General features: G+C 42.5%; 4 protein-coding genes and 1 long non-coding RNA gene across 9 annotated transcripts in view; 4 read left to right on the top strand and 1 right to left on the bottom strand.

The window, feature by feature from the left end:
• LOC129833235 (glutamate receptor ionotropic, NMDA 2B-like) overlaps positions 1–10,210 on the top strand; it is a 102,866-nt gene extending 92,656 nt beyond the window's left edge. Inside the window, exon 17 of the mRNA XM_055897657.1 lies at positions 2,322–10,210. Coding sequence (XP_055753632.1) covers positions 2,322–4,652 — 2,331 coding nt within the window. The 3' untranslated portion in view covers positions 4,653–10,210. The remainder of the gene's footprint in view (positions 1–2,321) is intronic.
• Positions 10,211–15,067: 4,857 nt separating this feature from the next.
• LOC129832746 (uncharacterized) lies at positions 15,068–19,178 on the top strand. The gene is made up of 3 exons (XR_008756003.1): positions 15,068–15,467; positions 17,244–17,326; positions 17,904–19,178. It is a non-coding gene; the product is annotated as an uncharacterized LOC129832746 (long non-coding RNA).
• Positions 19,179–19,460: 282 nt separating this feature from the next.
• Positions 19,461–44,817, top strand: LOC129833236 (transcription factor 20-like). Of its 4 annotated transcripts, none has more exons than XM_055897659.1 (6): positions 19,461–20,028; positions 33,315–41,790; positions 41,972–42,065; positions 42,243–42,306; positions 42,856–42,956; positions 43,342–44,817. In XM_055897659.1, the coding sequence occupies exons 2-6, from the start codon at positions 34,423–34,425 to the stop codon at positions 43,356–43,358; spliced, it is 7,644 nt and encodes a 2,547-aa protein (XP_055753634.1). In that variant the 5' UTR covers positions 19,461–20,028; positions 33,315–34,422; the 3' UTR covers positions 43,359–44,817. The 4 variants fall into 4 exon arrangements, with proteins under 4 accessions (XP_055753634.1, XP_055753633.1, XP_055753636.1 ...); XM_055897658.1 differs by having other exon boundaries at positions 42,856–42,952; XM_055897661.1 differs by having other exon boundaries at positions 42,243–42,292; positions 42,856–42,952.
• An 848-nt stretch (positions 44,818–45,665) lies between these two features.
• On the top strand, positions 45,666–54,323 carry LOC129833237 (germ cell-specific gene 1-like protein). Its single transcript, XM_055897662.1, has 5 exons — positions 45,666–51,303; positions 52,565–52,612; positions 52,705–52,866; positions 53,273–53,384; positions 53,709–54,323. The coding sequence occupies exons 1-5, from the start codon at positions 51,006–51,008 to the stop codon at positions 54,211–54,213; spliced, it is 1,125 nt and encodes a 374-aa protein (XP_055753637.1). The 5' UTR covers positions 45,666–51,005; the 3' UTR covers positions 54,214–54,323.
• Positions 54,324–54,490: 167 nt separating this feature from the next.
• On the bottom strand, positions 54,491–59,843 carry LOC129833238 (epithelial membrane protein 2-like). Of its 2 annotated transcripts, none has more exons than XM_055897664.1 (5): positions 59,723–59,843; positions 57,336–57,418; positions 56,702–56,804; positions 55,755–55,895; positions 54,491–55,666 (listed from the first exon to the last, which is right to left on the bottom strand). In XM_055897664.1, exons 2-5 carry the CDS (start codon positions 57,411–57,413, stop codon positions 55,503–55,505), a joined length of 486 nt encoding a protein of 161 aa, XP_055753639.1. In that variant the 5' UTR covers positions 57,414–57,418; positions 59,723–59,843; the 3' UTR covers positions 54,491–55,502. The 2 variants fall into 2 exon arrangements, with proteins under 2 accessions (XP_055753639.1, XP_055753638.1); XM_055897663.1 differs by lacking the exon at positions 59,723–59,843 and adding an exon at positions 59,388–59,666.
• Between the last annotated feature and the right edge of the window lie 1,105 nt (positions 59,844–60,948).

The following is a 60,948-nucleotide window of genomic DNA, read 5'->3' on the forward strand; positions in this document are numbered from 1 at the left end:
GGGTCAGATTGATTTGATCCCACTCATCCATCTGTCACACCTTGTTTACCCCACTCTCCATCCATTTGTATTTGAATATTGTATTGTACATCACAGGATGCAAATAGCACGGTTTGTCTTTCTGTCATCATTATGTCAGTGTTTCATGGCCTCATCCTCTCTCTGGAGTTTTATGTTATTGCATGGCGGTCTACAGTCGATGCCGGGGGTATTTATTAACTGCCACGGGGTATTGTTCAGCTGAATTCTAATCACATTGATTGAATGTATTGACCGCTGAGACCCACAGGGCTTTACTGCATCTCTGTCATTATCAATCATCTCCCCATCCTCTCCTCTCTCCTACTTTCTCCTGCTCTCCTGTCTCATATACCCACATACAGTAGAAATACATTAGATTTATTACATTCAGTCCATGTGAATCTGTATTTTATCATTAAAATACAGATTCTTGGAGAAACAATAAACAAGGAGTCAAATCCAGACTAGAAGTGGACACTTTACTTATCTCTGTTTACACTACCGGTCCAAAGTTTTAGAAAACCTACTCATTCAAGGGTTTTTCTTTATTTTTACTATTTTCTACATTGTAGAATAATAGTAAAGACCTCAAAACTTTGAAATAACACACATGGAATCATGTAGTAACCAAAAAAGTGTCAAAATATAAAACAAATCAAAATATATTTTATATTTGAGATTCTTCAAATAGCCACCCTTTGCCTTGATGACAGCTTTGCACACGCTTGGCATTCTCTCACCCAGCTTCATGAGGTAGTCACCTGGATGGCATTTCAATTATCAGGTGTGCCTTCTTAAAAGTTAATTTGTGGAATTTCTTTCCTACTTAAATGTGTTTGAGCCAATCAGTTGTGTTGTGACAAGGTAGGGGTGGTATACAGAAGATAGCACTATTTGGTAAAAGACCAAGTCCATATTATGGCAAGAACAGCTCAAATAAGTAAAGAGAAATGACAGTACATCATTACTTTAAGACATGAAGGTCAGTCAATACGGAACATTTCAAGAACTTTGAAAGTTTCTTCAAGTGTGGTCGCAAAAATTATCAAGCACTATGATGAAACAAGCGGCTCTCATGAGGACCGCCACAGGAATGGAATACCCAGAGTTACCTCTGCTGCAGAGGATATGTTCATTAGAGTTACCAGCCTCAGAGATTCCAGACCAAATAAATGCTTCACAGAGTTCAAGTAGCAGACACATCTCAACATCAACTGTTCAGAGGAGACTGTGTGAATCAGGCCTTCATGGTTTAATTGCTGCAAAGAAACCACTACCAAAGGACACCAATAAGAAGAAGAGACTTGCTTGGGCCAAGAAACACGAGCAATGGACATTAGACCGGTGGAAATCTGTCCTTTGGTCTGGAGTGCAAATTTTAGATTTTTGGTTCCAACCTCTGTGTCTTTGTGAGACGCAGTGTGGGTGAACGGATGATCTTCGCATGTGTGGTTCCCACAGTGAAGCATGGAGGAGGAGGTGTTATGGTGTTGGGGTGCTTTGCTGATGACACTTTCTGTGATTTATTTAGAATTCAAGGCACATTTAACCATCATGGCTACCACAGCATTCTGCAGCGATATGCCATCCCATCTGGTTTGGGCTTAGTGGGACTATCATTAGTTTTTAAACAGGACAATGATCCAACACACCTCCAGGATGTGTAAGGGATATTTTACCAAGAAGGAGAGTGATGGAGTGCTGCATCAGATGACCTGGCCTCCACAATCACCCAACCTCAAGCAAATTGAGATGGTTTGGGATGAGTTGGACCACAGAGTGAAGAAAAAGCAGCCAACAAGTGCTCAGCATAGTGGGAACTCCTTCAAGACTGTTGGAAAAGCATTCCAGGTGAAGCTGGTTGAGAGAATGGCAAGAGTGTGCCAAGCTGTCATCAAGGCAAAGGGTGGCTATTTGAACCTCAAATATAAAATATATTTTGATTTGTTTAACACTTTTTTGGTTACTACATGATTCCATATGTGCTATTTCATAGTTTTGATGTCTTCGCTATTATTCTACAATGTGGAAAATAGTAAATATTAAGAAAAACCCTTGAATGAGTAGGTGTTCTAAAACTTTTGACCAGTAGTGTAGATATTATGTGTAGTGCATGTTCCATGGTCTAATGTTCAACAGTTGCGTAGGCTATGTACATGCCTGTGTTATTTATCAGTCTCTGTTTCCCTCTCATTCTCCTCAGTCTACTCTTAGAAGCCCTATTTTTAGTTCTCCTTTATTCTGCTTGTGACTCTCCCTTACCCCCTCTAATGCTGCTTAATGACCCTCTTCACTCACAGGGCATCTACAGCTGCATCCACGGGGTTCAGATCGAGGAGAAGAGCAGCTCAGCTCTCGACTCTCCATCGGTCACCATGAACAACACCCAATCCAACATCCTGCGTCTGCTCCGAACCGCTAAGAATATGGCCTCCCTGTCCGGGGTTAACGGCTCGCCTCACAGCGCCCTGGACTTCATCCGCCGTGAGTCATCCGTCTACGACATCTCCGAGCACCGCCGCAGCCTGGCAGGTCACTCGGACTGCAAGCCTCCGTACTTGCCGGAGGATAACATGTTCAGCGACTACATCAACGAGGTGGAGAGGACGTTCGGGAACCTCCACCTGAAGGACAGCAACCTGTACCAGGACCACTACCTGCACCACCACGGAGGCTCTGCACTGGGGCTCAGCGGCCCACCACTTAACAGACCCCACAGCCTGGGCAGCAACAGCTCTCTGGAAGGGGGCATGTTTGACTGTGACAGTTTAGGTGGAGGAGTGGCACCCATCTTTACCACCCAGCCACGCTCTGCCCTGACCCACAGGAACATGAGTAAGTTTGACCTGATTGCCAATCAGAACCCACCCTCTGGGCCGGGCTTCAAATCGGGACTTTCAGACCTGTACGGAAAGTTCTCCTTCAAGGGAGGGGCCTCCAGCTCAGGTTACATCCCTGGGCACGACAGGTACTGTGGGGGAGGGGGCAGAGAGGATGACGGAAACATCCGTTCAGACGTTTCAGACATCTCCACTCACACTGTCACCTACGGGAACCTGGAGGGCAATGCTAAAAAGCGTAAGCAGTATCGCGACAGCCTGAAAAAGAGGCCCGCCTCGGCCAAGTCGAGACGAGAGCTGGATGAGATTGAGCTGGGCTACCGGAGAAAGCCCTACCACACAGGCTACCACCACTACCACGGCCACCGCTCCTCCTCCCCGCCCCTACTGGCCTCTGAACGCAAGAGAGGAGGAGGCGGCAATGCAGGGAGCACATCCTACCTGTTCCGTGACAAAGAGAGTGTGAGGGATTTCTATTTGGATCAGTTCCGCCCCAAAGATGGTGTCCCCCAATGGGAACATGTGGATCTGACAGACGGTCCTGGAGGGGGGGGTGGAGGGGGCGGGGGGAACTGTACCAGTTTGGTGTCAGTGGACGACTTCCTGAAACAAAATAAACCCAAGAAATCAGAGTCTAAGAGTGGGGGAGGCACATCAGGGGCGGGGTTGGCAGGAGGAGACTGGGAGTGTCGAAACTGCCGTGCCAGCGGAGGAGGGGGCAAGCAGATGTTGATGCATGGCAGTGGGGTGGGGGAGAGGGGAGGCGGGTACGGTGGAGGGGTTAGTTGTGGATCCTCGGGGGGTGGAGGGAACAGCCGTCCCAGCTCTGCCACCTGCATGCGCTGCGAGGGCTGCAAAAAGACAGGCAACCTGTACGACATCAGTGAGGACAACAACCACCTCTTGGAACAGATGGGGGGTGGGAAAGGCGGAGGAATGGGGGCTGTGGGGTTAAGTGGAGGCGCCCAGCCTCAATCTCAAGCCCAGCGTAGGAAGTCTGCCGGCTTTGGAAAGCCCCTCCGACGGCAACACTCGTGCGACACCTTCGTAGACCTTCAGAAAGAGGAGGCAGTCGGAGTCAGGGGGGTCATGGGGGATCTAGGAGGGGGCGGTGGGGGCATGGGGGGTGTAGGAATGGGCGGGATGTTGCCTCCCCCCAGAAGCGTTAGTTTAAAAGAGAAGGAGCGCTACATGGAGGGTGTTAGCCCCTTCGCCCACATATTTGAGAGACATGGAGGCTCAGAGAGGGAGAAGGAGCGAGACAGAGACCCTCTGTTCTACGGTGGTGAGATGGCCAAAGAAGCAGGTTCGCCGTTCGGCTTGTTCCGTGGTGGTGAGGGCCTTCACCGCCGCTCAGTGGGGGAGAGGGACATGAGGGACAGAGAAAGAGCCATGATGGAGGGCGGTGGAGGAGGAACCTACTCCTTATCCAAATCTCTCTACCCGGACAGGGTCAACCAAAACCCCTTTATTCCAACCTTTGGTGACGACCAGTGTCTCTTGCATGGCGCCAAACAATACTACATGAAAAAGCAACAGCAGCAGCAGCAGCAGATGCCCCCAAAAAACAGCCGAAGTGACTTCCGGGGCTCCGTGGGTGTGACATCTTTCTTGCCAGCGACTGCCACTGCTGGCGTTATGTCCACCGTGGCCCCCAGGTTCCCTATGGAGCTGTGTCTGGGAGGGAATCTCCACGGCTCCACGCTGGGTGTGGGGCCAATACAGCGCCCGTTCAATGGCAGCAACGGGCACGTGTATGAGAAACTCTCCAGCATAGAGTCAGACGTGTGAGAGAGGAGACTGGGTGGGGATGCATGGAGGGAGAGAGGGATGGCATTAGTCCCGGGAAGTCAGGGATGATGAGGCACCACTGTCCACATTGCAACCGCAACACTTTTAACAAGGAAGGAGAACAGTCAGGGAAGACAGAATGGTGAAAAGATTAGACAGAAGAGAGCAGGGTGAGTTAGAAGGAAAGATGGGGACATTCATGCCCTGTTATTTTGTTATAAAACAATGAATTCAAGAGGTGACACGTGGGTAGGGTTATGTTAACTCTATTATTTATTTGGCCGTTGCCATCAACACACTCAAAAAGAACACAAATGTGACACCTCAATGTGATATTGCAAGTTTGAGCCAAATGGCTTAGAGTCACACCTACAGAGTGATTATGAAAAGGGAATGTGAGTTAGTAGTGAAGTGTCCATCTGGTCAAGTGTTATTAGAGAAAGGAGATGTTCTCATGACTCATGTTTATGATAGCTCTAAGACCGAAAATGAGTTTGTTGGAAGACGATGGCCGTGTTTACCCCCTGCACTAACTCTTCTTCTTTTTGCCTCTACACTCTTAGAGAAAAGGGTTCCAAAAGGGTTATGTGGCTGTCCCCATAGGAGAACCCTTTTTGTTTCCAGGTAGAATCCTTTATGGTTCCATTTAGAACCCTCTGTAAAACAGGTTCTACATGGGACCCAAAAGGGTTCTACCTGGAACCTAAAGGGTTGTACCTGTAACCAAAAACGATTCTTCAAAGAGTTATTTTATGGGGACAGCCGAAGAATCCTTTAAGGTTCTAGATAGCACCTTTTTTTCTAAGTGAGTTGTTCTGCTCCCTTACACCCAAACAACTGTCTTTGACTCTTGTTTACTATGATAATTCAATTATAAATGAAAAAAAGATATTCTTACTGAAATAACAGGGTAAAACAACAATAATGTTATTAACATTGTGATTAACAAAAGTGATATTATGAAGTGCTTATGACATTAAGTTTGTTTTATGTTCCTTTAATATTTCAATACTGTTTAATATTTGTTGTTATTTCTTTGTCTGCCCGATGGTGGCAGGAAGCTTGTTATCTAATTCAACTAACAAGCCTGAAGGACTGAGTGAAAAGTCATTAGGTCTCTTGTTTTAATGATATACAGTCCATGCTCATTCATTCATTTGCTACTTCTTAAAATTGTTACGGAAAGATCTGGAAGACATCATTTGCACAGTACTGAACGGTTCTTCTTTGTTTGAAGTTTCAAGAGATTTCACACCCTGTTTCTGAACTTTTGTTGGTCAACAACTGTGAAAGACGTGTCTTGTCATAAAGCAGATGACTGAAAATACTGACGGAAGGACGAGCCTTAAAGGACTCCAGATGATGTGTACCCCAGAGAGCTCAGCAGGGCGTGATGTAACGGCAGGATACGTAATGAACAAGGTGTTAAGATGTGTGCAATATCCACTTGTCTTGAAGGAAAAACGTGCTACTCTGAAACCAAGTCATTATTTACAGATGCGAGACTGAGAGACTGTGGTGTGTTTCAAGACAATAACATGTTTGATAACTAACACTTAACTTGATGTGGACATTATTACACAGACATTACAATACCATTGGAAGTGCTTCATAAACCTGTCACACATCCATACTAAAGAACACCACATATACTGTCAGACTGCTGTGCCTCATCTAACAAGCATTTGATCAACCCTTTTGGATTCAGGTTCTTAGAAAACAGCCAGCAGCCTCCTAGGCTCACTTTTTAACACACCACTTATCTCGTAAAACCCGTTGTGTTCACTCTCTGAAGTTAGGAAGGTCCATACAGGCTTATGAGACACACTGAAGAAGCATTGTGAATGCAGTTTTACTTCACGTCAGTCAAAGTGTTTAATGTGTATTATAGGCGTATGCTCTGTAATTCTAAATTTAACTCAAATCCTCTTAAAAGATGTTGTTGCCCAAAGAAGATGGTAATGGTGGTAATGGTAATGGTATTGATCAAAGGCTGAATGTAAGTCGTGAGGATGTCTCTAAAAGGGACATTCCTCCTCAGACTGAGGCAGTTAGACGGAGGACATCTTGAGAATGCTCACGCTGTATGCTTTGACAGATGTTGACACTACTTTTAACCAGAGACCTCTATATTGCACTGAACCTCCACCCCCCCTGGGTTCAGACTTTCAGAAATACATGCCTTATCATATGAAACTGACTGATGACACAAGATATTGTACAGCGTACGAGCCTATCACTTATTGAAAGGTTTGTCTTCAATTAGTATGAGGTGTCATGAGTTCAAGGGCTGCAGGAAATTGTGTTTCAGTGCTGAATGGAGATTGAAGGTGCTGAGGGAGTAGATTGCGCTGAGTCATTCCTACTTCCAATACGATCAGACTGCACCTCTGTAATATGGAGGTGGAAGATGGAGGGGAAATGATTGAGTGACAACAGCTGTTTTCCTAGACCTGCTGATAATCTATTCATTTATTCAGTACCGACTTCTCTCTCCATACTATTAAGATGAAACCCATCAAGTTAGCCTTAAATCAAACTGAGTCAACACCCCCCATGAATTATTCACAAATGGATGGGTATCTTTGGACTTTGTATATGCACATGTTTTGGATGGTTGTCCAGTATCAGAAAGTTTGAAGAAGCAACGGAAAAGAAGAGGAAGAACTAAGAGAGAGTGAGAAAGAAAATAGAGTTATTATCAATCAATGTCAGCATTAGTATGTTCTCTTTTTCCCTGTAAATATATTTTAAAACTATTTTCCCTTTGTACAGTAGGCAGACAAGTCAGGATGTAAAGTTCAATATGTTTTACAACAATTTAAGAAATAAACAAAACGGTCATAAAAACATAAAAATACAAAAACAAAAATATGCAAAATATAGTTAAGACAAATATGATTAATAATGATAAGTGATATGATTGAACCTTTTATTTGCTTTTAATCTCATATTTACTTAATTATAAAAGTTCACCAATAAATATTATTATTATTTTAAGAATATGCTTTTTCTTATTTTCAGTAAAGTGTTGGAAATTGAGGATCATTTAGTGTAGACGTTTGGTGATAAGGGGGAAAGTTTAGTATACGAGTCTTTGCTAAGTTTCCCTTGAATTGTGTTAGATTCTCTTTTAAGATAGGCTACTCTTCATGCTTTACGGGATACACACAATTATCAATACATTTATGTAATACAGTATTACATGTATACATACCAGTAGATGGCTTTTGCATATAGAGACTGTATATTGTGATCCTTCATTTAAGCAATCCTCATTAATTAAGTAATTGACTGCAAGATCATTTGTGTTATGTTGCCCTTTATTCAACTGGGATCTGATGCCGACTGCACTGGTGTTGATAGACCTACACTACGCAGGACTGGCTCTTCCTCCTCATTCTGTGTATCTTTAATAAGGATAATACTGATATCTTCAGTGATACGTGTCAGTAGCACTGGGCACAACACATTGGACATTTCCCAGTGTTGCTCTCATAATAACAGAGGATGGTGGTGCAGATGGGGTCAAGAGGAAGTGGTTCGCTTCATCACATTGAAGGATCCATCTGAAATGGAAATGCAGTTCTGCAACCCTTTATAGAATGATGAAATGTTTGTCATCCATGTCACCTAAACATAATGTGCAGATGGTTAGAAATGAAGGTGAATCAAGTCATTCAAGGCAAGGAGTTGACGTCATTATGTTCATTTGGGTTCTTGTCAGAGAAAACATGATATCTTTTGTGATGTATTTATCCTTGATCAAATCTCCACTGTGTGTCAAACTGTTTGGTATGCATGTGTGAGGAGATGTTGTCTAAGCCATTTTTTATTTATCTGCTAGTTTTTGTCTGAGCATTATTGCTATCAGTAACTTTCAATGAGTTTATTTTCCAACTTTTTGGGAGAAATCATTTTAGCTTGGCATTTCTCATTCAAATGCATTCATGTCTAGAGGGTTTTTTCTGAAAATTGAAATTGAAAGATGTGTTTTCACTGCACTCTGTTTGGGTTTGCATATTTTTTATGCAACTCCTCATGTTGATTTTACTCATCGCAATAAACTGCATGATCCCTTGGAGTGTTTGTGTTGGAATCTACTGGTGTGTTGATTAGTCTTGAATGGAAGAATCCCTTTAAATGTACGGGCCTACATTGTGATAAGGATGGTCAGGAACTCTTCTTCAAAATGGCACCCTGGTCTTCACCGTTTTTTTCACTGATTGGACAGGGTGGAATAAATGTATACTGCTTTATACAGGCTGTCATACCCTTTACCACAACTACTCTACGGCCAGCAAGTGAGAAACAGCAAGCAGTGTTTATTTCCCCAAGGCCTTGTGGTCCCAGTCACACTCTGTGCACAACCAAGTCAGTACACATACACATTTGTTTAAATGAAGCAAAATGCAATGTCACATCAGCCAAAGCAAGGAAATGCTCTGCCATGGTAGTGGACTGTAGAACAGGCCGATGCTATTGGGTGGATACTCCAGCTGGAACACTATCTAATATGATAACAAACATCACTACATGTACAACACTGGTTTATTCCTGTATTTCAAAGTTGAATAAACAACACTGGTTTCATTGTGTTTTTATTATAATATTTTTCCTATTGATGAAAAGGACTTACAGTTTTTGAACTATTTAATTTGTATAACAATATAAACGTTGATAGTAATAGTATTACAATGATTACATTGAGAACACAGTGATTGGTTACAGGCCTATTCTCACTTGAGTGCTTTGGACAAATTAAAGAAAAAGTTCATCTTATGAATATTGATGGGTTTTGGAAGGATTAACATTGCAACTTTATGCATTTTTTGTTGCGCTCTCATTTTGAATGAAAGTGGTGCACTGTGTGTGTTTTTGTGTGTATGCTTGAATGGTTGATCAGTTGTGGGAGCGTGTTTATTTGAGCATATAACATGTACAACGGTTTGGTTTTCTTTTGTCTTCATGATTAAGATACATAACATGACAAATGTTATAGTAATGTGGGTAACATTGGTTAAGGGGTTGTTGCAAAATGTATTTTATAAAAAATATTCATTGCTGAGAGTGTGTACAGACAGCCTGCGTTTTAGGGCAAGGTTTGTGATCTTTCTTTACCGAAGCTGAATATCCTGATTGAATTTACCATGAGTAGGTGAAATGTAACATGAACAGTATCAACTGTATACATATTATTGTAGGCCATTATTTTCTCCTTTTGTGGCCCTTTCTTTGAAATGTTACACCATTTTTACACCATTATACAAACAGAAAATTATATACAAATAAAGAATTGTACAGATTGTGTAAATATGAATATTGGAGAAAACATTTAAACTCATTCCTTCATTTTTTTTGTATGGAAATGATTCAATTAACCACAATAACAAATGAATAAAGTCATTGGATATTTGCACAAAAAAATCATCATGGTACCTCTAATAAGGATAATACTGATATCTTCAATGATAAGTGCTAAAATATGACTTATTTCTCTTTGTACATGATGAACAAAAATTACGTGTTGAGTATTAATTAAAAAAATGCCAATCTCACGAATTTGGGGATGAGTCTTCCTTTCTCTGCCCTTGTGTGCTCTGTACCCCTCCCTCCCTCTCTTTCTTTCTCTCCCTCCTGTCATTTTGAAGATTTGTCATCTCCCCTGTACCCCCTCAATCTTTCGTTTTCCATTTCCCTGATATATTTATGTTCCAGTAAAGTTCCGCCTTGCTCCCTGCTTGTGTATGTCTCTCACGTTCAATCGCTTTTACTGGCAAGACATACTGAGTCTGTCTGCTCAGTCTACTGGACAGGGCTGCAGTCTCCCTGTCTCCCTTACACCCAATCTCTCACTCTGTCTCCCCCTCCTCCTCCCTCTCTCTCTCTGTCTGGGAGCTCAGCTCAGCAGAGGTGGAAGGAGCTAGGACCGTGTGTGAGAGGTGGCAGCCCAGGAAGCAGGGCCACATGGTACCTTGAGTTGCAGGGCGGCTGGGTTTCCACTGCGACCCACACTGCTGGCGCTCCACAGCACCTTACAGACCACAGCACCACAGTCCAGGCCCAGGGCTCTCGTTGCTCCTGTGCTCAACCAGATCTAGTAGTCTGTGACCGGCTCTGGAACCCTGCGCTCCTCCATTTTAATACGTTTAAATACCACATGGTGCCCTTACTTTCTGTGAGAGACACGCAGCCCTCCATGGTGTGAGCCCAGAGAATCTGTAGCTAGGTTACTGTGCTCTATTCATATAGAGATTGTCTCCCATGTACTAACCTCAAGATGTAATTTGCCCGGGCCCAGTAGGACCAATGGAGTCAACCTAAACAGTCTGTCAGGGACATTATTCTATTATACTATGGTTAGGAAATAGTTGTGTGAATGTACATGGGAGACATACACTCTTAGAAAAAAAGGTGCTATCTAGAACCTAGAAGGGTTATTCAACTGTCTCCATATGAGAACCCTTTGAAGAACCCTTTTTGGTTCCGGGTAGAACCCTTTTGGTTACAGGTAGAACCTTTTTGAGTTCCATGTAGAACCCTTTCATAGAGGGTTCTACATAGAACCCCAAAGAGTTCTACCTGGAACCAAAAAAGGTTATCCTATGAGGATAGCCAAATAATTATTTTGGAGCAAAAGCACATGCCTGTGAATGTACACCTTACTCATGATTCTCAGTATCTCTGTCCCTCTGTCTGTCAGTTTACACATCCCTCCATTCTTGTTCAGACCTACAACCACCATGACACTCATCTCCCCATGTATCAGCTTCCTCTAGCATGTCTCTCTCTCCCCCTCTTATAAATCTTTCAGTCAAGTTGGAAAGCAAGACTTATTAAATGATTGATAGCGGGGGCGAGGCATGAGAAAAAAGGCGCAAGAGAAAAGCAGGACTTTTTTGAAGCCCTCAGACGTCTGGGAGGCAGAGGTGACGGGAGAAAGGTAGAGGGGTGGAGAGTGAGGGGGAGAGATTAGAGAGGTTAATATAGGAGAGGGAACACAGGTAGACAGGCTGGGAGGCCAGGGCAGAGGCCAATGATCCAGTCAGAGCAAATCCCCATCCAGGGCTTGTTTGAAGGCCAAGCTTTCAGGGACTCTAATTTAACCCCATCTAACTGGCAAAGCTCTCTCTTGCCCTCTCTCTTGCCCTCTTTCACCCTCTCTCGCTCTTTCTCTCACTCCTTATTGCTCTTTCCCTCTCTCTCCAAGGCCCCCATATATTGTGTGTCACCTTGAGTTATTAGGATGGGGGGGCATGGATGGAATAAAATGGAGGTAGACCTGTGAGTTATGGATGAGAGTCCACTGGATTATGGAGAATGAGAGGAGCGTGAGAAAGGGTAAGAGAAAATATAAATGGGACGAGAGGTAAGGAGGACAGATGACAGCGGTGATAATACTATCTCTCTAAGTCCATAATGCAGGCTGCTTTTTCAATGTCAACTCTTAGCTTATCCTGTAAACACATGTCGGTCTCAGACTCTCTTTATTAATATAGAATATGCCTTTTTTTCTTCCTCCCCCAATACGTGTTGCCTTATTTTCTCTTTCTCACAATGCCTGTCTGCACTTCCACTACATCTCACCCCCACAATCCCAGAATGCACTAGAATACAAGTACCTACTTTTAACAATTAACTGTTACCTAGCAACAGTGTGAGTGAAAGAGGTATAGAGAGAAAGGTTTTAGGCAGTAAAGAAAAGTAATTCTTTATAGTACTGTTAAAATAATTTTCTCATACAATAAAATATCAAACATACATGTATTACATGAATTAAGAGAACGTGAATTTGCTCAATTTAGTACATGAGCATTGGGCAAAATGGCAGATGTTTTGAGGTTGCTTAATCACACATACTGTATACTATATACACCCACACAAGCACTTAACACTGGATAGGAATTGGGAGAGAATTTGGCTGGATGATGCTCCAGGACAGGTGATGCAGTGTCTATACATAGTGTGTACCTCCTAATATAGTGAAGACTGCAGAGTAGGAATTGAGGAGCTGTCCCCAGATCTGTGAGGGCCAAAAGGCATCTAGACACAACTGTAGAGACAGCAGCACACAGCTGATTCACAGCAGCCCAACATACATGAGCTCCATTGACACCGACAACCACAACATTCCTGCAGGGAGAGAGAGGATCAAATCACACACATGCACACACACTAAATGCAGAAACACATACATAGAGAAAGGATTCAGACAAAGATAACAGCTGGGTGTGTAATATGCTGGGGGTGGCAGGTAGCCTAGTGATTAGAGTGTTGGGCCAGTAACCGAAAGGTTGTTAGATCAGGTCAAAATCTGTCGTTATGAACAAGGCAGTTAACCCACTGTTCCTAGGCCGTCATTGTAAATAAAAATGTGTTCTTAACTGACTTGCCTAGTTAAATAAAGGTTAATTAAACAAATAAAATACTGTTGCAGATGTCTGTTTTACTGGTAATAAAGAGAGAAGAATAAAACAAATTCACACCTAAGAACTTATGACTGTTGCTATGACGGTTAATCCTTTACAAAATATTTGTTGATATTTGCAAAACAGTTTTTTGCTCAGAGCTGAGGGTGAGTCAAGGTGGGATATACAGTAGATAGCAGTAGATGCATGTAGACATAATAGGTTTGATGATAGATGAGGTATAGGCGTGGATGTCATACCAGTTTATGGTTATAATAACATGAGAAAATAGGGTTGAAGATTTAGTATCGCGTGAGAAAGAGGGAGAGAGCGGGATGGGATGTGGAGAGCGAGTAACAGATGGAGTGAAAGGACATTTACAAGTGATAGAACACTGGGAGGGTGAAGGACAGAAGGTGAAAGGAAGCGCTAGGGAGAAAGGGTTAAGGAGGAGAGGGGAATGAAATGGTTGCCGCGGCAACAAGAGCCAGCATTTCCATTGCTGAGTGAAAAGTTTTGATGGTGGAGATGACAGAGTGCCATCGTGTGCCATAAGGGGTTAAACGGTACATGCTCTATGTCAGGTTCGGGAAGCACACTATAATGACTAATGTATCTTAACTGATCAAATAAATCACGAGTGTTTCAATTAAAGACATGCTCTGGAACATTGGCGACTGGTAAGTATCTTTTAAATCTCCCGCTTTGGGCCGGATGTGTCAATGTGTAGTTCATACATGCATAATCTAAGAGCAGAAATACTGTCTTACCACAATTAGCCACGAAATCCCTAGCTTGAAAGCAACTGTTTATTGAAAAACAACTGTTTACTGTTTCCTGTTTACTGGCACACTTTTCCCTACATTTTCTCCCACGTGGTCCAACCCCCAAGAAATTTGCGCTAGCGAGAGAGCAATGACGTGGTGCACATATCTGCACATACAGTATGTGACGTAGTACGCAATTTTCGAGGACCACTTTTGGCTCGTGTGCTACTTTCAGAATTACTGGTATACAAAAGTATACAAAGTATACGAAAGTACCGGAGAATCTCTTTACCTTGATGATTAAATTGAATAGAATTGATACGGATTGACCTCCTAGCCCTGGTAGATGTGTAATCATTACAGAGCATGTCCTTTCTAAGTACCGTTGACAACATTTCAATCTACATGATTAACATGACTTAACCTTCATGAAGAGAAACCTGCATTACATCATTATGAGATTCTTTCATAAAACACTAATTAGTTGTAGTTGAAATAGCAGCAAGAGGGGGTACATAATCCTTTGTTTGGTTTTATACAATACTCCAGCAAGGGCCAGGAATTGAAAATAATTAACATTTGCATATAGTCTCACCTTCCTCTCGTTGTACATAGCCTCTGCACCCACCAAGGTAATACAAGCCGGATGGTATGGAACCAAACGCTGTCAACCTTGTGGCTTAGCGACACTTCCCTGACAACCACAGGAGGGATGTAAGGTCACGGTGACGTCACAGCAGGGGATCGAAGGTAGAAACCATACATCATGAGAAAGGACACCTCAGACTCCCTGGAAGAGATAAGTAATAAAGCACAGAGGCCCACCATGAGTCACAGGGACAGCACGTAATGGCCGCTGGGTGGGGGATCTAGAGAGGGTAACCAAAGAGTAGCCATAAGACAAACCAGCATAATTTGGGTAATCACTCTCCTCACTTCTCATTCTGTAATATCACTGATTTTGAAATATGATCTCAGTATGTCCATCAGACTTCTCTGGTCCCCTTAGCCCCTGTTCCCTGGCCTGTGTAAACCCTCACCCAAACACATTAACCAGCACCCAGCCTTTCACTGCTGCTGGAGAAGGCCATTCCTTCCTCTAAGCATGGAGGCCTTGCTGGGATGCCGATGCCTGCCTGCCTGCCCCCCCCCCCCCCCCCCCCCACCACCACCACCACCACCATCCACTCCTCCCAGGAACCGTAGTGATTGAGGCAGTGTTCTACGGTTGCTAGGAAATGTGGAGAGTGTGGCAGTCGGCCTCAGCGAGAGAGGGAACCTGCCATGAGGATGTTGTGTGGGCCTTTAGGAGAGGATGCACCCTGCTGGATACACAGAGTCACTCTCTCTATTAGTCATAATGCAGTTATCTCTGTTATTCTGCTCTGATAAAGGACATCTCCTTAGCGTAAAGCATTTAAGATGCTAAGAATTCTCTATTAAATGATAGATATTTGCAGTGAAATTAGACTGTCTAGGATGTATTTTTAGACTGCCAACGGACTCGCTCTTGTTTGCTGTCTTCATTACTGTAAAGTGCCTCCTCTCTTTTGTCAAGGACAGGAGGAGAGGAAAGATGGAGGGATGAATGCAGCCAAATCTACTCAAGATGCTGTGCTAGACTTGTTTTCCATAGAAAGGTATCAGATCAACCCGTTCTATTGATTCAATGTCTATTATAATTGCACCAATTGTAATATTGTAGGACACAGACATTACACCAGTAAAGAGCAAACACCAGTAAACTGTAGATATATGTAGAACTGTAGATGCATGGCATACAAGCACACACTTCAAAGGCCTTGTTGGATTAATATTAAAAAGGGTTAATACTTGCAAATTCCTCATATTTTGCATGCCGCTGTGACGCTCTAATGTTTGTTGATTAGCATGTTGTATTTTTATGGTATAACTCTGACTCCATGTGGTCATCATAGAAATTGCACATTGCATGCCATGCATGCGGTGCACTGGTAGTTGGTTGCCATATCAATTGGATGTCATCAGACAAGATGTAAGGTGGTGTCTTACATGTCTCTTCTGATGCCTTCCTTTAAACTACTTCATTTGTGAAGATAAACATCTGGAGACTTAATTGGGGAGGATGGGCACGTGGTAATGGCCCGGAGCGGAATAAGTGGAAAGGTATCAACAACATCAAACACATGGTTTCCATGGTTTCCATGTGTTTGGTACCATTCCATTTGCTCCGTTCCATTATTATGAGCCGTCCTCCCCTCAGCAGCCTCCACTGCTGTGAACTACACCCACCTGCCTACAGCATTTCTATAAAGAGAGATCATTCTACTGGACAGTGACAAGACTTTGACCAGACTACAATATCCTTACAGATAAAGTATAAAAAGCAGAAGTCATTGGTGAAAAGTTTCGGGAGCCCTGCAGGTATAAATAAATCCCTGTGCGGTACCTTCATGAAGACTCTATGCTGAAACACATAGCTGTTTTTATATGCTATATGCCCAGTATATTAAGGCCTTTTGTAACTTTAACATTTGCCTGAGTGCCTGGACCTTTCACTCTTTGGTTGGATTTGAGTTTTCTGGTTTTCTGATCAAAAGTAAGTAGCGCTTTATAGTTGATGATGTGATTCTAGAAATAGTATACACTTGAATACATTGGGAAATGTGATGGTTAAAAGAGGTCTATTGAAATGTGTAGGCTACAGTATAAAGAAAGACATCCAGTACAGGTACTTAGCCAGTGTTCCTCCCTGCGTGACTTCAGGGTTTAGAACTGTGCTCCAACTGGGTTGTTAATTGCTCATTCAGTGATTTGATTGACATCCTGAACACTTGCTTTTCATATATTAGACCTTTTCGACAAACCCACCTCAGGTCGGTTGAGTGCATGCCTTGAGTCTTTGCTGTTACTGGAGCAATTCAAGTGTTCCTACACAGGTACAGCTGCAACTTAATGTATTAAAGGGCTATCGTCATTTTTCTTGAGATTATGCATATTGTTGACCCTCCTCACTTTGATAATCTGACGATTAGCTAAATCTACAGACTATGTTTAGATCACTGTTCTGTTGAGAGGGACAATCTGCAGTTGCTACATACATTGTTTTTACTTATAAATCAATGATATGTACCCATTGATTCTTGACAAACATAATTTAGAAATGCCTCACGACCTTAATTCAACTGTCGTGCCCCATCAAAACCCGCAATATAAACGTGTTTTAATCCAATGTTTGTAAACAATGTAATTATAAATAAACACTGTATAGCCTCAAAACATGGTTAAAACTAAAATGTTGATATCATGGATGGTCAGTCCTTGCATCCATAGCTCTGTCTATGAATTTGAGAGTGGTTCAATTTCTCCAGCCCCATCCCTCAGCTTTTTACAGATAAAATGTTGGGGATTTAATTTTGTTATTGTTTCATTTGCAGATTGCCCCTTTAAGGTGGATTTTGAGTTCCTTCTCCAAGCAACATTGTCAGCTTTGTGCTCCCTAAGGTATATGACATATCAGGTAAGGGTTAATTCACTGAAGAGGTAGATCATTAAAACATGCATTCAAACTGTAGATTCTAAATTTAAATTCTAATTATTTTATGACCTCGCCTGGTATAACGTCCCTATAAAAATAATATATTTCTTTATAGATAATGGAATACTTTATTGACAACAATATATTAACATTTTTGCCATGGCCTAGGCAGAGAACTCCTGTATATTTGTAAATATTTTATTGATTTTATGTGTTTTTATCAACTTTTTATTTTGTTAACTTATCGATTCAACATTGTCATAAGACCGGCAATTCAGTTAGTTTTGTCAAGATAACCCAAAGGCTAGATAGCTAGCTTGCTAGCCTCTGGGTTATCTTGACAAAACTAACTGACTTGCCGGTCTTATGACAATGTTTAGCCTTTCTTTTGTATTACTGGAGATGGCACAAGCTTGGACATCACACAGAGGCATGTAGTTTTGAGTGGATCTCTCACTCCAAGGTGCACTATCCCAATAATTGATGTGTAGTGAGCCTCTGCCCCCCCATCCCCCACCCCACCTTGCTGGATGTGACCATTGATTTCCCCCTACTCAAGCCTGCTTCAGGGTATCAGAGGAGCTGAGAACAGCATCGTGGAGGAGAGTTCTAAGGGAGACTGACTTGGAGACGGGTGTACTGTAGACTTGACCTATGTGCAGCCCACCGAAGTTGGATGTTACCTGGACGTGCCAGCCTCTGACTGTTGAAGACATGTACTTTTTTGTTTTTAAGCGTCTTTGAGATTATCTTTATAAGGAAAAGTGCTATATAAAATAAATAGATATACTGTATATATATATATATATCAGCAATGGATTGATAATCATTTGTTTTAGAGTCAGCAATGTTACAGAGAATGGACAAAGACAGCACAGTCGAACAGGGACACAACAGTAACATTGCCTGTGATACATTATCTTACATTCACTTATATCAGTGCCTATGTTTCCTGTATCTATATTGGATGGATATCTGTCCTTGTTGATGGCGCTCTTTTCACCTCTAAATTCTTTCAGTGTGACTAAGCATAGAACATGTTTGAGTACTACGCTGCTTCTATGCATGTCAGGACTACTGCTACTGTATTTGTGAGTGTATGCATGTTCATACTGTGTATGTAGGTATGTATAGGCCTACATTTACTAGTAAGTGTGTGCACATGTGTAACCGGCATAGACACATTTTCCACAGTTAGGATTCTGTGATGCAGTTGCTATGGTAACCATGATAGAAATAGACGGGTATCTGCATGGGAACAAAATAATTGAACAGTGTTGTTTAGAAATAGAGACAGAAAATAAAAGATCGGTGAATGAGTGTGTGTACACTGCAGTACATTAAAAGTGCAGCAGCGTGGATGGGGGCCATAGGCCAAGCCATTATGACTAGGAGAGAGTGAGTGTGTCTGCACTGCATTCACTGCCTGTGCTTGAGAGGAGATAAGCACTCAGTGACAACACAAATTAAATAGGGAAACGATATTGTTTAGAACATCTGTTATTGTACATGATAACATGGTTTCCTAATCACAATGTGATAAATCTAATCAGGTAGGCTATTCGATAGCCTGGGCTTTAATTTCTTTAATTTCAGTGCATGGTATTCCTTGCAGTAGGGTAATTTAATGAGACATTTCATAAGTCAGGAGTCAGTTGAGAAGGGCTCTATGTTATGTGTTGGGTGTCAGTGTGCTGTAGCTAAGGTAGGCTGCAGTTACTGAATGTCAGGCGTTATCCCTAAACATCAGAGATTTTAAAGACCAGGCAAATAACCACATCAACCAGTATGCTGTCTGTATCTTTATTAAACCCATTTTCTTAACACCGTTCAACCACTGTCACGTCTCTTTATGGGTCCCTTTGTAATGAATTCAGTAATCATGCACTTGGATGAAATAAGAACAAAGAGACTGATTGAAAGAATCAATCCCAGAGCAAAGATGGCAAAATGCAGTGATTTAAAACAGTCATCTTTTGCGCTCAGTATATATATATATATATATATATATATATATATATATATATATATATATATATATATATATATATATAAATACAAAAATCATTAAGTAGAAAAGATTGGGAAAGCAGGGGAGATGGAGGGCTGTGATGGGAAGAGATGAGAAGAGAGGAGGGAGGGGGTGCAGGAATATGAGTGTATGCATTTTCAAGGCGGTCTTTCAGTAGCAAAAAAAACAGTAACAGGAAAACGAATAGGTCTACGGATAGATGCATGCTTTTATACGATGTACGTATCATGGAAATAGGCACTTGAGATTTATAGTTATTAGTTGTACAGTTAGTGCGGTGACACTGGCAATGCGTTTAATTTGAGCTCGAGCTAGGTGGCTTCACCTAAACAGTGTGTGAAAGAGGGAAAGGAGAGGGAACAAGAGGGGAGGGGGTGTATGGACCTCACTGGTTACGGGACCTACAGGCACCCCGATTGTGCTCTCATAATTTGTGGAGGTGAGGACAAAAGAAAGGGAAAATTGGAGGAAAGGCCCGGGATTTAATTGTGACGGGGCCCCCGACTCGCCGCCGCTGGTCGGGGTTGTCAAGACGACAGAGGGTGAGGGAAAAGCGGCGGAGCAGTCGACTCAAGACCGGGGTTTCCTGCCAGAGCAGCGGGAGTGTCACAAAACAACCTTTTACTCTTCGAGGGGCCTTAAGCGTTTCCAGGTAACGTATGCATTGAAAGAGTGTCTCTGTTTTGTTTTTCTCTGCGTTTAGTAAGGGAAAATTTCATGTTGGGGGGAAGATTGTCTTCAGCAGCATCCGCTTTATTCAGTGTTATATATGCTTACCCACCTACCACTGCTGTATTTCTAACATCTGCACCTAATCACCCTCTTTTTGTAAGCTGCTTGCCTCCCCGTCCTATTATGATTATTGGACAGACCAGGTAGCTAGCATTGCTAGTTAGCTAGCTAATTGTGTTCGTTGGGCACATCTATTTGAACAGGATAGTTAACGTAGCTAAATTGCAGTAAAATAACTCAAACACAATTTGCAATGACGCAAATGGGTTTCTATAGCACAGCCTAGCTAGTCCAGCAGCACCCACTAATTGTGATGCATGAAGCTAACGTTAAACGTGCTAGCTAGCTAATATTAGCTACAACTAACGTCAACATGAAACTACTATCTAGATTCTAGAAGCTGCTTGTGCATAGTTTGGTCTGCAACTAACGTAGCTAACTAAATAAATACAGGGTGTGCTCAAATGGCTAGCTGATATTAAACATTTATATTATTCACTAATGTTATTCACTATCCACCGTTTTTGCTAGCTACATCATAATATATAGCTATGTGCCATGGCATTGGTTTGGTAGAAGACGTGGTTCATCAACCTACTTCTGTCCTGGCCTATAACTCTACAGACAACTTGTTTACAGTGCGTGAGGCCAGTGGTTACGTTTAACACCTGGTGCGACAGCACTGTGTTGTCAATAAAAGCGTAATTTGTCTCTAATCGAATTGGCTGTTTCTTCATAAACTGTCATGTTGTAGCTAGCATTCAATTAATGACAACATTTTATACCATAATGAATTTATTATCACGTCACCACCATTAACATTTTAATTATAGTCAGTAAAACGGAGTAATATTGGTCCAAAAGTATTCAACCCCAAACCTATTAGGCTACTGGATGTAGTAGTAAACTGACTTGGGAAACGAAACTGACAAAATGTGTAACGGTATCATTTGTTTAACTGTCACGATTGAAACCTGCCAATTATCATTCAAATAAAAGATGATTGGTCATATTAACAGATTTGTAGGTGCAGAGAAATCCAGCAGTAAAAAATTCAATAAAAATGCACACAAAATCCAGAAAAACACAAAGAAATATCAGAAGGAGCAATGTCAGAGAATGGAATATAAATACATATACAGTACCAGTCAAAAGTTTGGACACCTACTCATTCAATGGTTTTTCTTTATTTGTACTATTTTCTACATTGTCGAATAATAGTGAAGACATCAAACTATGAAATTACACATGGAATCATGTAGTAACCAAAATATATTTTAGATTCTTCAAAGTAACCAACCTTTGCCTTGATGACAGCTTTGCATACTCTTGGCATTCTCTCAACCAGCTTCCCCTGGAATGCTTTCCCAACCGTGTTGTAGGAATTCACACATATGCTGAGCACTTGCTGGCTGCTTTTCCTTCACTCTGGTCTCAACTTATCCCAAACCATCTCAATTGGGTTGAGGTCGAGTGATTGTGGAGGCCAGGTCATCTGATGCGGCACTCCATCACTCTCCTTCTTGGTCAAATAGCCCTTACACAGCCTGGAGAGGTGTTGGGTCATTGTCCTGTTGGAAAATAAATAATAGTCCCACTAAGCACAAACCAGATGGGATGGTTACTTGAACTCTGTGAAGCATTTATTTGGGCTGCAATTTCTGAGGCTGGTAACTCTAATGAAATTGTCCTCTGCAGCAGAGGTAACTCTGGGTCTTCCTTTCCTGTGGCGGTCCTCATGAGAGCCAGTTTCATCGTAGCGCTTGATGGTTTTTGCGACTGCACTTGAAGAAACTTTCAAAGTTCTTGAAATGTTACGTATTGACTGACCTTCATGTCTTAACCTCTCTAGGGTATGTGGGACGGTAGCGTCTCACCTCGTCAACAGTCAGTGAAACTGCAGGGTGCCAAATTCAAAACAACAGAAATCCCATAATTAAAATTCCTCAAACATACATGTATTTTACACCATTTTAAAGATACACTTGTTGTAAATCCAGCCACAGTGTCCGATTTCAAAAAGGCTTTACGACGAAAGCAAACCAAACGATTATGTTAGGTCAGAGCCAAGTCACAGAAAAACACAGCCATTTTTCCAGCCAAAGAGAGGAGTCACAAAAAGCAGAAATATAGATCAAATTAATCACTAACCTTTGATGATCTTCTTCAGATGACACTCATAGGACTTCATGTTACACAATACATGTATGTGTTGTTCGGTAAAATTCATATTTATATATAAAAATCTGAGTTTACATTGGCGCGTTATGTTCAGTAGTTCCAAAACATCCGGTGATTTTGCAGAGAGCCACATCAATTTACAGAAATAATCAGCATAAATGGTGATGAAAATACAAGTGTTATACATGGAATTTTAGATCCACTTCTCCTTAATGCAACCGCTGTGTCAGATTTAAAAAAAACTTTACGGAAAAAGCAAACCATGCAATAATCTGAGTACGGCGCTCAGACGACACATCAACCCAAAGAGATATCCGCCATGTTGGAGTCAACAAGTCAGAAATAGCATTATAAATATTCACTTACCTTTGATGATCTTCATCAGAATACACTCCCAGGAATCCCAGTTCCACAATAAATGTTTGTTTTGTTCGATAATGTCCATCATTTATGTCCAAATTCCTCCTCGTTGTTTGCGGGTTCAGTACACAATCTAAACTCACGACGCGCGGGCAGGTCCAGGCAAAAGTTCAGACGAAAGTCATATTACAGTCCGTAGAAACATGTCAAACGAAGTATAGAATCAATCTTTAGGATGTTTTTAACATAAATCTTCAATAATGTTCCAACCGGAGAATTCCTTTGTCTTCAGAAATGCGATGGAACTCAAGCTAACTCTCACATGAACGTGCATGGTCAGCGCATGGTCTGCTCATGGCAGACCTTACTCAATCCCCTCTCACTCGCCCCCACCTCACAGTAGAAGCATCAAACAAGGTTATAAAGACTGTTGACATCTAGTGGAAGCCTTAGGAAGTGCAACATGACCCCATTTCCACTGTATCTTGGATAAGCAAAGAGATGAAAACTAAACCTCAGATCTCCCACTTCCTGGTTGGATTTCTTCTCAGGTTTTTGCCTGCCATATGAGTTATGTCATACTCACAGACATCATTCAAACAGTTTTAGAAACTTCATAGTGTTTTCTATCCAAATATACTAATAATATGCATATCCTAGCATCTGGGCCTGAGTAGCAGGCAGTTTACTCTGGGCACGCTTTTCATCCGGGCGTGAAAATACTGCCCCCTACCCCAAAGAAGTTAAAGTAATGATGGATTGTCATTTCTCTTTGCTTATTTGAGCTGTTCTTGCCAAAATATGGACTTTTACCAAATGGGGCTGTCTTCTGTATACCACCCCTACCTTGTTACAACACAATTGATTGGCTCAAACGAATTAAGAAGGAAAGAAATTCCAAACTTTTAACAAGGCACACCTGTTAATTGAAATGCCTTCCAGGTGACTACCTCATGTAGCTGGTTGAGAGAATGCCAAGCGTGTGCAAGGCCGTCATCAAGGCAAAGGGTGGCTACTTTGACGAATCTCATATAAAAAAGTTTTGGACTTGCTTAACACTTTTTTGGTTACTATATGATTCCATATGTGTTATTTCATAGTTTTGATGTCTTCAATGTTCTTCTACAATTTAGAAAATAGAAAAAATAAAGAAAAACCCTTGAATGAGTAGGTGTGTCCAAACCTTTGACTTGTACTGTACATAAACTCAGCAAAAAAAGAAACGTCCTCTCACTGTCAACTGCGTTTATTTTCAGCAAACTTAACATGTGTAAATATTTGTATGAACATAACAAGATTCAACAACTGAGACATAAACTGAATAAGTTCCACAGACATGTGACTAACAGAAATGGAATAATGTGTCCCTGAACAAAAGGGGGGTGTCTTCTAGGCAGAGTTCCTTTGTCCAGTGTCTGTGCTATTTTGCCCATCTTAATCTTTTCTTTTTATTGGCCAGTCTGAAATATGGCTTTTTCTTTGCAACTCTGCCTAGAAGGCCAGCATCCCGGAGTCGCCTCTTCACTGTTGATGTTGAGACTGGTGTTTTGCGGGTACTATATAATGAAGCAGCCAGTTGAGGACTTGTGAGGCATCTGTTTCTCAAACTAGACACTAATGTACTTGTCCTCTTGCTCAGTTGTGCACCGGGGCCTCCCAATCCTCTTTCTATTCTGGTTAGAGCAAGTTTGCGCTGTTCTGTGAAGGGAGTAGTACAAAGCGTTGTACGAGATCTTCATTTTCTTGGCAATCTCTCGCATGGAATAGCCTTCATTTCTCAGAACAAGAATAGACCGACGAGTTTCAGAAGAAAGTTCTTTGTTTCTGGCTATTTTGAGCCTGTAATCGATCCCACAAATGCTGAGGCTCCAGATACTCAACTAGTCTAAAGAAGGCAAGTTTTATTGCTTCTTTAATCAGAACCACAGTTTTCAGCTGTGCTAACATAATTGCAAAGGGTTTTCTAATGATCAATTAGCCTTTTAAAATGATAAACTTTGATTAGCTAACACACAACTTGCCACTGGAACACAGGAGTGATGGTTGCTCATAATGGGGGTCTGTACGCCTATGTAGATATTCCATTAAACATCTGCCGTTTCCAGCATATACAGTGCTGTGAAAAAGTATTTGTCACACTTAAATGTTTCAGATCATCAAGCAAATTTAAATATTACATAAAGATAACCCAAGTAAACACAAAATGCATTTAAGTGCTGATTTTATTTATTAAGGGAAAAAAGCTATCCGAACCTTCATGGCCCTATGTGAATAAGTAATTGCCCACTAAACCTAATAACTGGTACTGGTTGTGCCACACTCAGCAGCAACAACTGCAATCGCAAGCGTTTGCGATAACTGGCAATGAGTCTTTCACAACGCTGTGGAGGAAATTTTGGCCCTCTTCTTTTCAGAATTGTTTTATTTCAGCCACATTGGAGAGTTTTCGAGCATGAACCGCCTTTAAGGTCACGCCACAGCATCTCAATAGGATTCAAGGCCCGACTTTGACTAGGCCACTCACCTTCCTTTTTTTTTAAGCCATTCAGAGGTGGACTTGCTGGTGTGTTTTGGATCATTGTCCTGCTGCAGAACCCAAGTGCGCTTCAGCTTGAGGTCACGAACTGATGGCTGGACATTCTCCTTCAGGATTTTTTTGGTAGAGAGCAGAATTCATGGTTCCATCAATCACAGCAAGTCGTCCAGGTCCTGCAGCAGCAAAGCAGCCCCAGACCATCACACTACCACCACCATATTTGACTGTTTGTATGATGTTCTTTTTCTGAAATGCTGTGTTACTTTTACACCAGATGTAACGGGACACACGCCTTCCAAAAAGTTCAACTTTTGTCTCGTCAGTCAACAGAATATTTTCCCAAAAGTCTTGGGGATCAAGATGTTTTTTGCCAAAAGTGAGACAAGCCTTTATGTTCTTTTTGGTCAGCAGTGGTTTTCGCCTTGGACCTCTGCCATGGATGCCATTTTTGCCCAGACTCTTTCTTATGGTTGAGTCATGAACACTGACATTAACTGAGGCAAGTGAGGCCTGCAGTTCTTTAGATGTTGTTGTAGGTTCTTTTGTGACCTCTTGGATGAGTCGTCGCTGCGCTCTTGGGGTAATTTTGGTAGGCCGGCCACTCCTGGAAAAGATCACCAGTGTTCCAAATTTTCACCATTTGTGGATAATGGCTCTAACCGTGGTTCGCTTTAGAAATGTCTTTGTAACCCTTTCCAGACTGATAGATGTCAATTACTTTGTTTCGCATCTGTTCCTGAATTTCTTTGGATCGTGGCATGATCTTTTGGCCTACTTCACTTTGTCAGACAGGTTCTATTTAAGTGATTTCTTGATTCAACAGGTCTGGCAGTAATCAGGCCTGGGTGTGGCTAGTGAAATTGAACTCAGCTTTCCAAATAATGTGAATTCAAGATTTAACAAGGGGGGGCAATTACTTTGTCACATAGGGCCATGAAGGTTCGGATAGCTTTTTTCCTTGAATTAATAAAATGATCACTTAAAAACTGCATTTTGTGTTTACTTGGGTTATATTTGTGTAATATTAAAATTTGTTTTGATGATCTGAAACGTTTAAGTGTGACAAATGTGCAACAAAAAAAAAAGAATCAGGAAGGGGGCAAATACTTTTTCACGACATTGTTTATATATATATACACTGCTCAAAAAAATAAAGGGAACACTTAAACAACACAATGTAACTCCAAGTCAATCACACTTCTGTGAAATCAAACTGTCCACTTAGGAAGCAACACTGATTGACAATAAAGTTCACATGCTGTTGTGCAAATGGAATAGACAAAAGGTGGAAATTATAGGCAATTAGCAAGACACCCCAATAAAGTAGTGGTTCTGCAGGTGGTGACCACAGACCACTTCTCAGTTCCTATGCTTCCTGGCTGATGTTTTGGTCACTTTTGAATGCTGGCGGTGCTTTCACTCTAGTGGTAGCATGAGACGGAGTCTACAACCCACTCAAGTGGCTCAGGTAGTGCAGCTCATCCAGGATGGTACATCAATGCGAGCTGTGGCAAGAAGGTTTGCTGTGTCTGTCAGCGTAGTGTCCAGAGCATGGAGGTGCTACCAGGAGACAGGCCAGTACATCAGGAGATGTGGAGGAGGCCGTAGGAGGGCAACAACCCTGCAGCAGGACCGCTACCTCCGCCTTTGTGCAAGGAGGAGCAGGTGGAGCACTGCCAGAGCCCTGCAAAATGACCTCCAGCAGGCCACAAATGTGCATGTGTCTGCTCAAACGGTCAGAAACAGACTCCATGAGGGTGGTATGAGGGCCCGACGTCCACAGGTGGGGGTTGTGCTTACAGCCCAACACCGTGCAGGACGTTTGGCATTTGCCAGAGAACACCAGATTGGGAAATTCGCCACTGGCGCCCTGTGCTCTTCACAGATGAAAGCAGGTTCACACTGAGCACATGTGACAGACGTGACAGAGTCTGGAGACGCGGTGGAGAACGTTCTGCTGCCTGCAACATCCTCCAGCATGACCGGTTTGGCGGTGGGTCAGTCATGGTGTGGGGTGGCATTTCTTTGGGGGGCCACACAGCCCTCCATGTGCTCGCCAGAGGTAGCCTGACTGCCATTAGGTACCGAGATGAGATCCTCAGACCCCTTGTGAGACCATATGCTGGTGTGGTTGGCCCTGGGTTCCTCCTAATGCAAGACAATGCTAGACCTCATGTGGCTGGAGTGTGTCAGCAGTTCCTGCAAGAGGAAGGCATTGATGCTATGGACTGGCCCGCCCGTTCCCCAGACCTGAATCCAATTGAGCACATCTGGGACTTCATGTCTCGCTCCAACGCCACGTTGCACCACAGACTCTCCAGGAGTTGGCGGATGCTTTAGTCCAGGTCTGGGAGGAGATCCCTCAGGAGACCATCCCCCACCTCATCAGGAGCATGCCCAGGCGTTGTAGGGAGGTCATACAGGCACGTGGAGGCCACACACACTACTGAGCCTGATTTTGACTTGTTTTAAGGACATTACATCAAAATTGGATCAGCCTGTAGTGTGGTTTTCCACTTTAATTTTGAGTGACTCCAAATCCAGACCTCCATGGGTTGATAAATTTGATTTCCATTGATCACTTTTGTGTGATTTTGTTGTCAGCACATTCAACTATGTAAAGAAAAAAGTATTTAATAAGAATATTTCATTCATGCAGATCTAGGATGTGTTATTTTAGTGTTCCCTTTATTTTTTTGAGCAGTGTATATACACACAGTTGAAGTTGGAACTTTACATACACCTTAGCCAAATACATTTAAACTCAGTTTTTCACAATTCCTGACATTTAATTCTAGTAAAAATTCCCTGTCTTTGGTCAGTTAGGATCACCACTTTATTTTAAGAATGTGAAATGTCAGAATAATAGTAGAGAGAATTATTTATTTCAGCTGTTATACCTTTCATCACATTCCCAGTGGGTCAGAAGTTTACATACACTCAATTAGTATTTGGTAGCATTGCCTTTAAATTGTTTAACTTGGGTCAAACGTTTTAGGTAGCCTTCCACAAGCTTCCCACAATAAGTTGGGCGAATTCTGGCCCATTCCTCCTGACAGAGCTGGTGTAACTGATTCAGGTCTGTAGGTCTCCTTGCTCGCACACGCTTTTTCAGTTCTGCCCACACATTTTCTATAGGATTGAGGTCAGGGCTTTGTGAAGGCCTCTCCAATACCTTGTCTTTGTTGTCCTTAAGCCATTTTGACACAACTTTGGAAATATGCTTGGGTTCTTTGTCCATTTGGAAGACACATTTGCGACCAAGCTTTAACTTCCTGACTGATGTCTTGAGATGGTGCTTCAATATATCCACATAATTTTCCTTCCTCATGAGGCCATCTATTTTGTGAAGTGCACCAGTCCCTCCTGTAGCAAAGCACCCCCACAACATGATGCTGCCACCCCCGTGCTTCACGGTTGGGATGGTGTTCTTCGGCCTGCAAGCATCCCCCTTTTTCCACCAAAAACATAATGGTCATTATGGCCAAACAGTTCTATTTTTGTTTCATCAGACCAGAGGACATTTCTCCAAAAAGTATGATCTTTGTCCCCTTGTGCAGTTGCAAACCATATTTTGCCTTTTTTACGGTGGTTTTGGAGCAGTGGCTTCTTCCATGCTGAGCGGCCTTTCAGGTTATGTCGATATAGGACTCGTTTTACTGTCAATATAGATACTTTTGTACCTGTTTCCACCAGCATCTTCACAAGGTCCTTTGCTGTTGTTCTGGGATTGATTTGCACTTTTTGCACCAAAGTACATTCATCTCTAGGAGACAGAATGCGTCTCCTTCCTGAGCTGTATGACGGCTGCGTGGTCGCATGGTGTTTATACTTGCATACTATTGTTTGTACAGATGAACGTGGTACCTTCAGGCATTTGGAAATTGCTCCCAAGGATGAACCAGACTTGTGGAGGTCTACAATTTTTTTTCCTGAGGTCTTGGCTGATTTCTTTTGATTTTTCCATGATGTCAAGCAAAGAGGCACTGAGTTTGAAGGTAGGCCTTGAAATGCATCCACAGGTACACCTCCAATTGACTCAAATGATGTCAATAGCCTATCAGAAGCTTCTAAAGCCATGACATAATTTTCTGGAATTTTCCAAGCAGTTTAAAGGCACAGTCAACTTAGTGTATGTAAACTTCTGACCCACTGGAATTGTGATACAGTGAAATAATCTGTCTGTAAACAATTGTTGGAAAAATGACTTGTGTCATGCACAAAGTAGATGTCCTAACTGACTTGCCAAAACTATAGTTTGTTAACAAGAAATTTGTGGAGTGGTTGAAAAACGAGTTTTAAAGACTCCAACCTAAGTGTTTGTAAACTTCCTACTTCAACTGTATATATATAATGGTGTGTAAAGACAGTATATGAATAGAAAAGGTGTGTACAGCAGTAGTTATATAGGATGAGCCATGACTAGAATACAGTATGTACAGATCCTTCAGAAAGTATTCATACCCCTTGATTAATTCCACATTTAGTTTTTACTTATTCCACATTTAGTTGTTACAGCCATCTACACACACGAACCTATGATGACAAAGTGAAAACATGTTTTTAGAATTTTTTCAAATGTATTGAAAATTAAATACATTATTTACATAAGTATTCACACAACTGAATCGATACATGTTAGAACCACCTTTTGGCAGCGATTACAGCTGTGACTCTTTCTACGTACGTCTCTAAGAGCTTTTCACACCTGGATTGTACAATATTTGCACATTATTCTTTAAGAAATTCTTCAAGTTCTGTCAAGTTGGTTGTTGATCATTGCTAGACAGCCATTTACAAGTCTTGCCATAGATTTTCAAGCCGATTTAAGTCAAAACTGGGACTTGGCCACTCAGGAACATTCAATGTTGTCTTGGTAAGCAACTCCGGTGTATATTTGGCCTTGTGTTTTAGGTTATTGTCCTGCTGAAAGGTGAATTTGTCTCCCAGTGTCTGTTGGAAAGCAGACTGAACCAGGTTTTCTTCTAGGATTTTACCTGTGCGTATCTCTATTCTGTTTATTTTTATACCCTCAAACTCCCTAGTCCTTGCCAATGACAAGCATACCCACAACATGATGCAGCCAACCACCATGCTTGAAAATATGAAGAGTGGTACTCAGTGATGTGTTGTTTTTAGATTTGCCCCGAACATAACATTTTGTATTCGGGAAGTTCATTTCTTTGCCACATTTTTTGGCGGTTTTACTTTAGTGCCTTACTGCAAGTAGGATGCATGTTTTGGAATATTTGTATTCTTTGCGAGCATTGGGGTGACGCCACTTTGATGGGGTCATCATTCATGAGGATGTGACACGTCTATTGTCTGTTTTAATTACACTGTAAAGTGCTTAATTGACCAATTGCTTGCAGCCAACTTCTGCAGTCTTTTGTAAAAGTGTAATTTGTATAGCCACGGCCTTGAACCTTAGTCACTGTAATAGCCATCTACCACTCGGTACTCTACCCTGCAACTTAGAGACTGCTGCCCTATGTACAGTCATTGAACACGGGTCACTTTAATAATGTTAACATACTGTTTTACCCGCTTTATATGTACAGTGCCTTCAGAAAGTATTCACACCCTTTGACTTTTTCCACATTTTGTTGTGTTACAGACTGAATTTCAAATTGATTAAATTGAGATTGTGTGTCATTGGCCTACACACAACACCCCATAATGTCAAAGTGGAATTATGTTTTTAGAGATTTTTACAAATGAATTAAAAATGAAAAGCTGCAATGTCTTGAGTCAATAACTATTCAACCCCTTGTTACTTGTTATGGCAAGCCTAATGAAGTTCTGCAGTAAACGTTTGCTTAACAAGTCACATTATGAGTTGCATGGACTCACTATGTGCAACAATAGTGTTTAACATTCTTTTTTTATGACTACCGTATCTCTGTACCCCACACATACAATTATCTGTAAGGTCCCTCAGTCTAGCAGCAAATTTCAAATACAGATTTAACCACAAAGACTGGGAGGTTTTCTAATGCCAGAGTCCCTGTTGATTTAATGCTTTAGAAAGCTGTTAAATACATTTACATTGAGCTATACCTACCTGTTTTATTAATTTAGTGACGTGAAAAGAAACCACATGGCTGGCTTACCACAGCTTTGTACAATCCATGTAGGCCTACATGGATTCATTGTGATCTTGACATTATTGTGCCATTGTTTTCACTTCATGCTGCTAGGCCTCTGGGTAAATACATTTGAATTCAATCACTTTTCGTAAGCACCCCTTTTGATTTGAACGAAACCTTTCATACATATTTGCCAATTGTAGAAGTGCTCAGAAAGTGACTTTTTAGACCTGAATGCCAAAACATTCAAGAGATAAATGTGGTCAAAGGTAAATAAAGTTAAATAAAATGTAATTAAATGTGTCAAAGTTGACCTATTTTGCATTCACTGGAAAAGATAAACGTTTGAGATTGATATTTAAAAGCTTACAAACAGAGTTGTCAAACTGTTTTATAATTGATTGATTTATCTAATTATCATCTGAGGTTTTGGTGTTGTGCCCACCATCTGTTGAAACACAACATGTTCTTGAATACAGGGTGGGTGTCATGTTTTGGCTGAAAATGTATACAAATTTAGACTTTCAAATGGTACCACAAACATGGTTGGAGGTCCACACATTAGAGAATGTTGACTTGAATGGGAATATAAATTGGTTTAAATAACACTGTCAAACCTCCATAGGAAACCTATTGAAATCATAGAAATATAGATAATAGAATAGACATGCACCAGTTAAGTTGACATTTGACGGTGGGTGGACCAGCGGCCATCTTTGTGGTAGTAATTAAAAGTACAAATTTAATTTCAATTTCAATGGTGTACCAGTTAAATTGCAGTGGTCTGAAGGGATAAGTCATTCTATGAATTACATTTCTATGATTTAAATGACACCCACTCTGTATTCAATAGCATGTTGTGTCTCAACCGATGGCGGGCACAACACACAAACTTCAGATGATGTAAAGTAGGGTCTAAGCAACAACAAATAATAATTTATTTAGTTTTTCTTTCTCCAAGAAATTATAAAATAGTTTGACAACCGTGTTTGTAATCTTTTAAAATGATATCAAACTCAACCGTTTATCATTTCCAGTGATAAAGACATGGGTGTCTCATAGGGCCGGGACGATACCAGTATCGCAATATTGCAAAACTCTTCGGTCCTTTAAAAACCTGTTGTATGTAAAATATTGTGTGCTATAGCTTGGAAAGTAAATAAATGTGACTCTGGATGACAACATAATGTTTGTTTCCAACATCAGGGCTGGTTTCCTAAAGAAGTTAAATCCACTTTGTGTTTTTTCCCCTTGCTGCGATACTAACAAACTGATGTCGTCCCTAACCTAATGTCTTTTGGGGTGGTGGGGTATGCAAAATGGGTCAACTTTGATCACCTCTATCTCCTGAATGATTTGGCATTCAGGTCCAAAAGGTCACTTTATGACCACTTATTCCATGGGCAAACATGTATGGAAAGTTTTGTTTAAATCAAAAAGGATGCGATCAGAAAGTGATGGAACTCATGGATTTACCTTCTACTCTAGTGCCTTTGGTTTTGGATGGATGTTTGAGTTACATGCGTTATCAGGAATTGAACAAACACAGCAGTGGCAGTTGACACACAATACAAAAACGGTATATTGTTGACGTCTGGACAAATGTTTCCCCTCAAAATCATATAGTTGTGGTTTTGCACTTTTTAGTTTGTTACCACTTTACAACAAGTGCCCTAATACCTGTGTATTTATTTACATAGTAGTTACATGGGCAGGTGGGCCTATAGTGTAATTACAGTATGATGTTATAAAGTTGGACACGTTGACACCTGATTCAGTGTATTGCAGATTATATGTGACTATTTCTACAGTAAGACCTACAGTTAGTACAATACTAAAATAGACCATGTGGTATATGTTAAGGTACACAGTGAGAAAGAGTAATGGGTTATGCAATGGTTAACAACAAACCCACTGTACTTACTTTGTCAGCAAAAACCCCCACAGAATTTTTGGATGTAATATCCTATGTACAGTATAGGCTATGTGGTCGTTGTGGCACACAGACAGTTATTTTTGTTTCTTTTTCTGTTCTTTCAGATTTCCACAGAGCTCCTGTAAACAACTGAAGAGAGATGGACTCGCATGGATGGAAATACTGGAGAGAAACTGCAAAAGAAAAACAAGAAGAAGCTGATTAAATGGAAACCTTACTTTTGGACATTGGTATGGGAGACGGTCAATTTGAATAATGATTGAAAGAAAAAGAAAATAAGGTAAGACAGAAACATGTTGGAGATATAGAAGAGCACCAAGGTAAACACTGGTGAAGAAGAACTAAAGTTGGGGAAACTGGGGTCCAAAGACTTTTCTACAATCCAACTACATACGTCAAAAAATCTAAGGGAATGAGAAAAAATTAGAATTTCAAAAAGTATTAATCTCAACAAGAACACAAATGTCAGTGGATTTTTTTCCCTTTTTGTTTGAGACATTTATTGGATGAAAGTATTGGCTAGCATTTCTAAGGTGTTTCTACACAGGTACTAGCCACATACATGCAAACCTACATGAGCGAAGCATTATTGTTTCACATAGTTCCTGCCAGAACTGAATCATTTCTGCAATGGCAGTCCAGCAGTCTAAAAGGCAGTGACTCTCGTGAAAAGTTTTTGCACATGGGACACCATTGAATCCCACTGCAATTATCTTAATTCTGTTTGCCTGTGCTCTTATACAGTGGAAAGGACTTTGAGGCCTATTATTTCAAGTGCTGTTGTCTCTCTTGATATTTTCACATTTAGTGCCAAACTGCAACATCTGTATCATATCCTGTTAACATTGAAATTGCTACTACATTTAGTACAAAAAACCTGATATTTGGTTGTAATTTGAACTCACCTCTCCAACTATTACAACTATAATGGAGTTACTCTACATTATCAGCAGATTTCAGAAGTTCTTTAGTTGCATCTAATTGAAAATTACTGGTCATTTTCTGCTCAAGCCTCAGTATTTGTTTAATCTTCAATTGCTGCTACAAGTGTGATAAAACATTTATGATAAAGTCACTGGCTTCAACTCTGCTGGACTTTGTTGGACTCTCCACCATCATTTAACTGCAAGCCTACGAAGTCAACTGACACAGTAACTGCCATTACAGAACAAAAAACGTTCCCTCAAACAATTTGTAAAAATCCATCAAAACATGCAGAATTACCCCAACAGTCCAGCACCTCCAGCTCTTCCTCCTGGATTTACTAGTAGGGGTGGAGGTGGCTCCTCTTACCCACCACAGTCAACAGATCCCCAGATATCCCCAAGGATGACAGACGACTACACTGGGATGCAACAGCAAACACCTCCAAACCCTCAAAGTCACAGTCGACACCTACTCCATCGAGGGCACCACCACCCTAGTCAGGCTGGCCATATGCTTGCTTATGATGCAAGAAACAGAGCTGGGGAATCATCACACGGTAATATTCACAGTGGCAGTAGTAGCAACCCTTACCAAAAGGAAACAATGGATTATTATTTTGCAATGGGTGGAAAGGACAGACATAGAAGAGGAGGTATGGCATATGGGGCAGGTTTTGGGTACTCAAATATGGATGGACATATACCTCAGCAGTACAGACAAGCTGGAACTAGCTCCGGATTGTCCTCCGGGATGATGTCTCCCTATCCTTTGGACTATGGTTCGACGGCCGGCTCAGGTGGTAGTAGCAGTGGTGCTGGAGCATTTTCCCCCTCCCATCAGTACAAAATGGGTCAGAACCCTGCAATGCAGCCAGCATCAGGGCCTCAGATGCAGCACCGCCAACATGGACAGAATTACCCCACCCATCAAGCTCTGCAACATGGACAGCAGCATAGGACTTATCCCATCTCTGGACACAGAATGCCTCCACAGTTCTCACACTACTCCCCACAGGGTAGTGCATCCACAGGGTCATCAGGAATGTACAGCTCCCCACCACAGAGATATCATGATGGGGCCAGCAGTGGTGGTGGATTTGAACCTAAAGTCAACAACTCTCCTAATATGAACTCTAATTCAAACTCAATTTCAAGTTCAGCTACAACAAACAATGTTGGATCACTGGAGAATGTTACACAGAGTTACCACTCTTCAAGTTACCCCTCATACTCCCCACAAACTCATCCACTCCACAAACAAGCCACGCTTCAGGACCGCAATTCTCAGCACAATTTAGGAATAGGTTACGACAACTCTCTTAAAATGCAGCATCATGCCCCTCCACCAGGTTCTGTATACTCTAAACACCAATCCACCAATCCCGGAATGCCTCAACAACCGTGTCAAGAAATAGCCAAATCGCCAATGCACTCTCAACCCCAACAGGGCCAGATTAACCAAAACTTCAGCCCTATATCTAACCCCTCTCCAGCTGCCTCTGCAGTGCAGTCTCCCAGTTGTAGCTCCTCACCTTCCCCGTTGATGGGTGTCTCAGAAGGTCATGGAAACCCTTTATGTCCCCCACATGTTCCATCACATCCTCCTCCCCCAAATCCTCGTAGTTGCCGTGGTCGGTTATTGCAGACTATGCCTCAGTTGAGTCCCACACCCAACTCCAACAGCAGCATCAGTAGTTGTGGCAGCAGTGGCAGTAACAAAGCTACTGGTCTGAATACAAGCACTGGAGGTGGTCACACAGTCTCAAACCAAAGCAGAATGGCTGCAGGTACAGGAAAAGGATCACATGAAGAAGGGTCATCCTCGTCTGTCTATTCATCTTCTCCTCTTGACAAACTCATGCAAGATCCTGGCTTGAACAGTCTAAATGCATTGACATCACAGGTAGCGAATTTACCCAATACAGTGCAACATATGCTTCTCACTGACACATTAATGTCACATAGAAGGGGGAAAGATGGACAAAGTCAAATGCTGCAGGCATTACAAGCCATTCCCTCTACTCAACCAAGGAGTCGAAGTGTCAGTGCTGCCTCAGGCAGTGGGATAGGTGGTGGTGAAGGTGCTAGCTCTGAGGCTGGAGGTGATGAAGATTCCTTTCTGGTGTCCGAAAGAGTATCATCAAGGGCCAAAGAGGAACGCGATGAGCAGATTTCTGAGGGGGGAAAATCTAGAATGCGGCAGATGAGTGGTGCAAGCAGTGGATCGGAACCAACTGGCTACTATCCTCCCTCTCAGAGTCAAATGTCCATGGGTTCCAGTAAAAACCAATCCCATACTGGAAAGAGTCATCAGGATTCACAAGGGAAGATGATGTTCATGGAATCTTCTACAAAACAATCTCTGAATCCATCAGATGTTTCTGAAAGAAAGACAACTGAAACCCGGACACCTTCATTGTCATCTCCCTCCTCTGCTCCTCAATCTGCTGAGCCTGGTCCAAGCGTACATTCTCGCCCTCCTGTTTCCTCTACTCCCTCATGCCCCGTTCCCTCTCCTGCTCCTCAGTTCCACCCAAACTGTGTTTCTGAGCCTGGTGCCACTGATGTTAATACTAAAAATGGGCTTAGGAAAACAAGGGAAATTAAATATGAAGGAATTAAAGATGAAAGTGGAGGTATGATTGATAAAGGCACCCATGGAGAGCAGACCCGAGAGGGACACATGCGACAAGATGGGCAGGACAAAGAAAATAAATTGGATCGATCTTCCTTCCGTAACAAAAAGGGTGATGAGAAGGACGGAAAACGATGTAAGACACGGGATTTGGACAACTCCAATCAAGATCAAAATATTGAGGAACAGCCAAATGCTGGTGGAGTGGGTGTTATCGTGTCAACTCGTTGTGAGGTAAATAATCCAGAAAAGGCTACACATGCACAAGACAACTGCATAGAGGAGAAACATTCAGACAGCTTCTTTAGAGAGTCTAGTCGTCATAATGGGGAGGAAGGAATGGATTTGAGTGTATATTCCTCTCATCATGAAGTTCCCCAGAAATCTAACTTTGGGCGGTCTGTCCCTCAAAATCATCCCCCCTCAGGTCCTCAAAAATATGGTTACCAAGAGTCACCACATGGTGCTGCCATGGGTTTGAAGAATAGAGGGAGACCTAGTCCAGGGAGTGTAACGGGATCAAATTCAAGGTATCAAGGCTTCCATCAGCCAAAGCCCAGTTATGGCCCTGAACACACCAAGGATGTCACGGGTACTACAGTTGAGGGATCAGTGAGGAGAAGAGAAGGATCAGGAGCAAGAGGACATGATGATAATTCTCAACTGCAGCATCAATTTCCAAGCCTCTTGCAGGAGGTTCTACAGGGTTATCACTTAGACCGGCGCTATGGGCGATCTGAACAGGCACTAACTGCCCATCTCCAGGCCCAAAATATGACTCGGCAACAGTACCAAACCAGGCATCCTTATGGCATGGCTGAAAGTATGAGAACCCAAACTGGAGTTGGAGAGGTCACTTCCCACCCCTCCCGAATGACCAGCCCTGGAAAGCCTCTTCAACTAAATCAGCGCCAGGGGCCTGGATCTGATTTTGTACCAGAATCACCTCAACCCTCTTTGAGGTCTGAAGGAGTAGATACTAAGGGATCTCACAGTGCTTCTTCAGAGAAAAATAAAATGGCAACACCGCAGCGTCACCCCACCCATATGCCACAGTCTACAGAGTTTTTGTCTGGACCTCCACCAAAACACATCAATTTAGCAGACTACTCGTTACCTCACAGGAAACCCCCTTCAGGTCTTCCCAGCTCATCATCAGCTGTACAGGAACTCCTATTGCAGGAAACAGAGCCGCTAGCGGGCAGTGTTGGAACCATAGGTCAAATTGAGTCTCAAATGTTGACGTCTTCCCTTTTACCTCCATCTAAAGAGCGCCGCTCTGTCATATGTGATGTTTGTCCCAATCGCCGCAGTACACCAGAAAGGGATGGGGAACGTGAAAGAGAGCGGGAAAAAAGTCAAATTGGTGCCTCTGTGATCCAACTGCCATCAACAAATGATCTAGGGAACAGTAAGGAGATGGGAGATAAAAAAGAGGTTGGAATGAAGGTAGCATTAAAGGAGACTGCAGAGGCTGTCCATCATAGTGGTCTTACAATCAAGGAAACTGATGTTGAGCATCATAACAAGGCTTTCCACCCATCTGTGGTTATGAATGCAGAGCCTCTTAGAAGAGGTAAGATTGATTTGACCACCACCATGCCTTCTCGACATCTGCAGCAAACCTCTCACTATCCCTCTACCACCAACCCTCTGTCTCCACCACCAAGACGTCAGGCATACCCACATGGTGTAGATTTATCTACAGGGCATGCCAGTGGGTTTCCTGGTTCCAGGTTTGGTGATACAAGAGAGGGCAATATGATGCCACGTAACCCCCAATTTCACAATCCCTACCACTCACCCCAAGTTCAATTACAAAACCCACAATCCGTAAACAAATTACAAATGTATACTCACCTCCATGCTCATGACTTGGATGACAGACTTGATTGGGCAGCTACCATTAATAGACCCACCAAGGATATGATGCAGTCCAGTACTTCTCCAGGTAGACATAAACTCAGTCATTCAGAGCAGAGACAAAGGATGCAGTCTCCAACTGACATTTTGCACAATCGCCAACCGTTCGCTAAACAGCAAGTTCCTCATCAGAACACTTACTATGACATGAAAATGTGGGAGTCAACAAACTCTGGTAGAGAGAGTGTAGGGATGTTGGAGGGGGACCCTTACCAGAGAAGTCAACAGCCACCTCCTGCTGCTCCTCTTGGGTCTGTTGCCCCCCAATTGGTTCCAACAGCTCCACCAGTCTCCAACATTCTTGAATCGCCTGTTTCCCAAGTGGTTACAGAAGAAATCTTTAAATCACTCCATCCATCAACTACACCTAATTCCATGAAAACAGTTGGTCACAGTATTGGTGGGAATGTCAATTCCGTGATGCCACAGAGCCATCGACCAAATAAAACTGGGGGTTCTGGGGACACTAATCCATTAATGTTGAGGAGGAGAGTTCGATCTTTCATTTCCCCTATCCCAGCCAAGAGGCAGCATCAGGATGTATCACAGCAAAGGACTGCCCCTAGTTCATATCACTCACCTTTGACCTACTCTGAATCCAGCCTCCAAAATGACGATGACTCATCCAGTTCAGATATAACTACACTTGGTTCGCCTAATACTCCTTGTCCCACACCTGGACAAAGCACTTATTCACAATCCTCCTCACCTGTTCAGGGTAAAAAGAGTCTGCCTCCAAGAAAAGGGAGAGGTTTAAAACTGGAGGCTATTGTTCAGAAAATTACACCAAATGTGAAGAAATCTACTAACAGTGGCCATACCGATGTTGACTCAAATGATTTTGCTGGATTTTCTAACACTGAAATGTCACAGTTTACTGACACACAGGACGAAGAGGAATGTTTACCTTATCTAGATGAAAGTCTCTCATTAAGTGACATTATGCCCTACAGAGGGGTTGATGAGACTGGACCGTTACCTCCCACCGCATACCCCTGTGATCCTCACCAGACATCACAAGTTCTTAAACGTGGCACCACAGGAACTGTTACAAGACCTTTGCAGCCAGACTTTGACTTTGGGTTAGGAACTGCAGCATCTAGTACTGGTGATAGAGATAAAGAGATACCCGCTGACTTCACCTTGTTAGGGCCCTTACCCCCACCTCCACCACTACCTTGTCCAGTACAGGGCTCCCCCCCACCTTCTTCATCTGCCTTGTCTGATATTCAACATTTCACTAATACTTACCAGCAACTTGAGACTCGAAGAGGTGAACATTCTGCTGCTAACCTTCTGAGACAAAAACTTGAAGAAACTGGGATTGGATTTGATGATTACAGTAGCAGTGACTATTATGGAACCACCCCACCACACCACAGTCAGGCTCAAGGGCATTTACTAAGACAGCCTCATCAAACTTCTCCAAGGTCATCTTTGGCAATGACAGGATCACCACAAGATTCCAAACAATCAGACAATTCTGTACCCAAAGGCTATTTCCCATCAGGCAAGAAGAAGGGAAGGCCTGTTGGAAGTGTGAATAAGCAAAAACGTGCTCAAGCCACCCAGTCACAGAATGCGAGCCCAAGTGCTCTGTCTGGCCCACCCATTCAATCTCCTGCAACTGTTAGCCCACAGGTAGCCCCAAGCCCTAGCACTACAGCCTCTGCCCCATCAGTCACTCCTCCAACTGATCAGAAAATGACTCCTCCTGAGATTCCACCAGTCTTGACCCAAGCAGTAAAAGTGGATGCTGAAAGTGAGGACACTCAGCCAGAGACGGAGGTGAAATCAGTCTGCCAGAAACAAGGGGGGGTGAAAGACGAGAGTGAGGTAGTGGGATCAAGAGGCAGGCAGAGGAGGAGGAGAAGAGGAGTAGCAGCAGCGGCGGCCAAAGATGACCTGGAAGCGGCTACAAGAGCAGGGGAACATTTTGATAACAGCAGAGTTTTTCCTGATAATAGCAAGTGTGCCTTTGCTCCATACATACATGTGGAGAGGAAAGTAGCTGAGATAGGAGCCGTGTGCACAATTGTGAATGGTGAAGAGGAAAAGATGAAGGGAGAGCGTGGAGCGGTTGGAGGGAAAGCAAGCAGTAGTGGTATTGAAGCTCTTTTGACCTCAGCTCTTTTGTCTCAACTGCCTAGAAGAGACGGAGAAATTGAGAGGGTCAAAGAGAAGAGGGAACTGGAGGATGTAGACTCTGCCCTCCAGGCAGGAAAGGTTCTACCTTCATCTGAGTACCTTCTACCAGGCCCTGTGATTACTGAATCCATTCATTCTGGCCGTCTTCTCTGCTGCCTGTGCCAGAAATGGGCCAATTACAAAAACCTTGGGGATCTCTATGGACCTTACTACCCTCCTGAATATGCTACGAGGCTTCCCAAGAATCAACCCCAGATTCGCCAGAGTCTTGTAACTACTGGGATGAGTAGAAATGTGCAAAATCTAGACACCATTTCAAATGTGTTGACCACCCAGGGCCCTGAACTGCAAGATGTGCCAACTATCAAGTCCTCAACTTATAGTGATTGCATGTTCAGTCAAGAGACAAATACAACTTCCCCTGCCACTGCTGTTGGCACTGCCTCTCCAGCAGGTGGAGGGGAGATGCTTTATCTGGCCAGCAAACTTGCTAAAACCACCACCAACAAGACAACAGTTCTTAATTGGGACATGCCTCCAGAGTTAAAACCAGTTACTGAGCTAAGGAAACAACCTGAACTTCAGAATGAGCCCACTTACAGTCAGCAAAACCAACCATGCCAGCAACAGCAGACAGAAGACACTCAACAAAGGCCGCAACACAGAAAGCTGACGTTGCACCCGAGATTTAAAAGGAGACAGAAATCCAGTGAGAATTCCCCAAGAATGGTGCCATCCAACAGCAAAGCCTCATTGCCATTCCAGCCCCCTCCCCCAACCTTAGACTCCCTTGGACCTTTGGCACAGCTGGCCCAACTTCCTCAGATGCCTATGGACCCAGAGGAGCTGTGGGTGCATGAGGCATGCATGGTCTGGACCAGTGGGGTTTACCTGGTCAATGGAAGACTGTATGGCCTACAGGAGGCACTAGATGGTGCCAGAGACACAGTGAGTAATCTTTTTTTGTTGATGTCTATACAGTTTACAATGTAATGATATTGGTTACTATATATAGGTATTTTCAGCTCAATATACCTAAAGCAGTTCTCAGAAGTCCACAGTTTGAAGTTTTTAATCGATTTTTGCACTTTCTTCTGTTATTTTCTATGTTATGTCTGTCTGTGTTCAGGTTTGCTCATATTGTGAAATGGTTGGCTCAACCCTCGGCTGTTACAGCAAAGGCTGCACACTGAGATATCACTACCCGTGTGCCATGGATGCAGGTAAGAGCAGCAAAACATTTCCTTATGTTATATCTCATTACTCATATGCTGTGCCCTAAACCTTACCTCCCACTGCCTACTGTAACTATAACAACAGTACCCAATTATTTGGAGTGTTATAATTTTCTGAGTTGATGGTTATGTCATTTGTATCACTTTTCCTTCACCTCTCCTCAGACTGCTCTCTGAATGAAGATAACTGTTCACTACGATGTCCGAAGCACAAGGTAAAAAGGGAGAGGTTGGTTATTATATAATTCCTAGGGAAACCAAATATTTGTGACTCTTCATTGTGTTAATATATTTTAAAGTCCTTTATCTCATCTGACACTATAGTTATTAAGAAACTAAATTCTGCCACTATAGTTATTAAGAAACTAAATGATGCCACTTTAGATATTAAGAAACTAAATTCTGCCACTATAGTTATTAAGAAAATAAATTATGCCACTTTAGTTATTAAGAAACTAAATTATGCCACTAGTTATTAAGAAACTAAATTCTGCCACTATAGTTATTAAGAAAATAAATTATGCCACTTTAGTTATTAAGAAACTAAATTATGCCACTATAGTTATTAAGAAACTAAATTATGCCACTATAGTTATTAAGAAACTAAATGATGCCACTATAGTTATTAAGAAACTAAATGATGCCACTATAGTTATTAAGAAACTAAATGATGCCACTTTAGTTATTAAGAAACTAAATGATGCCACTATAGTTAAGAAACTAATTACCACTTGAATTACCTTCTCTCCTTTGCACCTCCCCCTCTTATATTCTGCAGTTTCCTCAGAGCAACCAGCCAGCTAAATCTGTGTACCCTGAGCAGTCTGAGAGAGGCTGAGAGAGACACTGAGGAGGAAGAGACGCAGGAGTATAGGGTCGGTAAGTTTTTAAAAGGCAGCGGTGCGACCGTGCGAGAGGGCACCAAAATGAATGTTACAACTCTGAAGGATTTGAAAAGACTAATATTTGTTTGGTATGAGACTGAGCACCCTGTTCTATTTGTGTGTGTTCATATCCCCCCAAATTATCCTCAAATTAGCAAATTGTTAAACCAAAAAAAGTGTCTGTCAAAAATGAAGCCCAATATTTATTAGCCCAGGGCTGCTTATTATTTTTGTTTATATCATAAGCTTCAAGGTAACAAAAAGTTTTTTTTAAAGTGTTCTGCTAAACATAGATTTGGAGATGCCCACTGTTTCAACCACACACAGGGTTGTGTAATCCCTGGTGTCAATACACACTTGCTTTTTGTATCCTTTCCTAGGTATGCTTGGACGATGAGGATTGTCAGTGAAACAAACAGCCCTAAACAGGATGGGACGTGCATCTTTTGACGGATGGACTATGATGACGGAGAGAAAAAAGAGGATTGTAAAATTTCTGAACAGGAATGAACTTTAAATCATTTAAGAAAAAGAAAAAGTCCTTACTTTAAAAAGAAAAACAGATCAAAGCAACGTTGAGGAAGACTAAAAAGGAAGACCAAGGTGGGACAGAACGAGACATTGCGAGTGACAGAACAGAAAGGAACTTCCTCTTAAAAGAAACAAACAGCCTCTCTAGGCAAACTTTGCATTTCTGGAAATACTCTCAAACTCTTCTTTCCATCATGGCTCTAGTCATTTTATCTATCATGTTTTTTTGTCCAAATGTTATGAATCAGAGTATTGGGAACAACCCACCCAGAGGACCATAAGAGAGCGTTGGGGTGAAAAGTTGACATTATAGTTGGAAGGAAAGGAGAGGCAATGTATCTACTTCATGTAGTATTTTATCATAACCTTCATAATCATTATTTTAGTTATCATTATTTTGTATCTGCATCAGTATTTACTGAAATAGATTTATCTCCATTTATATTTTGTTAACATTTATCAAACATCGGATATTTTATCATTCCTGGAGAGGGAGGTGCCACAATGACATCATTTGTAATGTCAAGGCCGAGTCAAGGCCGCAAAGACATTGTTGCCTTGGAGAATGGACATTTGTTGCCTTTCAAAGTGCGAATGTATAAGAGTGAATGTGTGTGAAAATGTGGATTTGAGTGTCCATTTTTGGTCCTTTGAAAAGTGTTCTTATTTTTCATCCTTGGGGTTTTTACGGTACAGATAGTAGTCATGAAAATCGAATGGACATGATCTTATTTTTCAAACAAAATATTCATAATGTGCTGAGAGAACAATTGAACCCTGACAGGAGGAGATCACAATATTGACTAATGCATGCCTGCCATCTTTGACCATGTTGATTGGGAGAAGACGTCACTTGACAGGTAAACCAAGTGTTGACGTTGTGGTGGACCTTGTTCAGTATATGGGTGGGGTTTTATGTGAAAAGAAAGTCACATTTGGCTGACAAAATTCTAACGAGCATTACCAAAACCTTTTGGAATCTAGAGGGTTTTTGGAATGACTGGGACTGGGAGTCCCCACCTTTACTGTGGAACGAGGAGTCAGTATATCCCGAGTACTTTAATAGGTTCATTTCTCAATGACACTTAAGATATGGATCAAGAGATACTAAATGCATTCAAAAGAAGCGTTGCCATAAACTAAACAAGTGAGTTATACGTGGTGTTGTCTATCATTTTTTATTATTGTACTTGTAAAAAAAATGTTGAACTGAAAGAAAACAAGTATGATATTGAAAACATGCTGTATTAGAAACCTGTCAATATGTATATGAACTATGAATACACTTACTAAATGCTTCAAAGAATGCTATCCTTTTGAATATTTCACATTGTACTGTTGTCCTTTTAAGCCATTCAGTTTTTAAATTCAAACTTAATTCGTTTTTATTGGAGAGGAAGATTCTTTCCTGGTTCTCTCAGCCAAATAGTCTCTCCTTTCATTCTGTCACTCCTTTTCTTCTCAGTCCCTTTCTCTCACACACACACACTCTTCTCACTCCTGCTGTGTCTTAAATTGTGTACCGCTGACAGTGAGCCTCGGGTTCACTGTATATTCAAGTGAGGATTAAATCTGGCCCCACATATCAGACCCAAGTGTGAGTGATGCGTTCAGTCACAAATGTCATTCAGAAACCAAATGTCAGAAATGTGCTGAGAATTGTGCACTGTAGCTACATTTTGGCATGGTCGCCATATTGTCTTAGCACTAACACCATTTTGAGTTATGCATGTCTCCTTGAAGTTCAGTAGGGATGCTAGTATGTGTTTTGACATCATCATGGTGTTTTGAGTACTGTACTGTATGTTTCATCATGGTGTTGTGTAATTCAGTTTTTTCCTTAATGTCGATGAAGAGCTCCTTCTTGTGGTAGGAGCCAGCTCACCACTTTCCTGAAAACCCCAAGGGCTCGATTCAATCCGTTGCGCTGAAGATCCGCACTACAGGATGATTGAAATTTAAAGGCAATGTTCCTGTGTTCACGGAGACTGCATTCACGGTGAACACTGCATATGTCAGCTCAAATGGAAATGACCTTTTTAAAGGCCCAATGCAGCCAGAAATGTTACATAAACACATAAAGCTTGTTTGGCACAACATGTTTACGGGGCTCCCGAGTGGTGCAGCAGTCTAAGGCACTGCATCTCAGTGCTAGAGGTGGCACTACAGACCCTGGTTCGATTTCAGGCTGTATCACAAATGGCCATGATTGGGAGTCCCATAGGGCGGCGCACAATTGGCCCAGCGTTGTCTTGGTTAGGGTTTGGCCGGGGTAGGCAGTCATTGTAAATAAGAATTTGTTCTTAACGGAATTGCCTAGTTAAATAAATATACAGTATATAGATTTTAAATACGTCCCTGTTAGCATTTCTCCTTTGCCTTGTGCTGGGGACAAAAGGCCACTCTAAAATGTGCAGTTTTATCATACAACACATTGCCAGAAATGTCTTAAGGGAGCGTGCAATTGGAATGCTGACTGCAGGAATGTCCACCAGAGCTGTTGCCATACAATTTTGCCTTAATTTCTCTACCATAAGACGCCTCCAATGACGTTTTAGAGAATTTGTCAGTACGTCCAACCAGCCTCACAACCACAGACCACGTGTAACCACGCCAGCCCAGGACCTCCACATCTGGCTTCACCTGTGGGATCGTCTGAGACCAGCCATCTGATGAAAATAATTTATGCACAAATTGTCAGAAACCGTCTCAGGGAAGCTCATCTGCATGTTCGTCGTCCTCACCAGGGTCTTGACTGCAGTTCTGCATCGTACCTGACTTCAGTGGGCAAATGCTCACCTTCAATGGCCATTGGCACGCTGGAAAAGTGTGCTCTTCACAAATGAATCCCGGTTTAAACTACCGCGCAGACGGTGTGTATGGCGTGTGGGCGAGCGGTTTGCTGATGTCAACGTTGTGAACAGAGTGATCCATGGTGGCAGTGGGGTTATGGTATGGGAAGGCATAAGCTACGGACAACGAACACAATTCCATTTTATCGATGGCAATTTGAATGCACAGAGATACCGTGACGAGATCCTGAGGCCCATTGTCGTGCCATTCATCCCCCGCTGTCACCTCATGTTTCAGCATTATAATGCACGGCCTCATGTCACAAGGATCTGTATACAATTCCTGGAAGCTGAAAATGTCCCAGTTCTTCGATGGCCTACATACTCACCAGACATGTCACCCATTGAGCATGTTTGGGATGCTCTGGATCGACGTGTACGACAGCGTGTTCCAGTTCCCGCCAATATCCAGCAACTTCCCCCAGCCATTGAAGAGGAGTGAGATAACATTCCACAGGTCACAATCAACAGCCTGATCAACTCTATTTGAAGGAAATGTGTCGCGTTGCATGAGGCAAATGGTGGTCAAACCAGTTACTGACTGTTTTTCTGATCCTCGCCCCAGTCATGTGAAAGCCATAGATTAGAATTTATTTAAATTGACTGATTTATTTATATGAACTGTGACTATGTAAAATCTTTGAAATTGTTGCATGTTGTGTTTATATTTTTTGTTCAGTGTATTTTCAACCAGAAACTATAAGTAAATAACACGGATCATATTTTTTCCCACGCTTTTACAGCTGTTGTACAATATGATATAAGACACAGGCAAAACAGAATTTTGACTGCGCTGGGCCTTTACATTTCAATTGCGCTACAGCGCAGATCTTCAGCGCTACGGATTGAATCAAGACCTTACAAGAAACAAAATAGTAAAAAGATGCTATTTATTCAGGATGTTCTGAAGAAAAACAGATGGGAGATTTACCATTCTGGTAAAGTTCTATGGAAAGTCTCTCAGAGACTAACTACCAGGAACATGTCTGTGGGGGAATATAATTTGTCCAGGAGTTTCTTATTTGTGAGATGAAATGCATCATACGGTGTAATTAATGTTCAAGTGATGTGAAGTCATACATTTTACTTTGAAAGTTGCTGTTGTGCTAGTACACTATATCTGGTACATATTCAAACTGGTGGTATTAGGAGAGTGTGGCCAGTTCGAGAGAAAGCGGGAAGACAGGAGGGGTAGAAGAGTAGATGAAAATGAGAACAGATTGAATGGAGTTGTCCACTGTGGATTTAGAGTTGTATCAATAGATTAAAGAAGAGGGGAGCTTAAGGCTTGGTTGAGCACACTGACTTACTGACCAAGCGGTATCACGAAGAGTGACAGCCACACACTCCACATAGGTTAGTGTGAGGGTCAACACCCTGAATCACTGACATGCTATCTGATGGAGAGGAAGAGAGAGGGGAGATGGGTAGAGGAATAGGAGTCCATTAAATACTACCACAATCCACACTCACTACATGAAGAACTGAAGGTAAAGAGGAAATAAGACAGGTTGAAGAAGGTGGGTCCATTTTCTCTTTCAAATGATCCTTACTGTCTGATGTCAATGCTTATGAACATTTGAAGCATTGACATCAGAACACTTCTGACATTATTTGTTCTAAAGGATTAACAGATAAGCTATTTTCTCCTGTAATTGCTGACATTTTCTAGTCCTGCTGGTCTTCCTATCGTTTCGATTTGTATTCTCCCATTCTTTGTCATTCAGTTATATAATTAGGGATGTAATCCATCTCAAACTATACCTGCCCTCTTGCACAATATACATTTTCGTAAGTATTCAGACCCTTTACTCAGTACTTTGTTGAAGCACCTTTGGCAGCGATTACAGCCTCAAATCTTCTTGGGTATGACGCTACAAGCTTGGCACACCTGTATATGGGGAGTTTCTCCCATTCTTCTCTGCAGATCCTCTCAAGCTGTCAGGTTGGATGGGGTGCGTCTCGGCACAGCTATATTCAAGTCTCTCCAGAGATATTCGATCGGGTTCAAGTCCGGGCTCTGGTTGGGCCACTCAAGGAAATGCCACCACCATTCTTTACCGAAGGGATGGTGCCAGGTTTCCTCCAGACGTGACGCTTGGCATTCAGGCCAAAGAGTTCAATCTTGGTTTCATCAGACCAGAGAATGTTGCTTCTCAGGGTCTGAGAGTCCTTTTAGTTGCCTTTTGGCAAACTCCAGGGACGCTGTCATGTGCCTTTTACTGAGGAGTGGCTTCCGTCTGGCCACTACCATAAAGGCCTGAATGGTGGAGGGCTGCAGAGATGGTTGTCCTTCTGGAAGGTTCTCCCATCTCCACAGAGGAACTCTGGAGCTCTCTGAGTGACCATCGGGTTCTTGGTCACCTCCCTGACCAAGGCCCTTCTCCCCCGATTGCTCATTTTGGCCGGGCGGCCAGCTCTAGTAAGAGTCTTGGTGGTTCAAAACTTTCTTCCATTTAAGAACGTTGGAGGCCACTTTGTTCTTGGGGACCTTCAATGCTGCAGACATTTTTTGGTACCCTTCCCCAGATCTGTGCCTCAACACAATCCTGTCTTGGAGCTCTACGAACAATTCCTTCGACCTCATGGCTTGGTTCTTTCTCTACATGCACTGTCAACTGTGGGACCTTATATACTGTAGACAGGTGTGTGCCTTTCCAAATCATGTCCAATCAATTGAATTTACCACAGGTGGATTCCAATCAAGTTGTAGAAACATCTCAAGGATGATCAATTGGAACAGGATGCACCTGAGCTCAATTTCAAGTCTCATAGCAAAGGGTCTGAATACTTATGTAAATAAGGTATTTCTGTTTTTTATGTTTTATAAATTTGCGAACCTGTATTCGCTTTGTCATTTTGGGGTATTTAAATGGGGGGTTTTGCCTTTATTTAACTAGGAAAGTCAGTTGAAAACAAATTCTTATTTACAATAACGGCCTACCGGAGAACAGTGGGTGAACTGCCTTGTTCAGTGGCAGAACGACAGATTTTTACCTTGTCAGCTTGGGGATTCAACTACCTCATCCCCATATTGTTATTTATTTTATAAAATGTTTTGCTCCTTTGCACCCCAGTATCTCTACTTGCACATTCATCTTCTGCACATCTATCATTCCAGTGTTTAATTTCTAAATTTTAATTACTTCGCCACTACAGCCTATTTATTGCCTAATCTTACCTCATTTGCACACACTATACATAGATTTTTTCTAGTGGGTTACTGACTGTACGTTTGTTTATCCCATGTGTAACTCTGTGTTGTTTGTGTCGCACTGCTTTTCTTTATCTTGGCCAGGTCGCAGTTGTAAATGAGAACTTGTTCTCAACTGGCCTACCTAGTGAAATATATATATTTTTTTTAATACAAAAATGTTTTTTGATCCAGCAACCTTTCGGTTATTGGCCCAACACTCTAACCACTAGGCTACCTGCATTTTAGAATAAGGCTGTAATGTAACATGTGGGAAAAGTCAAGGGGTCTGAATACTTTCCGAATGCACTGTAAACAGAGTTTATACTGTATTTGGTATTACACTTACTGGAGTCTCTCACAGGCTTTGAAAAAGCACCTACGAATAAGCTACCAGTACGGAAAGTGCTGCTGGCTGCTGGTAAGCTTTCAGGACTCCGACATAAGTGTTTCCCAACACATGGTTAACCTTTGTTTAACGAGCTAAACAGCTGCTCTTATTGAAAATGTGTTTGGAGTTACCTTTGTAGCTAATAGGCTATGTTAGAGTTTACACTTCCTCTTCCAATTATGTGTGGAGGTCAAAATAAAGTGGGGTGAGGGGTGTCCAAGCAAGGAAAGACATTGGGGGATTAGATTGTTTTCTTTCAGTTGGGTTGTCAATTCCTCTGAATACTTTATATTTTCCGTATGCTCTCTCTCAACTCTCTCTCAACTATCTTAACAGAGATCTGGAGTCGAGCCTCACATTGCAGCCTTTGTCAACGTCCATATCTGATTCCTGTCATGTTTTTATTTTATTTTATTTTTTTATCCCATTTTCTCCCCAATTTTCGTGGTATCCAATCGCTAGTAATTACTACCTTGTCTCATCGCTACAACTCCCGTACGGGCTTGGGAGAGACGAAGGTCGAAAGCCATGCGTCCTCCGAAGCACAACCCAACCAGCCGTACTGCTTCTTAACACAGCGCGCCTCCAACCCGGAAGCCAGCCGCACCAATGTGTCGGAGGAAACACCGTGTACCTGGCCCCCTTGGCTGGCGTGCACTGCGCCCGGTCCGCCACAGGTGTCGCTGGAGCGCGATGAGACAAGGATATCCCTACCGGCCAAACCCTCCCTAACCCGGACGACGCTAGGCCAATTGTGCGTCGCCCCACGGACCTCCCGGTCCCGGCCGGCTGCGACAGAGCCTGGGCGCGAACCCAGAGACTCTGGTGGCGCAGTTAGCACTGCGATGCAGTGCCCTAGACCACTGCGCCACCCGGGAGGCCCTTGATTCCTGTCATGTTAAGCGCTCTGACAGAGTCTCTGTGTCTGAAGTGGCCCCGTCTCCTTTTGTCATTATATAGTATAGACTGAGGGAGTGTTTGACCTGCTGTTGAAAATACAACTTCTCTCTTTCTTCCTCTCTTCTCCCCCTCTCTAACACCTCCTCCCACCCCAGGTTCCCTCTCTCTCCCTTCATCATGTCGTTTCTGTCCAGGGTGCGGTCCCCCAAGCTCACCTTCTTCCAGACGCTAGTGTCTCTGGTCCTGGGGGCCATGGCCCTCTTGTCGTCCTACTGGTGTGAGGGCAGTCAGAAGGTCCCCAAGCCCCTCTGCTCTGCCAATAAACTGACCAAATGCATACCTGTGCCCGGGGTCTCGCATAACTCCACCTCCATCCAGTTCTCCTGGGAGACGGGGGATGACCGCTTTGTCTTCCCTGCCTTCCATGCAGGCATGTGGATGAGCTGTGAGGAGAACATCTACACTGACGCCTGGGGTGAGACTTTGGGGGGTGAAAATTGATGGTTGGAACTTTAATACCTCTAGGATTGTTCACAAGAGTTGAATATAGTGGGTTCAAAGTGGGGGAGTTGCAGTCACACAGTAATGTAACAATGGGAAGCGAGGATCAAAATGAAAATAATCACTGGTGAGATTAAACTCAATGAGAGTCCAGGTACGGTGGTGTGTGTGTGTGTGTGTGTGTGTGTGTGTGTGTGTGTGTGTGTGTGTGTGTGTGTGTGTGTGTGTGTGTGTGTGTGTGTGTGTGTGTGTGTGTGTGTGTGTGTGTGTGTGAGAGCTCTTGCACTCTATAAAGAGGATTATTATCGGTGCTCTGTTCAGGGGGATTTAGATTCTAACAGCATGACTCAATTATGGATTATGATCAGATAGAGAGAAAGGTTTATATTATTCAACCCCCCGCCTTGACTGGACTCAACACCATAAAGCTGGGGCTGGAGAAGACTTGATAGAGCTAATTTGTCTCCAAATTAATCATTTATATGTTGGATTCAAGTCTCCATCTTAACCAAATATCTAAATGAAAGAATAGGACTAAATCTAATTCAATCAAACTTTAAATGCACTTATTTAGTCCTGTTCTTTAACTTAAAGTTTTGGTTTAGATGGAGACGTGAATCCAACATGTTAATGATTAACTTGAAGATTACATTTCAAATCAACCAAAGCTTGAAACCCTAGGCCTCTACTGTATGTGTTGTCTATCTTTTGGTTGAATTGAAACAAAAGCATTTGATGACTTTGCAGATGTCATATATCATCACTAATACAGTGATGATATACAGGCCTAAAAAGTATTAGTGATGATATATGACTTATAAAGTATGGTTACATTTCATTTTCTCTGTTAAACCTACCTTTTAATGTAATTTAACTGCAATCCAGGTCATTTGGTTCTGCTGTTAGATGAAACACAGTGATAACACAATCTGTAGTACAAATAAACCAAAAATCTGACATTTGGTTGTGCTTTTAGATGGTTGAAAGCACAGTGATAACACATTGGAAAAACTTTTGGCTGTCTTTTTGAGTCGGTGAATATAGTTTGTCTAAACCAAATATTACCCTTTTATCCAAGTTGAAAGGACGTGGTGTGCCCATTGGGTAGAAAGGTTTTCTCAAGGACCACTATTCCTGATACTGTGTACGTAATCTGTCCCACACAGAAATGTACCTTGTCTGATAGAGGATCATGATTTTATTAATGAAATAGCTATATGTCTTTTCTTTTTTAGAGGAAAAGTGTCGCAGTTTTCTTTCTTTAACTCCAGGAGGTGAAAAAGGTAAATTATTCTGCAGTGTCAAGATTGTATGTTGGTACACATTGCACAGTCATGACATAGTTGTACTGTAATCGTCCTCTCTCTCCCTGCAGGAATGTTGTGGTTGTCGGTGTCAATGGAGCTCATGTATGTTGGGCTGCTGTGTATCAGCTGTGTGCTGCTGTCTCTTCAGTTGTGTCTGGATGCCTTTTGGCCCTCACAGATCTGGGGACAGCTCCTCAATGCCTACTCTGCAGTCTTCACTATATTAGGAGGTACACATTTTAATTTAGATTCTATCTTTTTTTAATCAATTAGCACAGGGTTTCCCAAACTCGGTTCTGAGTCGTCGTCACTACAGCTGATTCAAATAACCAACTAGTCATCAAGCTTTGATAATTTGAATCAGCAGTGTAGTGCTACGGCAAACACCAAAACGTGCAGAACCGAGTTTGGGAAACCCTGATATAGCAGAAGCTCTTATACAGAGCAACTTACAATCAGTGTGTCCCAACTAAGGTAGATAAGACAACCACACATCACAGTCATTGCAAGTAAAACGTTCTTTAATAAAGCTATTAGCGAAATCAGTGCTTGTATGAGAAATAAAAATGTCTCTCTGATGGAATCCACATAAAAGCTTTCAATGTCTGCCATTGAATCTCTGTTTTATTCTCTTAGGGTTACTGGGAATGGTGGCTCACATGATGTTCATGCAGGTGTTTCAGACTACTGCCTCTATGGGTCCAGAGGACTTCAAACCACACAGCTATGGCTACTCCTGGGGCTTTTAGTGAGTCTGCACACACACACACACTGTTTACTACAGTACCACTACTTATTCTCTGATCTTCAGTGTGTTCTCCTGATTCGTTGGTCTCCAAGAGCAAGTGGGCTTAAGTGTTTACATTTTCCCCTTTAAATAAGAGAGATATCTCAAGGACTCTCATGAGGCCTGGGCTCCTGTTAAAGACTTCTGTACATCTCAAATAGATTATTGCAATATCACATATGCCTTGTAGCAATTGTGTTTTAGTAAGATAAGGGTATGGAATATGTTTGCAATAGTAGGCTTGCACACATGGGTTCAGATTAACACACCATTTTTCTGTCTTAGTGTGGCATGGCTGGCCTTTACCTGCTGCATGTTGTCAGGAGTCTCCACCCTCAACAACTACACCAAGAAGACTGTAATGGAGCGGAGGCGCAAAGCCCGCCTGTACCCCCCTCGATTCCCTGACATAGAGCCCCTGCTACCCCCGGCCCCCTACTACTGCCCTCCGCCCCCTCACCCCTGCATGTCCCCACCATCTCCAGAACTCTCACCCCTGTCACCCTACTATGACTCCCCTTCGCCACCCCCAACCTCATCACCCCGTCCACTCACCCACTCCCTCTCCCTCCCCCACTGCTACACACTCCCCCACCCTGAATACTTCCCACCTCCCCCGTCCCACCCTGCTCCCCTGTCCCCCTATCACCGCCACTCCCTCCCCTCTCCCTCCATCTCTCTGCCCCTCTCCATCCACAGTTACACACCCCAGTACTACTCAGAGGACAGGGGCAGAGAGATGGAGGAAGAGGGGAGGGAGTACTCAGATGAGGAGTACAGCCCACTTTGACTGTATGTGTGTGATACTTACCTATGAGCCAACATGCATTTGGATTTTGACAGAGCAAATCAGTGTGAAGTAGTCTGAAGCTCTCTGTCTACTTGCATTCTGTCAATAAAACTTGGTGAAAATGTGCAGAGTGATTTCATTCACAGACTAGTATGCCTTCTGTCAGTTTCACTGTGGTGTCCCTCTACCAGTGACTAGGTATCATTCATCTTCCTGCAATCTGTCCTCCTTCACCGATTATGATTCATATTGAATTGTTTAGCAATGACAGGAGAAATTTCATTTAAATCAGGTTTAATTACAAATTATTATCATTATCATACTGATAAGAAATAGTAACAAAAATAAAATTGCATTAGACATACAAAGCATAATGTGGAACCAAACATGTTCATATTTACACATATCTCAATGTGCAGCGAGCAAATATGCTCTGTCAGATTTCAAGGCACTCAAGATCTATCCGTCTGTTGGTTTGTCTGCCAGTCCATGGGTGTGTCTGGGGGATAGGTTGATTCAGACAAATGGAAGTTAATCTATACTATAAGACTAATGGTACAAAGCATAAAATAATTGGCAAAAATAATTACATAACTAAAAAGGGGAGGGGTCCAGTTAGCAGTGAGGTTAGTACTAATGTTCCATGTATGGACATTGGCAAATACATGATATTCTTTGTCTTATTCAGCACACTATAGTAGGGCTGTAAGTCAAACGGGGTAATGATGGTTGACAGTTTCCGAAATTGGATTCTGTTTGCGGCACTCTAGTCAATTCATTCTTCTATTTGGTTTTGAGAGTTTTGGCATTGTTTTATTATGAGCCTAATTGAGAAATAAATCAAATGTAAGCAAGAATAGTTCAGGACTATGATTCTGAAATAATGAGATACTGTCGGTCTATACTCTGACTCCCCTATACCTTCAACAAATATAATGAGGGCTATAAAAGTTTCATTAACTTTGAAAATGTTGTCCACGTTATATTGAAAACTAAACATGGACTTGGTAATATGTGGGCAGGACAGGTAAGTTATAGCTATGTGGGCAGGACAGGTAAGTTATAGCTATGTGGGCAGGACAGGTAAGTTATTACAATGTAAATCCATATGTTTAGACACTTCAGTGGGAACCAAAAGAGATACATGAATCAAAATTCAAGCCAGAAAACATGTGGATAACAACTCTCCCCTTTTGTATCCCACACTCATATCCATACCCAATTGTACAAAAAACGATCAGATCGTAAGATATTGAGCCTGTTCCTTGTGTTTGGCTAGTCTTCTGCTTCTAGTTTGCGGTCTTCTTTCGCAGGACAAAGTAGATTATACTGGAGATGAAGGTGAACGCAAAGGAGATCCAGGCCAGAATGAAGGAGTGGCCATACCAACCATCCGATTCATTATTGTGAAAGATGTCTGTGTAGATGGAGGCAGCGATCATGATGCACAGGCCTGGAGGGAGGGAGGGACAAAGGTCAAGCAAAGACAGAACTAGTTGTTTAACAGGTTGAAGATTGAAAGTGTTTAGGGCAATACTTACAGGCTAGGAGCTGGAAGATGCCAGAGAAGGTGAATCTCTGTCCCTTGGACAGAGTGAAGAGTTGTCCCACAAACACAAACAGGCCAAGGGAAGAGAATATGCAGGCCAGAATGGAGCTAGCCTGTACTGCCTGGAGGTATTCTGTAGAGGGAGACAGAGACAGACACTGAGTAAGGACTATTTACAGAACAGACACACCCAGAAATTAACACCATGTTAACGAAACAGTGTTGTGTCACACTCTGGAATGCAGAGGTGAAAGGGGCAGTTCTGTTTTTTAGAGACACAATGAAAGTATTTTAATCTGGAGAATTGTGTGCTAAGGAATATTTATGAGAGGATTTAAGACGAGTTCATTTCATAGGTTGTAAAAGGGTTTCTCAGCAATCAAATAAAACACTTTATGAGAGATACAACATTGCTACATACATACATACTTTTGACCACACATACTCAATGTATTTGTAATGCACTTTCAGTGTACGTACATAAGCAAATCTGAACCTCCCCCCCAGCCCCAACCCTGTCTCCGATCCTGCCACACCCTCTGTTCAGTTTCCTCTATGAGAAAATGGCATTGTTCTCCCTCGTTGGGCAATAGAGTGCTTACTGATCAATCATGCTTCACACGAACAGACACACAGAGACAGGTTAGATAACAGGCTTAGTCTGACAGTTGTTATGGAGCTCTACCCTGAATTCAACCGAACCTCCAGCTCAGTAAACCCACATCCTGGAGAAACTACACTGTTCCTGTTTCTGCGCTGCAAAAATGTATATCTTGGGGTGACATGAGACATAAAGAAAACATTTAATTCACGTGTAGGATGATATTTACATATACTGTATATCCAGGAGCAATGCTAATTCCCTGCAGTGCTGTTTTTTTTCCACAGAGAATGTTTCCTTACATTTTAGCCCAGCGGTTCAGTATGGCCCAGGCTTACCTTGATGGTAGTGGCCGGGGAGATCGTTGGAGCTCCAGGTTCCATTGGTCAGTATCCACCTGGCCCACACATCAGTGGACACGGTTTTTGTCATCCACCAGGCCTGGACAGGACAGAGAGGAGAGATAGTCAATGGACATCCACAGGTTCATGTGTTGTAAGATGCATTTGGATATCCAGGCACAGGGATAACAGTCAATGGGTTGAATGTACATCGGTAGAACGTAGCAGCATACCACAGCAGCCAGGTATGCTCCTCTCACTACAACAGTCCTTTTAACACTCACTGGAATCCCACACACGAACAAGAGCATGTATATGCAGCCACATTGTTGACGATAAAGCACAGGTACACACACACACACACACACACACACAGAGTGATGAAACACTGGCCAACCTGTTTGTCACCTATCTTCTTTCAGGGGTGAGAGTGAGCTCAGAAATGTAGTCCAGAATACCAAAGTGGAACACTGACAGAACAGCACCAAAGGCCTGAGCCAATGAGGGCTAACATAGCATGCTTTCATCTTTTGATTCAACACCCCACAGACATAGTAAAAGAGATGTGCACTCATGTGTAGCTCCACAGGGCTATGTCAACATGAAGAGAGCTGAGTGGGGGATTACTTACATTGTCGATAGTTGCCACTAGGAGGAGGATGATGCTAGTGAGGTGAAGGAGGAAGATTCCGGCTAGAAGAACCAACATGATGACTGAGAGAAAGACAGAACAAGGGAGAGGGAGAAAATATATATATTTTGTTAAAAGTTGGTCAAACACTTCCTCGTTCTATACTATATCAAATAAAGGGATACTGGGGGACACAGACACTGTCACGGGGCTTAACATGAGTGACAGGAATCCGATACTCTATTGTTTTGTATTCTTGCTGTACAGTGTCCTTTGGTTTCTTGAAAGATGCTTTAAATCTCATGTATTTGTATTATTAAATATGGATGCTGACAAAGGCTGCACTGTGAAGCTTGGCTTCAGCACTTTGAAACAGGCAGTCAGTAATGATGGAAGGTCTGAGTCTGCACCCCCTTAGGGTGCGGCTTTATAACTCCTGATGGGTTATAGCCACACACACTAACAGACATGGGGGGAGACTTGATACAAAATGAATCTAAAGGATTCAGAGGAAGAGATTTGAGATTGGGCAAGCCAGGTAGTGATAGGCCTGGGAAACAGAGAGTGAGAAAATCAGAGGGATAAAGAGGGAAATGTCAGCAGGAGATGAGTTGTAACTTGTTTGCAGCTTGCAACAAACCGCCACTCCTTAAAATAACTGCACAAAATACCTACTCCCCTGCCTGCCCCACCTCCCCCAAATAAACACATACACACACCTTAACCCAGGGGTTCTCAACTTCATGGGGCCGGGGAACCCTTTTGTGATAGTAAATTCATCATGTACCGGACCCCGGTCTGGCTGCGAACCCACTGCAAGCCATTGCTAGTGGGTTTGAATGACCCCCCTTTGAGAACCCCTGCCTTAACCAATTCAGATTAGCTAGGCAGCTCAACTCAAAATATTGATAAACAATCTCAATTCACCAATTACAATGGCCATTATTTGATTTATTCATTCAGTAAAGATCATAAACAATACAAAAAAAGCTGAATGACTGTTTGAATGGCCATTGTCAGTAGAGAGAAGGCAAGATTGCTTGATGCTTGTTCTTCCTAAATACAATCTTATTGTGAGAACAACTCACGGATACACTTTAGAGTTCCTTCCCACCCCTACTACTGGCAATAGAGCGGCTTGGGATCTGGTGGGTGTGGAGAGAGTGAGGCGAGAGCCAGTCTGGAATGCAGAGAACCTCTCTGGGATAAAGGGCTGGTCTGGGTTGGGTCCAGACATGTGATCTACATCAACACTGACCCACCCCAAGTTGTTTCCAGCCCATGTACACTTCAAAATGACTGTAATTGGGAACAAGTACTTCTTAGTTAGCTCAACTGTGTGTAAATATTTGAGTACACAAAAGATGGTCTGTGTAATTTCTCATATGAGAGCTTCTCATCTAAGTGCTGAAGAGACAAATAAAGTGGGAATTCGAGATAGTCTCAGACAATTAAACCTCTGACTGTCTGAGCTGACAGCCGCTGAGGGAAGTTTAGCCCTGTTCTGTTATGTGAAGGAAATAAAAAGTACACCCTATCCAACCTCAGTAGTTTGCCAGAGTCACAGAGAGTAAACACTGAATTCATGACAAACTCCCTGCCTTCTAGGATGGAGCATAGTTCCATCATGCACTCAGCTATCTTCCAGAAATTACAGGACAGGTTTCATGGGCTAAAGCGTGTACATTATGAACTTTAACTTAATGTATACTTAAAGTTTCAGAATTGCAGTGCATTTGGATTTTCACCTTGTAATGTTTGTTTCAGAACCAGCTACCTGATCAATTACCTGAACACGCCCACACTGAACTTACCTGGCAAAGGAATAAACTACCAGTATCATTTGCATTAAAAAAGACATGCAGCTACAATTCTAATTAATTCACATTACTGACTGTGTGCAATTTTATTAGTCTTGAGAGTAATAAAATAGAAGGCAGGCATATAGGCTATTATGTTTGCTATTATATAGGCTATTATCATTTAAAAAACACACGAAGAGCATGTCAAAGAGTTGAGAGTTCTGAAAGAGAACACAAATATTCAACTTACTTTTTGATGGTAGCCTTTCTGTTGAAGCCCAATTCCTTCTGCTCTCTACGTTCCAAATGTCAGACTCAGCCCTCGCCGCCAAGGAACGCACAAACACTCACAACCACACCTCCACCCACTTCCCTCCCTCTTTTCCGAGTCCACACCCCACCAAAATCTCTCACTCCTTTTTTTCCTCCCTCTCTCTGTCTCACATGCATGCAATTACCCAAAAGCCACTATTTCAACAACTTTGTGGTGGAGTATTTGTTTTTCATGTTCTAGCTATGTCTTTGTCACTCTGTCTATTTAGGCCATTATATACATGAGTACTCAGAGGAAGCACACTGACTCACCCACTGATGTTTGGGGAACTCCCCAAATATTGTCATGAATTCAAATCCCTGCTGCCATGGAGACTCTGTAGTAGCCAGAGCGACCACATTGTTGCTGTTGTATCTCCACACACTGACGTGGTGGGTGTAGTGTTTCTGCCTGATCCCCACCCACTCTCTCCATTCCGCCTCCAAAGCTCTCTCTCCGGGAGGATAGTCAGGATGAAGGAATGTAGTTGGTTGGGAGGGAGGGAGAGGAGGAGATAACAAGTGCAAGTCATAGCCTGAGAGAGAGAAAAAGAGATTGTGTGTTTGCATGAGAACGAGTGAGAGAAACCGGTTTCCCACAAGTACAACTTATATTCACACTTGATTGATAGATAGTGCACTATCTAGGACAATAGTCTGACAATATAAGTAGGGTGAAAGAAACCTACTTCTGATGACCTCTGCTGAGGTAATGTGCTACATACAGAGTGCTTCAGCAGCCTCAGGTGATGTCACAGGGTAATGATAGGGTTTCAGACATGTTTGGCCAAGTGACTCTCAGACCTCAAAGTATTATCCACCGGGCACGTCACATACTGGGTTATTGGTGGATACGGTTCCACAAACAGCATTGCTCACTTGGGTCAAAGTCAAGGAATGCGGAGTAACCTCTAAAGATGTACTGCAGACTCCCCACACCAAACACTAAGGCTGTGACTGTCACAAAGCCAATAGGATACACCCTAGCCCCTAGAGGGACAGGCAACTCAAATGCTAGGCCTCAAATATAGAAAAAGGCAGAGAGGGAATATAGAAAAGTTGTCTAGCCTGCCTCTTCCCAGGGTGTATCGACCCCACCTACCTGACAGGTGAGGTAAGCTAGCTTGGGTACAGTGTGGCCTACTATATATCCCTGCTGCCTCTGTCTGCCTATGGAAGCTGGTCCCGAGCTGGGCAGGGCCCCAGTGAAATTAACAAATAACATGCCTGTGTAGCTTTTGAGAGGACCAATGGGATCGTTTCATCAACAATCAGCCCTTCGTTTCCCTTCCTTAATCAAAACGGGAAAAACCAGAGCCCATAAAGCAGGGGTGTCAAACTCATTCCATGGAGGGCCAGGTGTCTGCCGGTTTGTTTTTATCTTTTCAATTAAGACCTAGACAACCAGATGAGGGGAGTTCCTTACTAATCAGTGACCTTAATTAATCAATCAGGTGGAGTGAAAACCTGCAGCCACTCGGCCCTCTGTGGAATGAGTT

The sequence above is a fragment of the Salvelinus fontinalis genome, chromosome 34 (genome assembly GCF_029448725.1).
Source record: "Salvelinus fontinalis isolate EN_2023a chromosome 34, ASM2944872v1, whole genome shotgun sequence".
Taxonomy (NCBI): domain Eukaryota; kingdom Metazoa; phylum Chordata; class Actinopteri; order Salmoniformes; family Salmonidae; genus Salvelinus; species Salvelinus fontinalis.

Coding starts and splice junctions, on each gene's coding strand:
- LOC129833236 (XM_055897658.1), top strand. CDS start 34,423: ATGCAGAATTACCCCAACAGTCCAGCACCTCCAGCTCTTCCTCCTGGA. Junction 42,066..42,242: donor CCCGTGTGCCATGGATGCAG/GTAAGAGCAGCA, acceptor ACCTCTCCTCAG/ACTGCTCTCTGAATGAAGAT. Junction 42,307..42,855: donor CACAAGGTAAAAAGGGAGAG/GTTGGTTATTAT, acceptor TATATTCTGCAG/TTTCCTCAGAGCAACCAGCC.
- LOC129833237 (XM_055897662.1), top strand. CDS start 51,006: ATGTCGTTTCTGTCCAGGGTGCGGTCCCCCAAGCTCACCTTCTTCCAG. Junction 51,304..52,564: donor CATCTACACTGACGCCTGGG/GTGAGACTTTGG, acceptor TTTCTTTTTTAG/AGGAAAAGTGTCGCAGTTTT. Junction 52,867..53,272: donor AGTCTTCACTATATTAGGAG/GTACACATTTTA, acceptor TTATTCTCTTAG/GGTTACTGGGAATGGTGGCT.
- LOC129833238 (XM_055897664.1), bottom strand. CDS start 57,413: ATGTTGGTTCTTCTAGCCGGAATCTTCCTCCTTCACCTCACTAGCATC. Junction 55,896..56,701: donor CCCCGGCCACTACCATCAAG/GTAAGCCTGGGC, acceptor CTCCCTCTACAG/AATACCTCCAGGCAGTACAG. Junction 55,667..55,754: donor CATCTTCCAGCTCCTAGCCT/GTAAGTATTGCC, acceptor CCCTCCCTCCAG/GCCTGTGCATCATGATCGCT.